Source organism: Oryx dammah, unplaced genomic scaffold (genome assembly GCF_014754425.2).
Source record: "Oryx dammah isolate SB20612 unplaced genomic scaffold, SCBI_Odam_1.1 HiC_scaffold_28, whole genome shotgun sequence".
Taxonomy (NCBI): domain Eukaryota; kingdom Metazoa; phylum Chordata; class Mammalia; order Artiodactyla; family Bovidae; genus Oryx; species Oryx dammah.
Genome location: NW_024070212.1, coordinates 100,530,002 through 100,590,949, shown reverse-complemented (window position 1 = coordinate 100,590,949; position 60,948 = coordinate 100,530,002). Strand labels below are relative to the sequence as shown.

Genomic DNA, 60,948 nt, shown 5'->3' with positions numbered 1-60,948 from the left:
CCGTGCCCTTGAATCTGTGAACTGGAATGGTGTTTCCTCTTCGTGCCTGGGGCCAGGCATGGGAGCCTACTGGGAACCATCCCTCCGGGAAATCCAGCAGGGCCGCTCTCTAGGTCCAGATTTCCCACCACCCACAGCAGGTTCTGGAACTCCCTTGCTTTTTCGATGATCCAACAGATGTTGGCAATTTGATCTCTGGTTCCTCTGCCTTTTCTAAATCCAGCTTGAACATCTGGAAGTTCACGGTTCACGTGCTGTTGAAGCCTGGCTTGGAGACTTTTGAGCATTACTTTACTAGTGTGTGAGATGAGTGCCATTGTGTGATAGTTTATGGTTTTTCCAGTGGTCATGTATGGGTGTGAGAGTTGGACTATAAAGAAAGCTGAGCGCCAAAGAATTAATGCTTTGAACTGTGGTGTTGGAGAAGACTCTTGAGAGTCCCTTGGACTGCAAGGAGATCCAACCAGTCCATACTAAAGGAAATCAGTCCTGGGTGTTCATTGGAAGGACTGATGTTGGAGCTGAAACTCCAATAATTTGGCCACCTGATGCGAAGAGCTGACTCATTGGAAAAGACCCTGATGCTGGGAAAGATTGAAGGCGGGAGGAGAAGGGGACGACAGAGGGTGAGACGGTTGGATGGCATCACCAACTCCATGGACATGAGTTTGAGTAAACTCTGGGAGTTGGCGATGGACAGGGAAGCCTGTTGTGCTGCAGTCCATGGGGTCACAAAAAGTCGGACACGACTGAGCGACTGAGCTGAACTGAACTGAACTGAACTGAACAGCAGGTTCTGAGGGGAAGCCTCCCTTATCAACCCTTCTTGGTGCTGGGCTCAGAAATGTGTGTGTTAGGTCACTTCATCGTGTCCAACTCTTGGTGACCCCATGGACTATAGCAGTCAGGCTCCTCTGTCCATGGCGTTCTCCAGGCAACAGTACTGGGATGGGTTGCCATTTCCTTCTCCAAATTTCTAATCTGGGGTTGGGTGCTCACCTCTGCCCACATTTCTCAGAGGTTCAATCAAGGCCCTGAGAAGCTGAGCTGCTTCCTGGCTCAGAAGTGCAAGCCAGGGTAGCCCCTCCGGTTGGGCCCTGGGGATGTATGAGGGGCAGAGGAGAGACCCACCAGCTCCTCCCCCGGAGGCCAGGACACACTCTGCTACTCAGCATCCTCTCCGGGGTCTCAGGCCAGGGCAGCCGGTGTTTCTGTCTCCCACACAGGGCCTTCCCCGCCTTCGAGGGACTGGGGGCTGAGGAACAATGAATAGGGTGGGCTCCCCTCCTCCCTGGCTCCTCCCCAGTCTCTCCTGTGTCCTCCTCCTCCGCAGACCAACCCTTAGAGGTCAGTGTTTCCCTGCTCTGTCCTCAGGGCCTCCTCTATGCCAGCCCCGCCCTGGTGAACTGATTCACCCCCGAGAGCCTCAGAGATTCTATTGTCAAGGATTCCCAAGGTCACATCTACAGACCAACCGGACTTCACTCCGTGAATGCAGCTGCCCCGGGCATCTACCCACTGGAAATCCCACGTCCAGCATTGAATCCTTGCTCCCTGAAAACCTGCTCTTCCTCAAGTGCCCAGCCAGTCAGTCAGAAACCAGGGCGGCTTCACTGACTCCCTACTCCGCATGTCCAGTGGCCAAAAGTCCCGTCAACCACGTCCCCATCCCCCACCTCACCCCCGTTCTATCACATCCCGGGGATCTCTGTTCCCTGTGCCACACTTTAGTCACATTTGGTCTCTCCCCTTCCGTCCACCCCTGCACAGCATCCCCTCTTCAGCTTCACCCCTGGCATGGGCACCCTCACCCCTACACTGCAGCCATCCTTGACATCTGGCCTTTTCCTCGAGCACCCCACACATTAGTCAGCCCTCACCTTCTTTCTCCCCTGGCTCTTTCCTCAAAGGCTAACCCTGCATGTGGTGGATACATCTGGGCAGCTGCCTGGTTCCCAACTTCCCCCTGCTTGGCTGGGGCTGAACTGGAACAAATGGGTGGGCTTCTCAAATCACAAGAGGACTACAGGAGCCTGCCCCCACTGGCCGGAGCTGATCAGACTCGTAGTAGGTACTTGTCCCAAGCAGGGCCAATCAAATTCTATCAACTGGGTACTTGAAACCCAGAATCAAGAGTCTGGGAGTCCCAGGCATAGAACCTCATGCTGCTGCTGCTGCTGCTGCTGCTAAGTCACTTCAGTTGTATCCGACTCTGTGCGACCCCATAGACGGCAGCCCACCAGGCTCCCCCATCCCTGAGATTCTTTAGGCAAGAACACTGGAGTGGGTTGCCATTTCCTTCTCCAATGCATGAAAGTGAAAAGTGAAAGTGAAGTCGCTCAGTCATGTCCAACTCTTTGAGACCGCATGGACTACAGCCTACCAGGCTCCTCTACCCATGGGGTTTTCCAGGCAAGAGTACTGGAGTGGGGTGCCATGGCCTTCTCCGATAGAACCTCATGCTGCTGCTAAGTCGCTTCAGTCGTGTCCGACTCTGTGCGACCCCATAGACGGCAGCCCACCAGGCTCCTCCATCCCTGGGATTCTCCAAGCAAGAACACTGGAGTGGGGTGCCATCGCCTTCTCCAATAGAACCTCATAAGTGCCCATAAGTGACAGAGCTCTAGAGGTCCCATGCCCGACCTCAGGCAGCTGGGACCACCTGCTTCCTGCCCTTCTGAGTTAGCTATCCCCCTTTAATTCACTCCCCAAACTCCTTTCCATTGCTTGCAACCAAAAGAAGCTTAACTCAAGCCTCTGCTATCTTGAAACTGTCTCCCTTTCCCCAGACTCCCCACTAGCAATCATGACCCTGTCTTTCTCCTCACCATCAAGGTTCCACAGTCAACTCCACTCCGTCATCTCTCATCCACTCACCCCTAGGCTCATGATAATTCAACAAAGTCAATAAATATTTATTGAGCATCTGCTATGTACGAGACTCTGAGTACACAGAACAAGGTGCAGACTATGGCCTCAGAGAATACACAGTCTGGCCCAGTAAGGGTAAGTGCAAACTGTAACAAAGATGAAAATTAAACATGGTAAGAGACCACTAGAGAAACTCACAGGTGTTATGGGAGGTAGCAACTCTCAGGTGTCCAAAGGAGGGGATGTCTGGGCACTGTAATAGCTTTCAGTGACAAGGGACATTTTTATGAACAAGCATCAGTTCAGGAAAATAAAACTGAGAGACTTTATTTTTAATTAAAATGAAAACAGATGTATTAATATCTGTGAAAAACATAATAGAGCTATTTAGATTTCCACTTTATTGATAAGAAAAAAATCTCAGTAAGAAATTTGGCACATTGAATTTCCCCTGCTAAAATGTTATCATCAGGTCACATCTGAAATGCTGGCAGGTAGGCAGGCCACCTGGAGTCTACTGGCCGGTGATTTTCATCACTGTCAGAGAGGACTGGGAGAAGAGAAAGGCATTGAGGCAAAAGAGGAGTGTGAGCAAAGGTCCAGGGAGAAACAGCACAGTAGGAGAGGGAGGAGTAACAGAGAATTAGCTAAGCAGGAAGTAAAGAAGGGACAGTCAAGAAGGGTAACCAAAGGCCAACAGACGCATGATTTCAAAGTCAGACCCTTGGTAAGCTTTATTCTGAGAACAGGAGGGAGCTATTGAGAGTCATTGAGTAAAAGAGGGTCATGATCACTTTTGTGACTAGAGTCGAGTAAGGGAGGATTGCTCCACCCCTGGTCAGCCCTTAAGCCCTAACTACCAAGTCCCTGAGGCTTGTGGTTCCCATGAAATATCTGCTCTCCTTAAGCTGTCAAGCATAGGGATGGGGGGTGGGGTAGTCCAAAGATGAAGACTCAAAGGGAGAAGTGGTCCCTGCTTGCCCCTGTCTCCGGCCCACCAAACCCAGGCTGAATGTAATTGTCCTCAATGAAGCCATCATCATCCTCATCTTCGCCCACCTCGGGGTGAGCTCCCTTCCCTGTTTCAGGCAGTGGGCGGTGCTGGTAGCTGGCACGGTATTTGCGGCAGAGATGGCATTTGGCAGCAAGCGCAATGAGCAGAGAGAGGACCACAGCCCCCAGGACGACCCCTACCAGCACAAGCCATGCCCGGATCCCGCTGCCCAGTCCAGAGGGAGATGTCGTGGGGACCTCGGAGGGCCCCGCGATGGCTGCAGAGAAAGGGACAGTGTTATGGATGGGGCCCAGGATCGGCTCCCAGGGGAGACTGAGAGACATGAGCGCAAGGTCCTCCCCACAATCTAAGGGGAACCCAACCCCCTCCTCAGTCTCCCTCCCACTGTCACTCACTTTGGTTTGCCTCACTCATGGAGGGGCCAGAAGACACTGGTGAGCCTCGGCCTCTGCCAGAAGAGCCCTGGTTCTAAGGAGACCCCCGACGCCAGGCAGCCCTGGGACAGAGTCCTGGAATATACACACGCAGATGGGGGTCAGGGACGGCTCCCTAGGCCCCTAGGGCTTCATGCAGACCCTTCAAGGCTTTGCAATTCAGCACACGGCCCTCAATTCCACCCCCCCATGCTACACACAAACACACACACACACACACACACACACACACACACACGTCCTGCCTTGCACTCTTGTTTCTCAGCCACTCCCTCCTCAGTTTTTCGACTCCCTCATCCCTCAAGGCCAAATCAGACCATACCTGCCTGTGAGGTTGTCCCAAGACCCCCCTCATCACCCCCTTCACTGCCCTGCCCACTCGGCCACCAGTCAGGCACTCGTTCCAGGCCACACTCACAGCCACAGGAGGGCACTGCACAGACTCTGGAGACTGGACAACTGGCCATAACTAGCTATCCATAGGAGCAAAACAAGCTGAGCCATGGACATGGGCTGTTTGTAAGGGAACACCAGGAAGTGGCTGGAAACATAACTCAGTGATGGAATTTACTGAGCACAACTTATGATTCACCCTGTAATGTGAGTATAAACATTATCCCCACTCTACAGGTGAGGACACTGCAGCCCAGAAAGGTGAACTAACTCAGCCAAAACCCCAGGACCTGAACCCAGGTCTCAGATGCCAGGGCCCAGAGCCCAGGCTGCTCCCCTGCTCTAAGCTGAGGGTGGGAGGTGGGGCAGAAGCAGTCTCACCTTCCAGAGGATGGACAACAGCAATTCCTTGAAGCTAATGGGCAAAGCGGAGACCACAATGGAGGATGGTGCTGGTCCCCATCCAGGATAGGAGGCTCCAGATACTGCCAGAACAGCCCTGGCTTCTGCTCTGGAGTCAGGAGCCCTGTGTCCCCACTCAGGCCTCTACCCTCAGCCCTTCAGGCACATTCCTTGTTCTTTCACCTCTGCCCCAGGGGGCGGGGAGCTGTTTTGGGGGAGTAGCCAAATGTGGATCAACTGGATCAGGAAATTACCTGGCTGAGACTCTCTAGGGCTGGGAAAGGTCTAGAGGAGAAAGAGCTTCTGAAGGAAGGGACTATCTGGAGCAAGATCAGCTAGGCTCAGGATACCTGGAGAGAGAGCATCTGGGCCAAAGGAATGTCTGGGGGGCGGGCAGCTAGGGAGGAGCTAGGGGAAGAGCATCTGGGTTAAAAGTACCTGGAGGACGAGGAGCTGGGGCTGGAGGTATCTGAATCAGAAGAGGCCCTGGGAGGAGTGTCCAGGCAGAAAAGAACCTAGGAGAGAAGCACCTGGTTTAGGGAGCACTCAGCCATCGTCTTTAGTATCCATACATTAACGACGCCTTCCCTCCTCAACACCACCGCACTGCCACCAGGCCCCATGATTTCTTCCTCTCAGTAGCCCTAGAATGCTGACACCCCTCCTCTGCCCCAGTTCGAGCCACCTTCATCTTGTTCCTCAACTCGCAATAACCTGAGATCTCTCCTTACCTCTCATCCACATCAGTGATGAGCCTATGGACCAAATCTGACCCCATTACCCTCCACCTTAAAAGTCCTGCTCCCTAGGCCCCTAGGGCTTCGAGTAGATCCTTCAAGCACAGGGCCCTCAATTCCCTCCCCATGCTACACACACACACACACACACACACACACACACACTCACGTCCTGCCTTGCACTCTTGTTTCTCAGCCACTCCCTCCTCAGTTTTTCGAGTCCCTCATCCCTCAAGGCCAAATCAGACCATACCTGCCTGTGAGGTTGTACTGAGACCCGCCTCATTACCCTCTTCACTGCCCTGCCCACTTGGCCACCAGTCAGAATTCGCCGGCAGCTCCCTAGGCAGGGACTAGGCTGGCAAAAGCGCAAATGCGCGCCCTGCCGTAGGCAGAGAGAGCTCAGCAGTCAGAGGTTCAGTGCATGTTTGTGAGATGAGTGGATATAGGGGGTGGAGTGGGGAGGTCATTAGAAAGGAGAAGTAGATCGTTCACTCATCCATTCACCAGCAAAAGTCCACTGCGTGCCTATCTGGGCCCCATACTAAGCCTTGGGTTCTCAAAAAAAAATGTCTTGTTCAGTTGAAATGAGTTGTTCAAGAGGGAGGGAACATATGCACAAATATGGCTAATTCATGTTGATTATGGCAGAAACCAGCACAACACTGTAAAGGAATTAGCCTGCAATTAATAATAAAAAAAAAACTGAAATGAATTAAATTCAACCTGATGTTTCTAAGATTTTACTCCTATTCCTTTCCTTCCTGCCCTGTCCCCAGGGACACACACACACACACACACACACACACACACACACACACACACACACACACACCCTCAGGCTATCACCCCACCCGTTCTGGTCACATTTCTTCCACTGACAAACACACACTCCTGCCCCCAGGAACCTTCAGGGATCTGTGACTTCCCCGCCCAGGCCCCCCAGTGCCTTCCCATTTGCTCCCCACCTGTCGGAACTGTGCCCAGTCCGCAGAGGAGCTTCCGTTTACCAGGCCAGGTGGGTGGGCCCGGGCTGTCGCATGACTCACCTGGGGACGCTGCGGGCAGGCGGGGCCTGAGGCGCGGCTGAGAATGGAGGGCAGCGCCGCCAACAGGGAGGACTAATTCTACATCTTCCCAAGCTTTTGCGGAGAACCTTCAGGCACAGGTCTCACCCCCACCCCCAGTGCTGAGCGGGTCGGGGGTTGGTGCACCTGGGATCCAGAGACGGGACAGTCTTCAGCGGGCGGCGCTCAAGCTGGCGGCCCTGATAAACAAGTGAATTTCCGGTGACAGGTACAAAGTCCAGAGTTGAAGAGGGTGCTGTGCAGGCCTGTGAAAGCGGTGAGCCAGAACCAAAGGGGAGAGGGGTGGGCATGCTCCAGGCAAAGCCAGAGGGACCAAGCACAATCAAAACTGCCTGCAAAAGTAGATGTAAGCGTTTGTGCGTGCGTGTGTGCGTGTGTGCGTGTGTGTGTGTGTGTGTGTGTGTGTGTGTGTGTGTGGAGGCGGATGTGGAAGTCGATGGAGAGTGTGAGTTTAGAGGCCTTTTGGGAATGTGATGTGCCCTGGGGGTTTATCCTGTGTTTGCGAGTTTACCTGGGCAGAGGGTACAAGCCTCTACCTGAATCTCAAGGGTTCTGTGACCCCCCCACAAAGCTAGGCTCCCCAGGCTTAGTGTACCTCCTTGTCCTTTCAGACCCTCAGGGAGTCACCTTCCCCGAGTCCCCAGTCTACCCTAGCAAGCCCCGCCCCACCTTGACAGGCCCCGCCTCCACCAGGAAAGCCCCGCCTCCTCTATGCCCAGAGCTCCGCCTATCAGAGCATTTCCGTCATTATTTGGTAATCCTTTCTTCCTCTGCTCCCTCCCCAACTAGACTAGTTGGGGAGCTCTTGCCAGGTTGGAAACAAGTTTGACAGTCTCTAGGTTCCCAGCACCTGACACCGGGCAGGCTCTCAGTAAATAACTAAGGGAGGAAGGGTTCCATGAGCTAAGTGATGCGGGCATAGCAGTTCACAGGGACCCACAGGGCAGAGAAGGAGCAAGGGCTGCGGCCTGGGTTTGTGAATAGGGCACGATTAGAAATGCGGCTGGAAAGCGGATGGCCAGTTCGTGCAGGACGTTGAAGATCTTGGCATGGAATCTGAACTCCTACTGCCAGTGGCCCATTCCTCGCTCTCCCACCCACACCTCATGCTCTCTGCTGCAGTCGTGCCAAACTATTTTCCATTCCTATAGCTCACCATGTGCTCATCTCCCAGGCTTTGCATGTGCTGTTCCTGGGACCCCTGCTTTCCTCCAACCTTCATCCTCTCCCCCAAAATATCCACCTCGCACCTGGCTGACTGTTCCTCCCAGGCCTCCCATCATGTAGGTCCTAGGTGAGGTCCTCTTGATCTAGATGTACCCTAGCCTAGGTCCCTCCTCCCCACTCTGTGCCCCTAGAGGACACTGACCCTTCTCCCTCATGGCCCTGACCACACAGTATTGTGATTTTCTCTTTACTTGGCAGAGTCCCCTATGAGTCTATAAACTCTGAGGATAGGGTCTGTGTCTGTCTTGTTCCCCTTCAAATCCCTAATATCTAAAATGACAACAATACGTACCCCTGAAATAAACAAATGAGAGGAAAGTGAATATTATCCTGGATGAGGCAGTGAAGATCCAAGAAGGGTTTAGAAGTTTTGGTTGATTTTGAAGCAGGGAAATTTTATAGGATTCAAAAGATATTCATTGAACACCTACCACATGCTGGATACTGCACCAGCATATGGTACATACGGTTTTGATGTTGTTGTTTTTTCATTGAGGTATTCACATAGCATAACTTAGTTCACATAACAACAACAACAAAAATCACTCTATTCATCCATTGCAGCACACAATTCAGCAGCTTTTAGTACACTCAGAATGTTGGGCAACCATCACTCAGTGTAGTTCTAAAACCTTTTCATCGCACCAAGAGAATTCCCCCTGCTTGTTAAATAATCACACTTCGTTTCCCGATCCCTAGCTTCCAGCAACCTCTAATCTTCTCTGTCTCTATGGATCTGCCTATCCTGGATATGTCCTACAAGTGTAATCATATTTGTGCCAGCTTTTTAATGAACTGCTTTATTTAATTCTCCTAACTGTACTATGAAATTGATGTTAATTACCCTCTTAACAGATGAATAAAATGAGGCCATAAGAAGGTAATTTCCATGAAGTCCCACAGAAGAAAACAAGTAAAAGTCTGCCCATCCATCAGTCAGCCATTTATTCAATGAATATTTCCTAAATGGCCAGGACAGAGCCACAGCCAGCCCATAGGCAAGCATTGTAAAATAGCAGAAGGCAACCTGTCAAATGCCCCCACAGCATGGAGAGCAGAGAGCCGGCTGGATATTAGCACCTACCAGCCTCTCAGCCAGAAGCTTTGGTGCAGGAAACAACCTTTACAACCTTCTGAGGCAGCCCTGGCAGCCGTGTGGTCGGCTCTGTGCTAGCTCCTGGGGAGAGTTCCTGCTGCCATACAGCTTTCATTCTGGTAGTGAAGATAGACAATACACAAGTAAAGACATGAATATGATCATTTCAGATAATGGTTAGTGCTATGAAGAAAGTAAAATAGCTTCAAGTGATGGAGCTGTGGAAGGGGCTCCTATTTTATATTAGATGGTCGGAAAAGGGAGGTTGACTGAAGGGGAGGTGTTTGAGCTGAGATCTGTATAAGACAGAGACAGCAGTCATGCCTATATCTGGGGGAAGAACATTCCAGAAAAAGGGAACAGCCAGAACAAAGCAAAAGCAGGACTAGCTTGTTCAAGAAACAGATAGAAGGCGGGCTAATGGAGTCCATTAAGTAAGGGGAGATGGGAGAAGCTTCGATGCTGCGCCAGGTCCTTCCCTCTGTGAGATGGGGAGCCGTTGATGATCAGAGTTGGGGACCCAGAGACTGACCTTCTTCGGCTTCTATGGGAAGAATGGATGAGAGGAGGCCAAGGCAGAGGTAGGTAGGCCAGTTAGAGAGCCGTGGCTATCACCCAGAAGAAGGGAATGTGGCATTAAGGTAGTTAGGTAGAAATGGAGAAAAGTGCTAGATTCTGGATGTATTTTGAGGGTGAAGCCAACACAATTTGCTGATTGGATATGAGAGTTGAAAAAAAGAAAAGGAGCAAGGATAGCTCCAAACTGTTGACCTGAGCAACGGTTGTAGTTGTGGGGAGACTCTGGAGGGGACAGATTTGGGAGGGCAATCTGGACCTCAGTTTTCGAGATGTGACTTGTGAGATGCCCATGATTCATCCAAGTAACATACTAAGTAGGCAGTAAATAAACTAGCCTAAAGGCAGCAGAAGGTAGGGGCTAGAAATATAAATTGGGGAACCAGCAAAAAGCAGACTTTTTAAAAAAAGCTGGTCATGTAGGTAAGATCCCTTAGAGACATGCAGAGAGAAAAGAGGGCTAAGGGCTGAGGGCTGAGCCCTGGAGCCCTCAGGGAGCAGAGGTGAAGGAGCAGAGGTGAAGGAGCAGAGGAGAAGTAGGCAAAGGGACTGGGGAGTGGCCAGCATGATGGGAGAGAGGTGTCCTGGAGGTCAGAGAAGAAAGTGTTTCAAAGGCAAGAAAGAGCTTGACCAGCTACAGCAAATGCTGAGACTAGGTCCACTGAGATGAATGTAAACTGAAAACTGACATTGAATTTGGCCGTGTGGAGGCACTGGTGACCTTGACAAGCACAGTTTCACTGGTAAGTCAGGGACAAATGCCCAGCTGGGTCCATGCCTGGGCATGGGAACAGAGGAGGTAGGGACAACTCCTTCAAGGAATTTTCTATAAAAGGAGCAGAGAAATGGGGCAGACATGGGAGCAGGTGTGGAAGGATTTTTTTCAAGACTTTTTTCACGGCTAGAAGCTTTTAGCCCATGTGCGTATGCTGGTCAGAATAATCCAGGAGAGGGAGGAAAGTGATGATGCAGAAGGAAGAGAGAAGAGACAGGCAGGGGGTGAGGGGACGTCCTTCTAGAATCAAGGGGTGTGGGAGTTGAGTGGCAGGTAAAGGGCTGACCTTGGGCAGGAGCAAAGGAAGGCAGAGTGGCAGGTGAGTGATGGGAGTCAGGGGGTTTTCTTCCCTTGGCTTCTGCTTTTCCAGAGAAATAAGGAGCAGTGTCCTCAGCTGAGAGTTGGGAAGGGGTGCTGAGGTTTGAGGAGAGAAGACGTGAGTTTATCATCCTCGGGCTTTGGAGAGAGAACTACATGTGGCAGGCTTGCCAGGCAGCAGTGAGCAGCATGAATTTATAGTGAGATCAGTAAGGATGGCTGAGTGTTTTGTTTTCTAGCCCCTCCAAGTGCAGGTGGAAAGAAGATGGAGCCTGCAACTTAATCAGGGTTGGGAGATACACCAGGCAAGTCTGATAAAGGGGACTGAGCTGTAGACAAGGCCTGAGATGGGCCCAGGTAAAAAGGGAAGTGTGGACAGAGTTGAGGAGGTGGGAGGGACTCTGAAAAAGCGGCAGAATTGATCGATTTTAGCAGTGATTACTGGCTAGAGTAGTAAGGTGAAAAAATAGAAAGTAGCGGGCAGATGATAGCATATGGAAGTGGAGGTTACCGTTCCTGATACAGACAAGTCCTAGGACATGAACCATGGAGTGGTCCTGAGGTAGGATCTACAGACTGATGGTGGTTTTACTATTGCCTGCATATTAACTCCTGAAAAGTGAAAATGAAGTCACTCAGTCGTGTCCGACTCTTTGCAACCCCATAGACTGTAGCCTACCAGGCTCCTCTGTCCATGGGATTTTCCAGGCAATAGTACTGGAGTGGATTGCCATTCCCTTCTCCAGGGGATCGTCCCAACCCAGGGCTCGAACCCAGGTCTCCCACATTGTAGACAGACGCTTTACCATCTGAGCCACCAGGGAAGTCATTAACTCCTGAATCAGAGGTCAAATGATTATGTGACATTATGAGTAAATGGCAGAGGCATGATTGAACCTAGGTCTTTTGCCTCTAGGTCCAACACGTTTCCAGATACATCCCAACTGCTCCTGTGAGTAACCCTTACGATCAAGGTGTTCAATTTCTCATAGTCACTGGGAGTGACAGTCAGCAACCACTGCTTTTCAAGGATTTACTTATATTTTCCAAAGGTGACTCAAAGTGCTGCTATTAGAAGAACCAGGAACGGATGCTGAGCAGGTGAAAGAACCTGGTGTCCTGGTACCCAGCCCACAACTACTTCCTCCTCCATCTCACCCAGCTCCTCTCTGTGGCAGACCCAGGACTTTTAGCCTGGGGATAGTTGCATCCCCTTTAAGAAACCGATGAAAGCCTAGACTGCTGTCAGCCCGCACACCAACCAGCTCCATCATGGCGACCTGCAGCTCCAGCCTCGTGATTAGTGATGATGAACCAGGTTATGACCTGGATTTATTTTGTATACCCAATCATTATGCAGAGGATCTGGAAAAGGTGTTTATCCCTCATGGACTAATTATGGACAGAACCGAACGGCTTGCTCGAGATGTGATGCAGGTGATGGGAGGCCACCACATCGTGGCTCTCTGTGTGCTGAAGGGGGGCTATAAGTTCTTTGCAGACCTACTGGATTACATCAAAGTACTGAACAGAAATAGTGACAGGTCCATTCCTATGACTGTAGATTTTATCCGAATGAAGAGCTACTGTAATGACCAGTCAACAGGCGACATAAAAGTGATTGGTGGAGATGATCTCTCAACTTTGACTGGAAAGAATGTCTTGATTGTTGAAGATATCATTGACACCGGTAAAACGATGCAAGCCTTGCTTTCCCTGGTCAAGCAGCATAATCCAAAGATGGTCAAGGTTGCCAGCTTGCTTGTGAAAAGGACCCCTCGAAGTGTTGGCTATAGACCGGACTTTGTTGGATTTGAAATTCCAGACAAGTTTGTTGTGGGATATGCCCTTGACTACAATGAACACTTCAGGGATTTGAACCATGTTTGTGTCATTAGTGAAACTGGAAAAGCAAAATACAAAGCCTAAGATGAGAGTTCAAGTTGAATTTGGAAACAGCTAGTGTCCCATTGATATCACCAGTAAAATTATCAAATGTTCTAGTTCTGTGACCAGCTGCTTAGTAGAGTTTATTATTGCATGTATCTTCTAAGAATTTTATCTATTTTGTATTTTAGAAATATTAGTTACTGCATTCCTGAACTCTTTATTTGCACTATGAGCCTGTAAACTATCATTTCCCTTTGGGTAAATTGTTGTTTGACTCATGAATAAAAAGTCTCTTAAACTGTACCACTATTGAATGAAAATATTGAAGTTGTATCTGTAAGAAACATTTAAAGAAAAGAATTTATTAGTTTTTGAATTGGTATTTTAACTTCTACATGTTCGGGAAAGAACAGAAGTGATAGAACATTGTCCATTGTACCACTGTGTGTTTAGAAAAGTAAGAAGCAGTCAGTTTCAGACCAGTGACAGCTCTGAGAGGTATCATTATGTCAGATAAACCATACATCCTGGAATTATTTTAGTAGTACTAACTGCATTTTCCCACTTGTTCAGATTCTTTCCAGTGAATCTTTGTCAACAGTTCCTTTTATTTTTTTTCCAAATTTTAAACTTTTTATTTTGCATTGGAGTATAGCCAATTAATAACCAATAGTTCCTTTTAAATACAAATCAATAAGTTCCAAAAACCTACCACTTTTTGAATTCTTCAATATAAAAATCCTTAAACTAGAAGCTGTCTCTTTAATAAGTAAAAAGATGATGAGGATGATGAAAGCAAGAAAATGCATAGGCACACCCAGTCACAAATATGCTCACAGGCCTGACAGGTAAGAAGTGCTCAATAGAAACAAGTCAAATGACTGAATGGTCAGAATTCGGGGAGCTCACTTGTTCTCTTGGGGTGAAGGGCTGGTATTAATACAGAGTGTGCAGGAACCTCTATTCTGTTATAAACAGGTACCGCCTTTGACTAGGCAGAGGACCTCTTCTTCTTTGTAAGCCTCTGGAGGGTGACTGCCCATTTCCTGCTCCCAGTCACACCCAGCATCCCAGAGCAGGTGGAGGCCCCTCTCTTCACCCTTCCTCCTTCATTCAACCCCCATCTTCCCTGGAGGCTGGTCCCTCCCCATTCCTGCTCAGCCAGGGCTGACTTCCTGGACTTGCCCCAGCATTCAGAGCATCCCTGATATGGTCCCAGCAGGAACTGAGCTCTCTGCCCTGGTCATCAGTGAAGTAAGGTCAAAGGATGTGTCCTCAGTGGTGCATCCCAGCAACACTCCGAGATCACAGCTTCTTGGCTTTCCCCACTTCCTCAAGGCGGACCAGCCTGTCTGGGGCCATGGTGTTCCGCAAAGCCCAGAGCAAGAGCTTACTAAATCTCCTCTATCCCAACCACACCACCATGAAACTCCAGTGTAATTGCCTCAGATGGTTGCCACAGCTAACATCCAGGTTCACAGGACAGCTTCCTCCCAACCCACCAGCTCCACCTTGCCAGGCTGGATTTATAATTAGACATCACAGGTGTCCAGAACACTGAGGCAGGAGTCTGGGGTCCCCTGTGATCAGCTGTCTCTCAAGTAACTGGATTGTGAAGAAGAAAACTCAGCAGACCTGCCAGAGGATGACCTGAGGGATGATACACCCAGGCAAGTGGCCAGAGGGGACAGGACAGCTGGACAGAGTGACCCCACAGGCTGCGCCCCCCAGCCCCACCTCTGTGGGCTCCTTGCAGTAGGAACGGTCATCTCTTCCACATTCTCGCTTTCTCCTGGGGGCTGGAAAGGAGGAGAGTTGGTCCTATCCGAGCCCCCGGGATTGTTGGGGCATTCCCAAGTGCAAATCCTCTGGTGGTCAACAGCACTCATGCCTGGGGAAAGGCAATGCTTCCCACGATGGCATGAAGCCCACTCCTGCCTACTGTTGCACTCACAGCAGAACAAGCGTCCCTTCCTCAGGGTGGGGGCAAGGATGGAGCACCAACATATCTTCAGGGGGAAAGGGTTTAAAAAAGCAGGGGATGTCCCTGTGACATGGTGAATGAATGGGGTGTGTCGTCACTACTCCTTATTCTCAAATAACATTTGAAGTGAGATTGAACAGCCAGGAAGCTATCCAAATGCTTCATCCAGGCTGTGGATCTTGCAGGAAAGTGTGACTGTGGCCGGTGGTGGCAGCTTTCTCCCATGAGATGTGCTTTGTATTCTAAGTAGCCTTGCTGTTGTTTGAGGCCAAGGACAATGAGTCATTTGTGTCCCGAGCCAGTGGTTCTAGGATTTCAGAGTGGAGATGAAGTAAGGACCTGGTGTACCTTAAAGGCAAGATGCCCTGAAAATTCATGCCTGACCAGCTCTGCCTGTCACGCTTGCCTTTTAAAGGGCCCCTACTCAATCGTGACACAGCACAGAGAAGACAAATTATTTTTCTGGAGTAAAACCTCTAATGCTTTCTGAGTACATGAGGGTGTGAGTGCCAAGTCGTTTCAATTGTGTCCGACCCTTTGCGACCCTATGGACTATAGCCTGCCAGGCTCCTCTGTTCATGGGATTCTCCAGGCAAGAATACTGGAGTGGGTTGCCATGCCTCCCTCCAGAGGATCTTCCTGACCGAGGATCGAACCTGCATCTCTTGTGTCTCCTGCGGTGCAGTCAAGTTCTTTACCGCTAGCGCCACCTACGAGGCCCTTCTGAGTGCATAAGGGTTGACTTTTAAGATCATTTTTAAGACTTTGGAGATGATGCATGCAGATGGTAGCCATCTCCCTGTAAATGCTGGCAGAGACTTACTTTTACCCTGCTTGCCATCTGGATGGGACCATTTAGCAGACCTGATCCAGAATTAAGCTCTCTGGTTCTAGATCAAATTGTCTGGGGTCAGAGCTGAGCTCCACCACATGACACTCTTAGGAAGCCTCAGTTTCTTCATCTGTTAAATGGGGGTAATTATAATTAAACCTGATTCAAGAGGTAAGGGGAGAAGGCAATGGCACCCCACTCCAGTACTCTTGCCTGGAAAATCCCATGGACGGAGGATCCTGGTAGGCTGCAGTCCATGGGGTCGCTGAGGGTCGGATACGACTGAGCGACCTCATTTTCACTTTTCACTTTCATGCACGGGAGAAGGAAATGGCAACCCACTCCAGTGTTCTTGCCTGGAGAATCCCAGGGACGGGGGAGCCTGGTGGGCTGCCGTCTATGGGTTGCACAGAGTCGGACATGACTGAAGTGACTTAGCAGCAGCAGCAGCAGCAAGAGGTAAGGAGCTAATGGGGAGGTGTCAGTGTATTTTCCTGGCACTTGTAAATGTTCAATAACCATTTGTCACTCTAATGGAGGTTTGTTGCTGTTCTACATAAGACCTCTGCTTGCAGTACTAGATAAATTTTGTTCTAACCAAGGTCAGATATGCTTTAAGAAGGTCCTGAGCTTTGAACTATTTGAACCCTGTATGGGGTGTTGATTCCAGCTTGGGTTCTCCCAGGGTTCCTCAGGGCCAAATGGCCTTTGTCAAGCAGTTTGTATAAAAGGGACTTTATTCAAGCCTTGTTGGATTAACTGGGGCTTCCTTTAAATAAGGGCTTGTTTTCAGAAGGTTTCTTTTTTCCTACAAGGAAAAGAATACAATGGATTCCAAGTAATCTACAGTCCTCAGCACAGCTTGTCACAAACACCTGGCACGTCTTTTCAGCCCAGAGTGCAAACACACACGCTCCCTCACTTGCTAACTTCAGGAACCTAGCCCCAGCCTGTCCTAAAATCATTTGCTGACAAACTTCCGCTCACTAAAGTTATTTCCTGGAAGAATAGCAAAAACTGGTTTTGAATTAACAGTATGGCTTTAGTTGCTGCCGAAGCTAAGTGAAATTACTATTGTTACCAATTATTTACCTAAAAAAAAACCACTTACAATAATTACTTTCTTTTTTTTCTTTACTTATCAACAAGAAGAATGATTTACTGGTAAGTCATTTTCAAGCAAAGACAGGACTTAGGAATAGGATTAATACGTTATTTCATATTTCTTATTTCAAAAAAAGGAAATTTCATAATGTTGGTTGGGCACCAGTTTACTTGCTGCTTCAAAAAGCAATTGTGATGAATAGAAGAGAGAGTTAAAGCATTTATGGAATAGATAGACACCAGCATTTGGAGTTGCACACAACAAAGAAATATCTGAAATATTTTTCAAAATGTTCTAGAAGCCAAGACACAAGGGCATGCTTTAAGAGAACATAGGAATGTGGGGGGGGGGCGCATATTGGAACTACCCGTTTCCTTTCAAATCAATGAGGAAAACAAAGCAGCATTCAGCCTCGCATACTGACTTGACACAGTTTATATATAATAGTTTGGCTTTAATCCAAGAAGCAAAGATGGAGCGCTCTGTTTATTTTGAAAAATAATTGCAGGGACACTCAGGTTATCCTCCCTTGTCTGACAGGTTTCCTTGGGAGAAGTCTGTCTCTGTTACTCAGAAAAAAGTACCAATTTAGTACCCTTATTTAGATGACCTTGGTATCAATTTTGACAAGGGTTTCTCTGGTAGCTTAGATGGCAAAGAATCAATTTTGAGAGGCAAACTGAAGAGATTCATTTTCTTCCCTCTCTGTTGATCCATCCCTAAATTTCTCAAGCAATTGTGTGTGTGTGTGTGTACATAATTTACATAACAGTTTCACCCAGATGGGTCTCAACTCTGCCACCATTTCTGCAAGAAGACAGTGGAACTTGTCTACATAAAACATTAAATCAAATCCATGGGCATTTTCAAAAGAGCCTGTCAAGTGTTTCCACAAACATTTACCTGCAAGCTGAGATCATGGAAGACCATGGAAAGGGTACAACTCAGTTCACTGTCTGAGCCGCTTGTCAAGGAAGACTGATGCAGCTTGGACAGTCTAGTTTTTCTGTTCCTCTTAGATGTGAGGATCACTTGGATAAAGGTGAACCCAGACCCAGTAGGGTGACCACAGACAATGGGACTTTACTTTCGTAAAACAAAAGAATAATCAAGAAAACGGTGTTTTGGCTGATTTGCAGCTGAGTACTCCCTCCAAAGCGGTACTTAATACCACGACCAGATATTCATGCTCCCGAGTTCTCTCACGGAGGTGTGTATGCTGTCGTGTCTGACTCTTGGTGACCGCAGGGACTGTAGCCCGCCTGGCTCCTCCGTCCATGGAATTCTCCAGTCAGGAGTACCGGGATGGGTTGCCATTTCTTACTCCAGGGGATCTTCCTGACTCAGGGATTGAACCCAAGTCTCGTGTATCCCCTGCGTTGCCAGGTGAATTCTTTACCACTGAGCCACCTGGGATGCCCTCTCTCAGGGCTAGTAGGATGCTCTTTGCCTTTTTTTCTTTTTGGCTGTGCTGGGGCTTTGCCGCAGTGCAGGGGCGGGTGGAAGTCGGGGGGTGTTTCTCTTGTTGCAGTATTGCTCAGGCTCAGTATTGCCACGCGTGGCCTTACCTCCCACTGGCACGTGGGATCTTAGATCCCCAACCAGGGGACAAACCTGCGTCCCCTGCATTGGAAGGCAGATTCTTAACCACTGGGAAATCCTTTGCCTTAAAAAAAAAAAATTGTTTTTATTTTTGGCTGCACTGGCTCTTCCTTGCTTTGTGAGGGCTTTCTCTAGTTGTGGCAAGTGGGGCCCTACGCTTCATTGCAGTGCCCAGGCCTCTCTTGTTGCGGAGTACAGGCTCCAGGCAAATGGGCTCTGTAGTTGCAGCACATGGGCCCTGGAGGGCTGGCTCAGTAGTTCTGGCCCACGGCCTTAGCTGCTCCATGGCTTGTGGAATCTTCCTGGACCAGGGACTGAACCCATGTCCCCTGCACTGGCAGGTGGATTCTTATCCACTGGGCCACCAGGGAAGTCTTCACTTGCCTTTTTTAAACCAAAGAAATAAATATGAGGAGCTGAATTACCGTTATTTCAAACTTATTTTATTTTCTTCTCAAAGAGATAGTATGAGTCAGAGAACAGAAAAAAGATATACAGTGAAAGTTCTCACTCTCAGTGCCCCATTCCTTTCTACCTTATTCTTCTCACCCCAAGTAATAACATACTTGTATGAATTCCTGTTGTATCTTTTTAGTTTCTTTATACAAATACAAGTGTTATCAATATATATTCTTACTTTCTCTTTTCTTAAGCAAAAGCCAACGTACTGTTCTGCATCATGTTTCTTTCACTTATTAATTAGTGTGTCTTAAAGAGCTTTTTAAAATCAATATATAGACTTAGAGATTTTCTCCAATCATTTTTACAGCTGCTCAGTATTCCCTTATGTGGTTACATCAAAATTTAGGTAACCAGTCCTGTGTTGATTGATACTTGGGTTATTTCCAATCTTCTACCATAAGATACAGCGCTGCAATGAAACATTTTATGCTGTGCAGGTATATCTACAGGATAAATTCCCAAGAATGGGAGTCAAAGAATAAATGTATTTGTGAATTTGAAAATATTCCCAAATTGCCTTTCATGGGAGTTAGACTAACATGCATTATATGTGAGCATACCTGTTTCTCCACAATTCCGTCAAGAATGTGTGTTGTAAAATTTGTGGATTTTTTTGCCAAATAATGGGTGAAAATAGTAGTTCAGTTCAGTTCAGTCACTCAGTCATGACCAACTCTTTGTAACCCCATGGACTGTGGCACACCAGGCCTCCCTGTCCGTCACCAACTCCCAGAGTTTACCCAAACTCATGTCCATTGAGTCAGTGATGCCATCCAACCATCTCATCCTCTGTCATCCCCTTCTCCTCCTGCCTTCAATCTTTCCCAGCATCAGGGTCTTTTCCAATGAGTCAGCTCTTCGCATCACGTGGCCAAAGTATTGGAGTTTCAGCTTCAACATCAGTCCTTCCAATGAACACTTGGGACTGATCTCCTTTAGGATGGACTGGTTGGATCTCCTTGCAGTCCAGGGGACTCTCAAGAGTCTTCTCCAACACCACAGTTCAAAAGCATCATGAAGTCCTTATTGCCAAATTCAGACTTAAATTGAAGAAAGTAGGGAAAACCACTAGACCATTCAGGTATGACCTAAATCAAATCCCTATGATTATATAGTGGAAGTGACAAATAGATTCAAAGGATTAGATCTGATAGACTGCCTGATGAATTATGGACATTGTACAGGAAACAGGGATCAAGATCATCCTCAAGAAAAAGAAATGCAAAAAAGCAAAATGGCTGTCTGAGGAGGCCTTACAAATAGCTGAGAAAAGAAGAGAAGCAAAAAGCAAAGGAGAAAAGGAAAGGTATACCCATCTGAATGAAGAGTTCCAAAGAATAGCAAAGAGAGATAAGAAAGCCTTCCTCAGTGATCAGTGCAAAGAAATAGAGGAAAACAATAGAATGGGAAAGACTAGAGATCTCTTCAAGAAAATTAGAGACACCAAAGGAACATTTCATGCAAAAATAAAGAGCTCAATAAAGGACAGAAATGGTAGGGACCTAACAGAAGCAGAAGATATTAAGAAGAGGTGACAGGAATACACAGAAGAACTGTACAAAAAAGATCTTCATGACCCAGATAATTACGATGGTGTGATCACTCACCTAGAGCCAGACATCCTGGAATGTGAAGTCAAGTGGACCTTAGGAAGCATCACCACAAACAAAGCTAGTGGAGGTGATGGCATTCCAGTTGAGCTATTTCAAATCCTGAAAGATGATGCTGTGAAAGTGCTGCACTCAATATGCCAGCAAATTTGGAAAACTCAGCAGTGGCCAGAGGACTGGAAAACGTCAGTTTTCAGTCCAATCCCAAAGAAAGGCTATGCCAAAGAATGCTCAAACTACCATACAATTGTATTCATCTCACACTAACAAAGTAATGCTCAAAATTCTCCAAGCCAGGCTTCAACAATACGTGAACCCTGAACTTCCAGATGTTCAAGCTGGTTTTAGAAAAGGCAGAGGAACCAGAGATCAAATTGCCAACATCCGCTGGATCATGGAAAAAGCAAGAGAGTTCCAGAAAAACATCTATTTCTGCTTTATTGACTATGCCAAAGCCTTTGACTGTGTGGATCACAATAAACTGTGGAAAATTCTGAAAGAGATGGGAATAGCAGACCACCTGACCTGCCTCTTAAGAAACCTGTATGCAGGTCAGGAAGCAATAGTTAGAACTGGATGTAGAACAACAGACTGGTTCCAAATCGGGAAAGGAGTATGTCAAGGGTGTATATCGTCAACCTGCTTATTTAACTTATATGCAGAGTACATCATGAGAATCGCTGAGATGGATGAAGCACAAGCTGGAATCAAGATTGCCAGGATATCAATAACCTCAGATATGCTGATGACACCACTCTCATGGCAGAAAGCGAAGAGGAACTAAAGAGCCTCTTGATGAAAGTGAAAGAGGAGAGTGAAAAAGTTGGCTTAAAGCTCAACATTCAGAAAATGAAGATCATGGCATCCAGTCCCATCACTTCATGGCAAATAGATGGGGGAAACAGTGGCTGACTTTATTTGGGGGGGAGGCTCCAAAATCACTGCAGATGGTGACTGCAGCCATGAAATTAAAAGATGCTTACTCCTTGGAAGAAAAGTTATGACCAACCTAGATAGCATATTCAAAAGAAGAGACATTACTTTGCCAACAAAGGTCTGTCTAGTCAAGGCCATGGTTTTTCCTGTGGTTATGTATGGATGTGAGAGTTGGACTGTGAAAAAGGCTGAGTGCCGAAGAATTGATGCTTTTGAACTGTGGTGTTGGAGAAGACTCTTGAGAGTCCCTTGGACTGCAAGGAGATCCAACCAGTCCATTCTGAAGGAGATCAACCCTGGGATTTCTTTGGAAGGAATGATGCTAAAGCTGAAGCTCCAGTACTTTGGCCACCTCATGTGAAGAGTTGACTCATTGGAAAAGACTCTGATGCTGGGAGGGATTGGGGGCAGGAGGAGAAGGGGACGACAGAGGATGAGATGGCTGGATGGCATCACTGACTCGATGGACGTGAGTCTGAGTGAACTCTGGGAGTTGGTGATGGACAGGGAGGCCTGGGGTGCTGCGATTCATGGAGTCGCAAAGAGCTGAACACAACTGAGTGACTGAACTGAACTGAACTGATAAAGGTTACCCAATCCAAAGTTATAAGAGAATTTACCCATGTTTTCTTTTAGTTATTTTGTGGGCTTGGTTTTTTGTTTAAATCTTAGGCCCATTTGGAGTTTATTTTGATATATGATATTAATTATAAATCCAACTTTATTTTTCTGGACAGTTTATCTGTTATTGCAACATCGTTTATTAAAAAGAAACAAGTTTTCCCACTGATTCGAAATTCTGCTTCTTAAAATTTATCTATTTTGGCTGCACTGCTCAGCATGGGGGAATCTTAGTTCCCTGACCAGGGATCGAACCTGTGCCCCCTCCAGTGGGTACACAGGGTCCTAAACTCTAGGCCAGCAGAGAATTCCCCATAATAGCACTTCTTTCTGAAATGCCACTTTTTATGCATACTAATTTCCTGTTTGTATTTGGGTCATTTCTGGATTTTCTCTTCTTTTGGTCTATTTGTGTGCTGACAACACATTGTTTTAATTACTGAGACTTATGTATACAACAAAGGTTTGTTTAGTCAAAGCTATGATTTTTCCACTAGTCATGTATGGATGTGAGACCACAAAGACCACTGGACTGTGAAGACAGCTGAGCGCCGAAGAACTGATGCTTTTGAACTGTGGTTTTGGAGAAGACTCTTGAGGGTCCTTTGAACTGCAAGGAGATCAAACCAGTCAATCCCAAAGGAAATCAATCCTGAATATTCATTGAAAGGACTGATACTGAAGCTAAAACTCCAATACTTTGGCCACCTGAGGCGAAGAGCCGACTCATTGGAAAAGACCCTGATGCTGGGAAAGATAGAAAGCAGGAGGAGAAGGGGATGACAGAGGGCAAGATGGTTTGATGGCAACACCGACGTGATGGACATGAATTTGAGCAAGCTCCGGGAGTTGGTGAAGGACAGGGAAGCCTGGTGTGCTGTAGTCCATGCAGTCGCAAAGAATCAGACATGACTGAGCAACTGAATGGACCACACAATATATTATATATGAATAGAAAATATTAGAAAATAGTGATGTGAAACAAATCATCCCTAAACTTAGTCATTTAAAACAATTGTTTTATTATATCTCACAGTCTTTAAGTTAAAAATTTGGGTAAGTGTTGACTGGGTGGTTCTGGCTCATTCAGTTATCAGAAAGTAGCCAGAACTGGAAGTGTTGGTGGGGAGGAGCTGGAGCAACTGGGACTTGGTCAGCCATCCTTTTCTCATGTAGCTTCAAGCTTTCTCTTTTATTTAATAAAAAATTAATATATTTATTTTTAATGGGAGGATAATTGCTTTACAATATTGCATTGGTTTCTGCCATACCTCAACATGAATCAGTTATAGGTATACATGTCCCCTCCCTCTTGAACCTGCCTCCCACATCCCACCCCTTCCCACTGCTCTAGGCTGTTACAGAGCCCCAGTTTCAGTTCCCTGAGTCAAACAGCAAATTTCCATTGGTTGTCTGTTTTACACATGGTAGTGTATATGCTCCCATGCTATTCTCTCTATTTATCCCATTGTCTCCTTCCTACCCCCGCCCATGTCCACAAGTTTGTTCTCTATGTCTGTGTCTCCATTGCTGCCCTGCAAATAGGTTTATCAGTGCTGCTGCTGCTGCTGCTGTTGCGTCCCATCAGTCGTGTCCGACTCTGTGTGATCCCATAGACGGCAGCCCAACAGGCTCCTCTGTCCCTGGGATTCTCCAGGCAAGAATACTGGAGTGGGTTGCCATTTCCTTCTCCAATGCATGAAAGTGAAAAGTGAAAGTGAAGTCGCTCAGTCACATCCAACTTTTAGCAACCCCATGAACTATAGCCTACCAGGCTCCTCCGTCCATGGGATTCTCCAGGCAAGAGTACTGGAGTGGGGTGCCATTGCCTTCTCCGTTATCAGTACTATCTTTCGTTAATATATGATATTTGTTTTTCTCTTTCTGACTTACTTCATTCACTTTGTACAACAGGCTCTAGGTTCATCCACCTCATTAGAACTGACTCAATGCATTCGTATTTATAGCTCAGTAATAGTCCATGTATATATGTATCACTGCTTCTTTACCCATTCAACCTAGACAGCATATTAAAAAGCAGAGACGTTACTTTGCCAACAAAGGTCTGTCTAGTCAAGGCTATGGTTTTTCCAGTGGTCATGTATGGATGTGAGAGTTGGACTATAAAGAAAGCTGAGCACAGAAGAATTGATGCTTTTGAACTGTGGTGTTGGAGAAGACTCTTGAGAGTCCCTTGGACTGCAAGGAGATCCAACCAGTCCATCCTAAAGGAGATCAGTCCTGGGTGTTCATTGGAAGGACTGATGTTGAAGCTGAAACTCCAATACTTTGGCCACCTGATGCAAAGAGCTGATTCATTGGAAAAGACCCTGATGCTGGGAAAGAATGAGGGCAGGAGGAGAAGGGGACGACAGAGGATGAGATGGTTGGATGGCATCACTGACTCAATGGACATGGGTTTGGGTGGACTCCAGGAGCTGGTAATGGACAGGGAGGCCTGGCCTGCTGCGGTTCATGGGGTTGCAAAGAGTCAGACACGACTGAGTGACTGAACTGAACTGAACTTACCCATTCATTCAAATTTTCTGTTTTTTGTTTTTTTTTTTTCATTCAAGCTTTCTTTATGTGGTCTCTCTGTGAGAGGTAGTTCAATCTTCCTCACAGGATGGTGGCTTCAGAGAAGAGAAGACAGGCTGTTAACATGGCAACTAGAATTATAGTGAAGTGCTTCCAAGAACAAACTAGAAGCTGCCTCATCTTTCTGACCCAGGCAGCATCATATTCTCTGCAATCCTTTTATTACAAGTGGGTCAATCTCATCCAAATCCAAAGAGAGGTGAAATGACCCCATCTCTCAGTGGGACAAATGTCAAGGTCACACTGTAAGAAAAACAGATGGAGTGGGAGAAAATACTGTGGTCAACTGGGTAAAATACAATCTACCCCATTTTACTTTCTGATAGGACTGGAATACCCTTCATTAATCTTCTATTTCAGAGTTTTTCTGGATATTCTTACCAGGCTGTGCCACCATGCCGCTTGTGGGATCCTAGTTCTCGACCAGGGATCAAACCCTGGCCCTCTGCAATGGAAGTATGGGAATCGTAACCACTGGACCACCAGGGACGTCCCTAAGGAGCGTTTTTAGAAATCTGATACTTGAGGTGACTACACTGATAATCATGTCTTAACGTTTTATCATTTTCATAATATACATTTAGTTCTAACTATAAATAAGTTCTCTGAAAATAGGCTATTAAAAATTAAATAATAGAGGTGAATATTGTGTTTGGTCAGAGACAGGGTGGGTCTCAAATAAAAAGCACGCTCTTGACTCACGTAATAATGGAGAATTGGAGACACCCTTATGAACTGATGCTTCAGTTCAGTCCAGTTGCTCAGTCGTGTCCGACTCTTTGCGACCCCATGGACTGCAGCACGCCAGGCCTCCCTGTCCATCACCAACTCCAAGAGTTTACCCAAATTCATGTCCATCGAGTCGGTGATGCCATCCAACCATCTCATCGTCTGGCGTCCCCTTCTCCTCCTGCCCTCAATTTCCGAGCATCAGGGTCTTTTCCAATGAGTCAGCTCTTCACATCAGGTGGCCAAAGCATTGGAGTTTCAGCTTCAACATCAGTCCTTCCAATGAGCATTTGGGACTGATCTCCTTTAGGATGGACTGGTTGGATCTCCTTGCAGTCCAAGGGGCTCTCAAGAGTCTTCTCCTGATGCTTAGTTTAATATAAATATGAATTGCTACATATAGAAATATTTGTAGATATGTATATGTGCATTTACTGGTATAAACACATATATTTCCTTGCTCTGCCAGCTGAGAGGGCCTCGAAGCAATGATATACCAGTAGCGATAAGCACACCTGGCACTCAGATTTTGTTTTCTAATGTCATTCTCAAATAAAATATTTAAAAAATTAAAAAGACCCAAGGCTCCTCAGAGAGGTGACTCATTCTAGAACTGGAGCAGGAAATATATGAGATGAGCCTGAAGCATCTTATTAGAGCCAGGAAGTAAGGAAGTAGAAAAGAACAAACAAATAACAACCAAAAACATACAAAGCCTTACATTGGCGGGAATATATCAAAGGGACATAGGAGCCAACTGAAGCACTGCCAACAGTCAAAGCTGGAACAACTGAGCAACAAAATAAATAAAGTCGAATTGGATTATAATAACCCAAAATATGAAATAAATACCCATGAGGGCATGTTGTCGTAAACAAATAATCGACTAGATAGAGACGCGCGGAAGAGAAAAGGGACACATCTCCATTTCAGAAGAATTCTAATTAATTTATGTAAATAAAGTCTCCCAGAGGGGAAGAGTCCTCCTTAAGTGTGAGCTATATATAGTGACTTCAAAGAGCAGTGTCTGGAAAGGGAGGGAAAAAGTAGTAACTTTGGGGACTTCCCTGACAGTCCAGAGGTTAACACATCATGCTTCCACTTCAGGGGACACAGGTTCAATCTCTGGTCAAGGAACTAAGATCTCACATGCCACGCAGTGTGGCTATAAAACAGGGGGGAAAATTAGTGACTTTACAGTGGGAAAATGTGACAAATACCACCTCAGGTAGGTGATCAGGTTCAATATCGACAGTGATGGAACATATTGGTGGTATGTATCCTTGTTAAGACCTCTTTGGTCTTCCTCCCTAGCACCTCAGTCTCATAGTAAGAAAACATCAAACAAATTCCAACAGAGGGGCATCCCACAAAATACTTGACCAGTAGACTCCTCAAAATTGTCAAGGTCACCGAAAAGAAGAAAAGTCTGAGATATTATCATACCAAGAAGAGCCTAAGGTGACACAAAACTAAATGTAATATGGCATCATGGATGGGATGCTGGAGCAGAAAAGTAAAAACTGAAGATTTTTAAATAAATGATAGCCTTTAGTTAATACTAATGTACTAAGTAAGGTTCATTAATTATGGCTAATATACCCTATTAATGTAAGATGTTAATAAGAGGGGAAACTGGCTATGAGGCATATGGGAACTCTGAGCACTATCATCTCATTTTCCTATAAATCTAAAACTGTTCTAAGAAATAAAATCACAAAAAATAAAACAAACAAAAAACCCAAAGTGAAAATCAAAAGCAAAAAACACCGCCCCGCTCCAGCTCAGGAGAAAAGATTCACAGGCCCCCATGAGCTGGGACTATAAGCAGTACCAGCTATTGCCCACTCCCTCCCCCTCCCCCACCAATGCCCGGGGACTGAGGAAACCCAGCCAGGCACCTCCAGCCCCATTCCGGACTTTTCTATAGACTCAAAGTGAAAAATCAGGCAGTCTCTAAGATGACAGAAAGGGACGTTTCCCCCAAGACCACCTCCATCCAAAGCACAAACTAAACGGGGCCTTGGCAAGTCAGAGCTCATCCCTAAGAGTAAGTCCCCGCCTAGCCTCAAGCCCTCTACCCGACATGGTCCACTGCTCCTGAGTCCCCCAGTTCTTCCCCTTCCTGAGCCTCCACTCATGGAAGAGAACGACAGGATAGACAGAGACGGGGGAATAGTTCAACATGGAGAAAAGCAGTCCCCGGACCCAAATAAGCAATACAGCAGGTCTTCCACGGTCTGGGCTCCTCGGAACACCCTGGGATCAAGTAGGACACCCATGGGTCAGAGGAGGCCAGCACACCACCCTAATTCTGTGGTTTAGTCGATAAGTCGTGTCCAACTCTTGCGACCCCGTGGACAGAGGAGCCTAGCAGGCTACAGTCCATGGGATTCTCCAGGCAAGAATACCGGAGTGGGTTGCCATTTCCTTCTCCAACCCTAATTCTGTCCCATAATTTTATTCTTCAACTTGTTGATATGGTGTATCACATTGATTGATTTGTGGATGTTGAAAAATCCTTGCTTCCCTGGGATGAATCCCATTTGGTCACAGTGTATGACCTTTTTAATGTATTGTTGGATATGAATTGCTAGTATTTTGTTGAGGATTTTTGCATTTATGTTCATCAGTTGATATTGTATTTTTCTTTTTTTGTGCTATCTTTGTCTGCTTTGGTTATCAGGGTGATGGTTGCCTCATAAAGCGAAGTTGGAAGTTTTCCTTCCTCTGTGATATTTTGGAACAGTTTCAGGATAGGTGTTAACTTCTCTAAATATTTGATAAAATTAGCCTGTGAAGCCATCGGGTCCTGGACTTTTCTTTGTTTGCAACCCCATGGACTATAGCCTGCCAGGTTCCTCTATCCATGGAATTTTTTAGACAAGAATACTGGAGTGGGTTGCCATTCCCTTCTCTAGGGTATCTTCCCAACCCAAGGGTCAAACCTGGTGCCTCTCACATTGCAGGCAGATTCTTTACTGTCTGAGCCACCAGGGAAGCCTCATAAAATGAGTCTGGAAGTGTTCTTTCCTCTGCAATGTTTTGGAAACAGTTTCAGGACAGGTGTTAACTCTTCTCTAAATGTTTGATAAAATTCGCCTGTGAAGCTGTCAGATCCTGAACTTTTGCTTGTTCGGGGGTTTTTAACCATGGTTTCAATTTCAGAGTTTGTGATTGGTCTGTCCTGTCCCATTATTTTAGAGGAGATCTGTCCTTCCCATCACCACCAACAAAGAGTTTAGAACCACTTGTAGGAAAAACAGAATTGATGCATTATAAACAATGTGCAGAAGGTACACAAATCAAGAAGGCCTGTTCTGGAAATGTTCAGTGCAGGGTTTTTACATGCCTGCATCTATGTAAAAATACAGTGTGTTCTGAAAGACAAGGGTGAAAAGGAGCATATCCTTACAGATGACCTTTCCAAACCCCGCTTGGACTTCTTCGTCTCCTGTGGCCATCACTTCCTTTCCACTCCTACAGTGCCACAGACTCCACCACAAACCAGAAATGCTCTATAGGTCTCCCCACCATCAGAGAGTTCCCATGAAACCTTTAAGCTGAGATGGCATAAAGCAAAGAAGCAATTACCTTAGGACACATCTCGTTAACTAACGGTTGCACAAAATAAATCAAGATTAAGCACAGGTGCTCACAGACACAGTTCAAAGCTCTGGGAGCTTGATGCTGAGATGTTGAGTATAGTTTTCTGGAGAAGGAGCTTGGCAGTCTACCTCTCTAGCAGCTCAGGGTACAAGCTGCCTCTGTAACAACTCCCTGCAAAACAAACAATGAATGCTATTTTCACTTTTCACCTTTTTTCATAAAATTGATAATGCTCCTCAGATCTCTTTTGGTCAGCAAAAACAGGTACTAAGGCAAGTATCTCATAAAAGAGAAAAAGTGGGGGATCCCTGTAACTCTCAAATTCAGACATTTATGACTTGAGCCATCTATCCCTTGATCCTCATTGTCTGTTACCCATTAGACTAATGCTACTCAAAATGTGGCCAGTGCCCCAGAGTCTGCCAACTGTTACAGAGACAAGGGATAAAACCTTAGTCTCATTAATCTGCTCCTAGCAAAGGATGAAAGTATGGTCTGAATGTTTGTCCCCCTCCAAAATCCATACATTTAAATCTTAATGCCCAATGTGACGGTTTTAGGAGGTGGAGGCCTTTGGGTGATTAGATCATGACGGTGAAATATGGGCATTCTTCATTTTATGGTGCTTTGCTTTATCATGCTTTGCAGACGATACTTTTTTTTACAGATTGAAGGTTTGTGGCAATTTTGCATCGAGCAAAGCTATCATCAGTGCCATTCTTCCAACAGCATTTGCTCACTTCCTGCCTCTGTGTTGCATTTTGGTAATTCTCATATTTCAAACATTTTTATTATTATTACATTTGTTATGATGGTCTGTGATCAGTGATCTTTGATGTTTCTGTACTTGTTTGGGGGCAGGTGTCCATATAAGAGAGTGAAATTAAACGATAAATGTGTGTTCTGACTGCTCCACCCCATTGGTCAGTCCCCTGTCACTCCCCATCTCCTTGGGTTTCCCTGAGACACAACAATATTGAAATTAGATCAGTTAATAACCCTACAATGCCCTCTAAGTGTTCAAAGGAAAGAAAGAGTTAACTGATACAGACTTAACTGTTGTCTTACTTTAAGAAACTGCCACAGCCACCCCCTCCTGTAGCAACCACCACCATCAAGGCAAGACCCTCCACCAGCAAAAAATTACAACTTGCCGAAGGTTCGGATAACGGTTAGCATTTTTTAGCAATAAAATATTTTTAATATTTACATTTATTTATTTATTTACTTGGCTGCCTCAGGTCTTAATTGCATGCAGGATCTAGTTCCCTGATCAGGGATTGAACCTGGGCCCCCTGCCCTGGGAGTGAAGAATCTTAGTCACTGGACCATCAGGGAAGTCCCATGTATTTTTTAACTAAAGTACATATATTTTTTAGACATGATGGTATTGTACACTTAATAGATATAGTACGGTAAGCCTAACTTTTATATACACTGGGAAACCCAAAAATATGTGACTTGCTTTATTGTGTTCTTTGCTTTATTGGAGACGTTAGAATAGAGCCCACACTATCTCCTAGGGATGCCTGTAATACATGTATAAAAGAGAACTGAGAGAGCTCCTTTGCCTTTTCACTCTGTGAGGACCTGTGACCTGGAAGAGGATCCTCACTGGACCATGCTGGCATCCTGATCTTGGACTTCTAGTCTCTGGAACTGTGAGAAATAAATGTTTACTGTTTAGTAGCTAGCCAGTCTATGGTATTTTGTTATGGCATCCCAAAGGGACCACAACAGACTACTTCTCCAAAAGTAGCAGCCCCAAAGCTCAGATTAGCTATGAAAAAATACATGACCATTTTCAGCAGCATTCAGCTGATACCAACAGTTGACACAATTGTGCAAACACAGAACTCTTTAGCTCCACGGCCCCACAGTGGAACATGAGGCTGCCCCATGGGCTTTGGACAGTCCCACCGTTTCACATCCTTCTTCAGTTCTTATGGGCAAAGGATAACTACTTTCATTACCTTTTCAGGTCCAACTGCAGGCTTCTTACTAGCAACATTCTAACTGAAAATATGACTTGGGAAAGTAAATTGCCATGGATTGTTTACTAAAAATCTCTCCTTCAGAGTTCCACAGGAGGCCTGGTTGCTCTTAACCCCTGGTGACCTGGCAAAACCCCTATATGTGACCATGTGACAAGAGCTGGCATTCCCACTATTTGCAGGAAGGTGGCTTTTGTAGCAGTGAATCATCAGCCTTGTGTGGAGTTGGTCATGCTGCTATTCTTGCTTTTTTAAAAAATAACTTATCTTTAGCTCTATTATTATCAGCTTTGTTCTGGATTGGAAAGTTGACCTCACAATGTGTAGACCTGCATATCTGCATTAACGTTATTCTTGGTCTGTAACTTTCCAGTGACTTTCCAGTGACTGAGACTTTAAAGCATGCATTATGGTTTAAGTATTACTATTGCAAGAGCAGATGTACACACAACCTACTCAAAATTTGTTGGTGCACAGATAGTTCATTAGTGACATTATGTTTGTAAACAGATGGTATTTAAGTTGCTTGCAATGTAATCTCAACACATGTAAAAATACACTTTTATAGGACACTGTTTTATAATACAAATTCTTGTATACAAACTCTGCAAGACGTGCATTGTGTTCATCTACAGATCATTACTACTGAGTTCCGTTTCCCAGTTGAAAGTGGGGTGGCCAGATGGACCTGTAGTCTTTGCCATGTTAGAGTCACAGAGCCTTAAACTTCATTCAGAGCAAACACCTGTGCCAGTAGCTGTCATTTTCCACAACAGATGCTGCCCAAGTGCTCTCTGTATACATACAAAATGACATCAGGCCTTCCCAGAAACAAGGGGAAAGTTCTGCCTGCAACCCTGCCAGACAAACTGCCCCAGCATTTCCCAGCTCCTTTCTTATGCCAGAGTCAAAGGTCTTGGTACCAAGATAAGTGAAGACTAAAGCATTAGCCACCCCCATTCCCACCAGAGTCTTATCCACAAAAAGCTCTTCCCAGCCTCATACCTAGGAATGAGGAATCTGGGGGCCAACATGGTCGGGGTGGGGTGAGGAGGGGTCTTCCCTGATCCATTTTCCAAACTACACCAGGAGTCAATGTCTCTCCTGGGAGTTTTCAGGGATTTTCTGAAGAGTCCCATGCCTAAACCAGCTCAGCTAGACTGCAGAGGCCCAGCTTCCCTCAGACAGTGAATTAGAGCCTAGTGGGTCCAAAAGAGAGTCTAGCTTTCACCTGGCAACAGATTCTGGAAGATGTCCCAGCCCCAAAGGGAAGGTTGATGTCCCAGCCCCAGAGGGAGGGTGTGGACTTCCAAACCAGTCCCCTAACCTAGCACCAGGTCTCACCCCACCCCAACCACTCCATTCGAGGCCAGAGGAGTCAGATTTCACAAGTATGCCCAGCCATTCAGAATGGCTCCAACACGCTTCCCTCTGTTCCCTGCAAGGAGAGACCCCACCCCCAGCCTGGCGGGCAGTCTATGCCCATGGATGATGTTCTCCTCTGGCAACTGCCAGTGGAGAGGTAGCACCACGGGAGGGAGAGATGAGGGGCACAGCAGACCCATGGGACTTCAGAGCCTTTGTCAAGGGCTAGGACTGCCTCCAGGCTGCTGTCAGCCCTCAAGAGTGCAGGCACTTTCTGGGCGGGGCTTCTGCTGCCCCACTGTCCAAGGATAATGACCTCAGGCAGACAGGGTGCTGAAGCCTCTGTCAGTGGCTTAAGCCAAGGATTGCAAATGCAGGAGATTCACCCACTGTGCACTCTGTAGGTTGGCTTAGCATGAGCCCTGAGGAACGGCTAAGCCAGAAGCTCAAGTCCCAGCCTCGCCACGACCTCAGAGAGCCCTCAGGCCCTGCAGGCTCAGGCCTCACTTTTCCTACCTGTAAACTGAGAGAATAACACAAGATTGAATCAAAGGGCTTTTGCCCTGAGTGTGTTGTTTTGTTCCTTTGTGTACATTCTGGATCCTTGTGTTACATACATGAACTGCTCTCTAGGACACCCATGTAACTGTGTCCTCGGGTGCAAACATAAGGAATCGTGTGTTTGTGCTGGGGGAGGAGAGACCCCAGAACAATATCCTCCCCATCCCTTCTCAATAGGAGGAAGCCACCGACTTCCTCCCTTTCCTGTCTCCTGCCTCCTGCCCACTGGCAGGACTGAGGACCACGGGGAGAGGAGGGGAAGGGAAACGGCCCAACAGTCCCCAGGTCTGTCCTTACGACAACCCTCCCCCCACCCTAAGTGACCCCATTCCAGGACCTTCCAGGCCACACCCATCCCCAGACTAGGGGGGCCTAGAGGCCCAGAAGCAGGATAAGTCCTCCCCACCCGTCTCCCCTGCCACCCCTCCCACCCAAGCTAACTCATTTCCTCTTCCTCCCAAACACCAACACACACTGACTGCACAGGCTGAGCAACCAGACCCAGCGACTGACCCTGGGCCCCACTTGTGCTGGCTGGCACAGTCAGCCTCCGGAGTATGGTCTGGCTGGAGCCCCCTTTGCTACTCCCCATCTTCTTCCTGGCTTCTCATGTTGGTAAGTCTCCCCTGAACCTCCTTGCCCAGGGTCTTGACTACCCCCACCCCCGAAAACCCTATCATTATTGCAATCTCTTTCCTCCACACCCTGATTCACTAAAAAGTGGGATCGGGGCCTGGAAAACCCTGGCAGAAGCTAGGGATAGGGGGAGGGAAGCAGCCTCAGACTGTGTTGGATTTGAACATCAGTGGGGAGCAGCAGAGCCTCTGGGCCCCCTGAAGTTTTCAGGCGTGCTCATACGGTCAGTGTGTGGGACTCAACTCAGTTATTCATTCGACAAACATTTATCGAGTACCAACAATATTCCAAGAGCTATAAGAAGCAGAGAACTTCTAGAGCTGTACAACAGATTGAATGATGCTGACCTCCTATGGCTGTAACTGGGTTTCAGTGAGGTAATTTACAAAGAGCACTTGCTAAGAGCTTCTGAATACGTGGTAGCCCATTCCTTCAGTGTGCTGCCCAAAGAGGATTAGAACACAAAGGCCACCTTGAGAGGCTTGCGGTCTAGTGGGAGACCCGGGACACTGGGTGAGCACGGAACAGACACAGAGGAGCACTGAAGAGTCAGCCTACTCTCCTTCAGGGTAGGAGATGGAAAGGGATCAGGACAGACTTCACTCAGAGGAGTGGTCTTCATTCCAGGGCAATCAGAACAATAGACACAAGTCTCAGAGGCGCAGAAGTACAGGGAAGCGAGGGATTCTGGAGGGAACACACAGCAGGAGGGGCAGTGGGAACTGCAAGGGAGCTCTACAGCAAGCTCTGCATCCTGAAGGGGAATAGGGAGCCACGGAAGGTTGTAGGCCAGAGAGTCACAAGGTCTCGAACCGGTCAGTTTGGAGGACAAGCTGAGGGAAGAGTGTGGCTATCAGGATGGTCCATGGAAGCAAGGATGAGAGTTAACAAGGGCAGACTTGAGGGTGGGGACGAAGTCTATAGAGGTTCTGAGGAAACAGAATTATTTTGTGACTGATTGGGGCAGTCAGAACAGTGCTTCAAAGTGTGGACTTTAGAGTCAGAAACCAGGCTCTGCCAGTTACTAATTGTATGCCCTTGGGTAAGTTATTTCTCTGAGCCCTAATTTTCCAGCTATAAACCTGGGGTAATAATACCCACCTCCCAGGAGAGCTGGGATGATAAAACAAGAGAACATAAGTAAAGACGAGGCATATAACTGATCTCCGATGGACTCATTATGATAGCAGCAGTATGAAATGTCTCGAAGTTTGTATCTCAGATGGGTTTTCCAGTCTGCTGAGGCAGGAAGTCCAGAGAAGAGCAAGTTTGGGGAGAGCCGAGAGACCTGCCCAGGGTTACTGACTCAGAAGTGATGGTGAAAGCCTGGAGAGGGGATGAGCTTGCTAGAGGAAGACTGGAGAATAATTTTTATGACCCTCCTCTGTGGATGGAAAGACACCAACTTCTGCAGAGTGTGAGGATCCAAAGGAAAACAGGTGCTTGGCACAGGACAGGCAGCCAGCTTCGTTTACTTGTGGCAGGCTTTCAAAGAATATCCATTGACATGCAAAGTAGCATCTAAACCAACTAACCACTTGGCAGTGAACAGGCAAGGACAGAGTAGGAGGGGCTTGGGAAGGCATGGGGTCCCAGGGCTGAGGAGGCTCAGCTGAGCCTAGACTTCAGCTCTGTGAGGTCCCTCCTGGCTCTGGCTTCACACCCTATGCCCCAGCCACTTTGAACTTGGACAGCCCCCTGTCCACACCATGGTATTTTTCATTCCTCACGTTTACTCAGGTTCTGGGACTTCCCAGGTGGCACTAGTGATAAAGAACCCACCTGCCAATGCTGGAGACATAAGATACGCCTCGGGTTAGATCCATGGGTCGGGAGAAGGAACTGGCAACCCACTCCAGTGTTTTTGCTGGAGAATCCCCAAGGACAGAGGAGCCTGGTGGGCTACAGTCCATGAGGTCGCAAAGAGTCAGACACAACTGAAGCAACTTAGCATGCACCAAGGCATGTCCTCTGCCTAGAAGGTCCTCCCCACCAATGACCTCTCCCTGTCCTCATCCTCAATCCCCACCCTGTATCCTGCTCAGCTTTAAGACCCTCCAGCTGTATCTTCCAGGAGGCACCTCTTCAGCCCCTCTCTCCCACAGTTTCGTGCATTTGATAGGTATGTCCAGAGGAAGCTCTGTAGAAGGCAAAGGCCAAGGCCCACCTGGTGTCCATGCATGTTTCAGCCCCAAGTGGGCCATAGGGCCTGCCCCCCCTGCTTCTGGCCTTTTGCTGGGAACAGAGCTCTCTTCCCTTCTCCCCATAACCACCTGGCTGCAGAATGCAGCCTCTCCCGCCTTCAATCCCAGCACAGCAAACCGGTCCAGATTCCGGAGCGACCTGGGGACCAGAGCAACGGGAGGGGTCCCTCCAAGACACTTCTGATCTTTAGCGCTCTCCTAGCCGGCAATCTGGTGTTGGGGGGGCAGAGTGGAGGTGGGAGGGAGAGCGGCTCCCCTTTGCGGAGCAGCTGTAGAGACAGGTCAGGAAAGGGCACTGCCAGGAATAGAGTGAGGAAACGGTGATGGGGCGCAGAGATCATTCTTTCTTTCCGAAGGCTGGGCTGTAAAGGGAAGCCATCTGGCTGGAGAAAGGAGGGGATGGGGAGGCTAGGGAAGGGGCTTTGTTTTTGTTTTTGTTCTGTTAGGATGAAGAGACTCGAGGGAAAGGGGCCAGTGCACCGGGAAGGGGATAGAGACAGGAAGGGAGGCGGATGGACGTGCCTGATGAAGTGCAGCGCCTCGCGGGGAGGGGAGGAGAGGGGAGAGGCTTCGAGGAGAGGGGCGAGAGGTGGAGGGCGGGGCAGGGGGAGGGCCGGGACCCTGCCAGATCGGAGCCCGGTGTCCCGGCCCAGGGGCGGCGGTGGACCTGACGCTGCTGGCCGACCTGCGTCTGACCGAGCCCCAGCGCTTCTTCCTGACCTGCGTGTCCGGGGAGGCGGGGGCGGGCAGGGGCTCGGACGCCTGGGGGCCCCCGCTGCTGCTGGAGAAGGACGACCGCATCGTGCGCACGCCGCGGCCCTGGCAGCCCCCGCACATCGCCCGCAACGGCTCGAGCCGAGTGACGGTGCGCGGCTTCTCGCAGCCCTCCGACCTGGTGGGCGTCTTCTCCTGCGTGGGCGGCGCGGGGGCGCGGCGCACGCGCGTCCTCTATGTGCACAACAGCCCCGGGGGTGAGTCCGGCCGCCAGTGATGGGGGGGTGGGGGAGGGGAGGAGGGGCTGCCCTTGACCCCTGACCCTGCCCTCCATCCGCCTCGCAGCCCACCTGCTCCCGGACAAGGTCACACACACAGTGAACAAGGGCGACACGGCGGTACTTTCCGCGCGGGTGCGCAAGGAGAAACAGACAGATGTGATCTGGAAGAGCAACGGTAAGGGGGGAGGTGTCTGAACTGGGTGGGCTGGTAAACCCTTAGTTCTGCCAGCCCGGTACCTCCATGGCCCTGGAAGCTCCTAGTGTTGGCCCCTGACGCAGCCGTTACTCCATACACCTGTTACCCGCTCTGGCCAGCCTCCCGGGGGGCATCCTTTCTCCTGCACCAGATCCATGGGAAGCTCCTGCATCCAACTCATCTCTGGCTGTGAGATGTCCTCCTACTGTGCTTGGAGGACCAGCGGCCTCATGGTCAGCTGCCTCCTTCCCTGTCACCCCCCAGTTAGCTGTGTTAACCCCTCCCAGTTGGGCTCTCCCAGAAGTTAGCAAGTACTATCACAGCATGTCTGACAGGGAGCAGAAACTCCCCCTGCTGAAGAAGAGAAGGGGTAACAAAGCCCCAGCACAGGCAAGGGACATTTGGCCTCTTCCAGAGATCTGTCCAGATGGGAGCAGGGACCAGGGCAGGCCTGACCCCACCTGGCCCTGTCAGCTCCTCTGGCCACCGCGGAGGAGAAAGCCAGTTTTCTGTGTGGTCCCAAAGATTCCTGCCTCAGCTCTCATACCCGCAGCCCTTTGGCTGCCTCTTGAGTCCCTGGACTCTTGAGCCAAAGGTTTTGCCTCCTGAGCTCAAGGGCCCCTGAACTAATAAGAGACATGGAGTCAGGTAGACCTGTGTTCTCTAGAATCTCTCTTCCATCCTGAGCAAAGAGGAAGGGGGGAGGGGTGCAGGGACGAGAACCCTAATATTAGGGTCCACAGATCCTGGAGGGAGAGGCTGCTGGGAATTAACTGCACAAAGAAGAGGGGAGAAGCATTCCAGGAGGAGGATTGATAAGAGCAAAGGCAGGAAGCTGTGAGATACCATATTGTTTCTGGAAGAGATAAAGCAGTTCAGGAATGCTAGAAGTCAAGATGTGGAGAGGTGTGGGGCTAAAGGGCTGCACGGCAGCCAAACTGGTGAAAATGATGTGTTGAGGAGTCCGATGCTGTCCCTTGGGCAATGAAGAAATGTTGAAGAGCTTAAGCAGGGCAGCTATGGTGGAGCCTATTGGAGGAAAATCTCACTGGTCACCCTGAGTGGAGGATGGACAGGAAGCAGGGAGACTGGAGGCAGAGAGACAGCTTGGAAGGCTGTGGGAGGCTGGGAGCAGGGTAGTGGCAGTGAGCGTGGAGAAAAGCGGGCAGCTTTAGGAGACAAGGAGGATGTGGACTGAAGAGAGTTAGTGATTTACTGAGTGGTTGGTGGAGCATGGAAAAGGCGCTGCCTCCCACATTCCTGGCTCAGGTCCAGACACTCGGTGCCTTCCCCCGGTCTGTTCACTCTGCCTGACCCATACTAATGGGACTCGGGATAAGGTGGGCAGAGGGAGGGGACCCCAGCTCTTGTGTGATGCTGAGGCCCCTATCCCGTTTATGCCCCCAGGATCCTATTTCTACACCCTGGACTGGCACGAGGCCCAGGACGGGCAGTTTTCGCTGCAGCTCCCAAACGTGCAGCCATCATCGAGCGGCATCTACAGTGCCACATACCTGGAAGCCAGCCCACTGGGCAGCGCCTTCTTTCGACTCATCGTGCGGGGTCAGGAGCAGAGGGCAGAGGTGGTGGGTGATATGGGAGGTTGGGACCCCTGTGCATACTTCCTGTGGATTCCCCTGAGCCCCCAGGGGTGCCCCAGTCCTCAGAAGCAGTGGTTCAGTGGGTGAGGGTCAGCTGCTGAAAGTACATTCCTGCAGGCTGTGAGGCGGGGCGCTGGGGACAAGACTGTACCAAGGAATGCCCAGGCTGCCTGCATGGAGGTGTCTGCCATGACCAGGATGGCGAGTGTGTGTGCCCCCCTGGATTCACTGGGACCCGCTGTGAGCAGGGTAAGGAGGAGGGGGCACCAGGACCTGGGCAGGAGAGGATGCCTGGCTGGGAGAAGACTCTCAAACCACGAGGATGGACTTGGAGGGTGAGCATGTTCCAGGAGGTCTTGAACGCTGAGACCCAACAGAGGCTTCTATACCCACATGCCCTCTTTCTAGCCTGCAGAGAAGGCCGTTTTGGGCAGAGCTGCCAGGAGCAGTGCCCAGGCACATCAGGCTGCCGGGGCCTCACCTTCTGCCTCCCAGACCCCTACGGCTGTTCTTGTGGATCTGGATGGAGAGGAAGCCAGTGCCAGGAAGGTACAGACTAACCCACCCTCTGGAGCCTCTGAGCAGACAGCCAGCTGCAAGCCTGGCCCCAACTCTTCCTTCTGGCCCTGCCTCACACACCAAGCCCTCCACCGTCCCCTGCTCTCTTGACCAGTGCCCTCTCCACCCAGCCTGGCATTCCCCAGGCCCCAGCTGTGCCCTTGTTGCGCCCCGACCTGTGCCCCTCTGACTACACCCACTCTGTGCCCAGCCTGCGCCCCAGGTCGTTTTGGAGCTGACTGCCACCTCCAGTGCCAGTGTCAGAATGGGGGTACTTGTGACCGCTTCAGCGGCTGCGTCTGCCCCTCCGGGTGGCACGGGAGGCACTGTGAGAAGTCAGGTACGAGCACGGGGGTGGCTCTGAGGAACAGGTCAGCTTCACCAGATGCATCCCCTTGGCTCAAAGCTCCTCCTCCCCTTGGGGATAGGCAGCAGCCCAGGGTGGGTGGGAGCCCCGAGGGGGCCCTGACCAACCCAAGAGAGTCAGGGAGGGCCTCTGGAAAGAGGCGTGACCTCAGGTGGGGTATGGAGGACGGGAGAAAGATGGCTAGGTGGAGAGCAGGGCAAAGGCTGGGGGACTCAAGCTTTAATATCGGGACAGTGGCATGAGGAGAGGCTCTGGACGTGATCAGAAGAGGTCAGCTCTCGGGGTGTTTGAATGACAGGCTGCAGGGTTCGCACTGAATATGATAGCCCCGCAGGGAGGGCTGACGAGGTCGGAGCGCTGTCAGATGTGGGTTGAGAGAGGACCGCAGCTGCTGGCGAGGGAGCGGGAGAGCCCAGAGGATCTGTCACAGGGCCCAGAAATGAGAGAGGCCTGAACCAGGGTTCTGGCAGTGAGGCTGGCGAGGGGTCTGGTGTTGGTGTGGGAGGGTCTGAGGAGGCGGAGGGCACAAGAGGCAGATTCGGGGGCCAGTAGAGGTGGGCGTGAGAGCCTGGAGGTGTTGCCCAGACTTCGCTGGCTTGCAAGCCTGCGTGACTGGGATGCTGGTGGTGCCTCCTCTAAGATGAAAGACTCAGGGGGCAGGGGTGGGGGGCTCTGTGGCAGTCGTGTGTCTGCCCTTACAGGGCCTCTGGGATGAGTGTCCCCTCTCTCCCCAGACCGGATCCCCCAGATCTTGGACATGGTCTCCGAACTGGAGTTCAACTTAGACACAATGCCCCGGATCAACTGTGCCGCAGCGGGGAACCCCTTCCCAGTCCGGGGCAGCATGGAGCTCCGCAAGCCGGATGGCACGGTGCTCCTGGTGAGCCCCATGACCCCAGGGCCTCTGGGGGTCCAGGGCCTCTGCCCACCCCCAGGTTCCTTCACCCCTTGGGGTTTTCTGCAGGCTCTGCCCACTGGCCTGACCTCAACTCAAATTGGGTCAGGCTGATTGTTGAGGGACCACCTCCCAGTCTCTGTCCCCTCGTCAGCCTGGACAAACACACAAACCTCTGCCACATGGCACACTTTCTCTGAGGGCTGCCCCTTTCCCCTGCCTCTCTCAGTCCACCAAGGCCATTGTGGAGCCAGATAGAACCACAGCCGAGTTTGAGGTGCCCCGCTTGGCTCTTGGGGACAGTGGACTCTGGGAATGCCGCGTGTCCACATCTGGTGGCCAGGATAGTCGACGCTTCAGGATCAATGTCAAAGGTCAGTGATGTCCTGGGTCCATAGAGGATAGATGGCAGATAGAGTGGGTGCTAGCCGAGGCTGCTCAGATAGGAGCAGGAAGGGCAAGAGCATGTAAGGTCACAGCCCAGCACCAGGCAGAGAAGAGGGCTTGTGGTCAGCCTGAGGCCTGGACCGGGCACTCTCCAGGCTGGAGCATAGCTCAGTCCCACCTGGAAAGGGAACCCATGCCCCAGAAATGGGGCACTCTCCAGCCTTGCCCCGGGCAATGCTTCCTTTCTATCTCCCCCACCCCGCAGATACACAGTGCCTTTCTCTCCGCTTCTGCGAGGCTGTGTTCCCTCCAACCCCAAGTCACACCACCGGGCACCCAGTGCTACAACAGGGGAGTGCCTGGGGCTGTGGACCTGTTTCATTTCCCAGAAGTGCTTCCTGGTGAATAAGGAGGCAGCTGCCAGTGCCCAAGACTGCTGAGAGCCAAGCACCCCCACCCCAGTCTAGGTGTCCCCCACCTTCTGCAGCACCTTAAGCATCAGACGTTCACACCCCTTCCCGCCCCCCGGTCCTCTCTCCCTGTGCTCCTGACCCTGCCACCGCCTCCCCCGACACGAGCCCAGACCTCTGTCCCTCTCCCTCTTCTCACTGTCCGACTCTGCTCCCATCCTCCCTCTACTCCTCTGTCGCCCCCTCCACCACCCCAGGGACCCACCTCCAGCCTTCCTCTTCTCACTCTGCCCAGGCCACTTGGCTTTGAATCTTCACTACCTATTCTAGCTCCGTCATCCAAGCGAGTTACCTTGCCCCTCATAGCTTGTTTCTCTCTCTGTAAAATGAGGATATCAGCACTCCCTTGGTAGGATTGCCGTGAAGATTAAATTAGATGATGCGTTTAAGCATTTGGCACAGTGCCTGATGCAGGGTATGTGGTCAATGTATGTTGACATTTATTGCTATTAGTAGTTATAATGTCACCTAGTCCTAAGATTTCAACCCTTCCCTGGCAACTCTCAAATAACGATCTGCAGCCTGGACCCCTCTCCTGGGCTCCAGACCTCTGTGTAATGGGGGTCTGGTTCTGAAGTCAGTGGGTGCACGCCTCAGGGGCCCTACTCCAGGTCACCTAATCCTCTGCATGAGCCGCAGGCCCAGGGCTCCATAGGATCCAAACTGGACCATCCTCTCCCTCCAGGCCAGCACTTCTTCCTTACATGTGTGTTCCTGCCCGACAACATTGTTCCTTCCCACCCCTTCTACCACACCCCTGCATCCTCCTTGACCCTCCTCCCTCCCCCCATCCCTCCATTTATCCATGCATGCACTCATCCATACATATATCCATTTTACTTAGAAAATCCGTCTGGTAAATGTTTGGACGAGGCAAGGGAACCAGTTGAGACGTTAATGCAGTAATCTGGACAGAAGAGCTAAGGCAGGAAAGACAGTGACCGTGGGGTGAGGAAGCTAAGCAGGAGCACAGAAGCTGTTTGGGATCAGATGGGCTGATTTTAGATGGCCTGGTCAGACAGACTTTGTTTAAACCCTGGCTGCATGTCCTTAAGCAAGTCGTTCCATGTCTCTGAGCCTCAGTTTCTTCATTCTTAAGGTAGGGATGCTGAGCCCTGCCTAAAGGCAGTTGTCGGAATTAGAGGCCATGCACGTGAAGCATCTGGGTCGAGCAGGTGCTTCATCACCTGCTACTTTTTTTTAATTAGGAGAGTGATGAATGATGGGGAGGGGCAGAGAGCTGGGTGACACTGCCTTGGACTCTAGCCTTCTTTGTCCTCCCCGACATTGCATGGCAGAGTGCCCTCCCCCAAACCCCTGCCTGGCCGCGTCGCTTCCTCACTTAACATCTTCTGGGACACCCTCATCTCCTTGTTTCCGAGTCCCTACGCCCCGAGTTGTCCTCCCCAGGCCCTGGCTACTTTGATCATCTGTTGCACCTGGTCTCTCCCCAGCCCAGGGGGGTCCCCAGGTCCAAACTGAGACCCAGAGTTACCTTTGATGCCCAGAGCGCAGAGTCTGCCTCTGTCTCCGAGGGCTGGGTGGGCTGTGTGGGCCACGCCTTACCCTGAGTCTCCTGGCAGTGCCGCCAGTGCCCCTGACCGCCCCGAGGCTTCTGGCCAAGCAGAGCCGCCAGCTTGTGGTCTCCCCGCTGGTCTCCTTCTCTGGGGATGGACCCGTCGCCTCCGTTCGCCTGCACTACAGGCCCCAGGACAGCACCATGGCCTGGTCGACCATCGTGGGTGAGGGGGCAAGAGCTAGGGGCAGGATGGGGTGCCAGACAGTAATGAGGGGGTCGGAGGGATGGAAGGGAGCGGGGAGTGTGTGGAGAAGAGAGAGGCTGAAGGGAGAGCAGAGGCTTCTGGACAGAGTTGGGACTGAATGCTGTGCGCCCTGCCCCCAGTGGACCCCAGTGAGAACGTGACGTTAATGAACCTGAGGCCAAAGACAGGATACAGTGTCCGTGTGCAGCTGAGCCGGCCGGGGGAAGGGGGCGAGGGGGCCTGGGGGCCTCCCACCCTCATGACCACAGACTGTCCTGGTGAGAGGCCCAGAGTCACCCCTTTCTGCTCCCCAGGGGTCACTGTCCCATGCACTCCGGCGTTGTCTTGGCCTGTCGGCCCCGGGGTCCCTGCCTTTCCCACTGGAGGTTGTCCCTGGGGGTTCACCATTCCCGTCCAGCCCCCAGGACCTACTAGACAGTTCTGACCTCTACCTCTGGCCCCAGAGCCCTTGTTGAAGCCGTGGCTGGAGGGCTGGCATGTGGAGGGCCCCGACCGGCTGCGAGTGAGCTGGTCCTTACCCCCGGTGCCGGGGCCGCTGGTGGGCGATGGTTTCCTGCTGCGCCTGTGGGACGGGGCCCGGGGACAGGAGCGGCGGGAGAACGTCTCGTCCCCCCAGGCCCGCACCGCCCTCCTGACCGGACTCACGCCTGGCACCCACTACCAGCTGGACGTGCGGCTCTACCACTGCACCCTCCTGGGCCCGGCCTCGCCCGCCGCGCGCGTGCTTCTGCCCCCCAGCGGTATGCTCGGGAGGGGGTGTCAGGCTCGTGATGAGGGAGGGCAGGGCACGCAGGGAACACACAGGGCCGGAAAGGACGGGGGAGGTTACAGGAGCTTGGATGGACAGGCAGAAAACACAGGACGTGGAAACGGACGCAGGGAGGATCTGGATGTCAGGCAGACAGGAGGACAGGACACAGGAGGACATAGGATGCCAGGAGGGTGTGGGCCTCCAGGAGTGACTGGGACAGAGGCGAGCCCAAGGAGGTCACGGGAGGGGGTGGGGCGTGAGGAGGACGTGGGGCCTGGGGGCATGGGGACACTACAAGGGAGACTTGGGAGGTCAGGGGAGGCAGAAGCCCGTTGGTGAAGGAGGCCACAGGGAGAGGAATACACAGCCCAGGAGGACACAGGGAAGTCGGCAGCGGATCTCCCATGCTGGGGTCGGTAGAGCTGGGGACACAGCTAGAACGGCTCTGTCTGACCCCTCAGTCACACAGCCTGGTCCCATCTGAGCCGCACCTTCCCACCCCAATCTCCCCAGGGCCCCCAGCCCCCCGACACCTCCATGCCCAGGCCCTGTCAGATTCTGAGATCCAGTTGATGTGGCAGCGCCCCGAGGCTCCAGCCGGGCCTATATCCAAGTACATCGTGGAGGTGCAGGTGGCGGGGGGCTCCGGAGACCCGCTGTGGATGGACGTGGACAGGCCCGAGGAGACGAGCACCATCGTCCGCGGCCTTAACGCCAGCACGCGCTACCTCTTCCGCGTGCGGGCCAGTGTCCAGGGCCCCGGCGACTGGAGCAACGTGGTCGAACAGTCCACCTTGGGCAACGGTGAGATGGGGGGCTGCCCGGGCCACGGGGTTGGTCTCAGGTGCTCTCCCTGGCACGTGGTCTCCTGCCTTGGATCTAGGGCCTCCTGGGCCCCTCCCAACGAGTGATATGGCACCAGGCAGTGGGGGCCCTGACCCTTCCCTTCTTTCATTTTTTCCATTTTTCTTTGATGTGGCTCTTCTTTTTTCTTTATATTTTGGCTGCACTGGGTTGTCTTTGCTGTGTGCAGGCTTCCTCTAGTTGTGGTGAGGGGGACGACTCTCTAGTTGCCGTGCTCAGGCTCCTTATGCAACGGCTGCTCTCTTGTTGCGGAGCACAGGCTTTAGTAGTTGTGGTCCGAGGGCTCTGATGTGCAGGCTCAGTAGTTGTAGCACACAGGCTTAGTTGCCCCGAGGTGTGTGGAATCTTCCAGAACCAGGGATCGAACCCCTGTCCCCTGCATTGGCAGGCGGATTCTTAACCACTGGATCACCAGGGGAGTCCAACCCTTCCCTTTTATGACCCATTGTCCGAGTGCTGGGAAAATCATGACATTCCAGCAACTCGCTGGACCTAGGCCTGACATCCCCGCTCCCTCCCTGGTACTGGGATCTCTGACCTCCACCTCTGTGTGACCCCGTGGTGGCCTCCAGGTTCCCTGACCCAGGCATCTCTGTGATCTGCCCCTCTTCTGGTGTCCAGGGCTGCAGATTGAGGGCCCAGTCCAAGAGATCCATGCAGCTGAAGAGGGCCTGGATCAACAGCTGGTCCTGGCTGTGGTGGGCTCTGTGTCTGCCACCTGCCTCACCATCCTGGCTGCCCTCCTCACCTTGGCATGCATCCGCAAAAGCTGCCTGCATCGCAGACGCACCTTCACCTACCAGTCAGGATCGGTCAGTCACCTGTACCCGCCGCTGGGCACATGTGTGCAGACCCTACGTATATATGTGTCTACCTGTATACACACAAGTATTTGTACACTGTGAGTGTGTATGTGTGCACGCATGGATGTTTGGGTGTAAGACTATACTCAACAGCATACAAGGGTGCAATCTGTAATTTTCTCCATTTCTATAGCATTGAACTCAGCTCCTGAGCCCAGGTATATTAGTCGTGAAATATTTAGTATTCCCAGTTCAGAATCATTCAGTTATGTCCATGTTGCACCAGGGTCAATTTGGGGTTCTCCTCCTTCCCATGAGGGGTGATGGATGCTTGGGAAGCCTGATGAGAACATGGAGAATGCCTGGGCTTCATGAGGGCCTCTCTCTGGCCAGGCCCTCCTGCATGCATCTGTGACTCATGTCCTCAGCCCTTCTGTGACCTCCTTTGGGCCAGAAGGGCACTTGCACTTTGAGTTCCTCATCCCAATCTCCATCTTTGCAAATCCCAGGGCCTCCTTGGACTTAAGAACTCCAAGGGCCTTCCCTGACCCTGCATAGAGCAGCATATTCTGCAACCCTCAGACCCATTGCTGCAGCTCCTCCTACAACTGTTTCTACCGCTCTCGAGTTGAGCTGAGCCTGCAGCCTCACCTGTCACTCCTTGCGAGAAGCACAGGCGTCCCTACTCTTCTTGTCTTCCCTGTAAACCTGAGCACCAGGCCCCCACTGAGGGGGTAAGGACTGGGGGAGGGTGCTAACTCCCCTTCAGGAACCCCAGCATCACCCCATCTGTCAACCCTCTGCCTCTCTCTCCTCTGGGATCTTCCCCACTGTTGTCACTTATGATCCAAACTCTGCCCTGGGTCCTCCGTGCCTGGACTCGGTATTTACAGAGAAGTTTTGGCATTTCAAAAAAAAAAAAACAACCCTCTTTTCTCTCAAGGGCTGATCCTTGTGATAGAAAGCCTAGTGTCCAAGGCTGTTGTCTCTACCATGCCTCTAAAATACTCCCTTCAGAGATTCAATCGGCTTCTTTGTTCCAGGCTTCGTTGGCCTCCCTCTGAGGTCAGTGTGTGCAAAAAGCGGCCTGGCTGTGGTGGGGGAGGGTCAGGGGTATGAATGTGAAGGGAAGGAGCAGGGAAGTAGCCTTAAACGGATGTAGCATCCTAACATATATCAAGACATACCCCTGCCCCAGGCACCTATGTGTGGGTATCTGTGTGCATGAATGCGTGTGCTGGGCATGAGTGTGCCCATCTGTGAATGCCCCCATCTGTATGCACCTGTATCCTTGACCTGTGTGTTCCTCCACTTGTTCTCCTGTACAAGCACATGTCCACGTGCACCTCTCATGGATGCCCTGCCTACTGGCCTCCTCTAGAACACGTGTGTGTGCATGCAAGTGTGTGCTCTCAGTTGTCTATGTTTCATGTGAATCCATGTGACCTGTGTCCTCAGACCTCTCCCATCAAGCTGGGCTGCAGCTCATATAGGGACCCACACCCCAACAGGTCTATCTTAACCATTCTTTCTATTCTCATATTGGCACTGCCCATGGTCCCGTTCAGCTATTTCCTTTCCCTGGTCTCAGCCCTGCCCAGGTGGCCCAGGTCCTACTTGGCTAGGGCAAATGGATGGTCTTCTCTGTTATGTTCTTTCTGTCTTCAGGTCCTGAGTGGTTTGAGAGCTATGGGAGCTGCCAAGTGGGTGGACAGGGGTCATCTCTGCTTCTCTGCTATGGAGAAGAAAACCACTCCACTGGCTGCCTGCTGCTCTAGGCTTAGCATGGAGTAGGTACTCACTAAACATACCCCGATCCACTGCCCAAGGCCAGAATCCACTCCAGAGCATCCCTGGTGACAACACAGCCTGGCTGGGGGATTGGCAGAATAAGGGGAAGCTCATTGCTCCCATCACAGCTCACTCCAGTGCCTCTTGGTTTTAGTGTTAGGAGTATCAACCTTCCGTTGACTCATGCCGTGGCTTCGAGCAGTTTTACCTACTCCGTGTTCCTTCAGAGCCCACACACTAGATCTCCAGCCTGCAGTCTCTGCATTTCTCTCTGGACATCTGTCTACCCACTGGCCTGCCTGTGGCTCCATCCCATAAGATTCTGTCTCAGTATGCGTCCTTTGTCTGTCCATGCCTGGCTGGCCACCAGGGTGCCCTCTGTCTGGGTCTCTGTTTGTTTGTCTGATCACTGTTTTGTCTGCCTGTCTCTGCATCTTGCTGCCCCTGTCTTTTGTGTGGACTGTCTGCCTACTTGTCCCATCCTGTGAAGGGCGAGGAGACCATCCTGCAGTTCAGCTCAGGCACCTTGACACTGACCCGGCGGCCAAAACCTCAGCCCGAGCCCCTAAATTACCCGGTGCTGGAGTGGGAGGACATCACCTTTGAGGATCTCATTGGAGAGGGTAACTTTGGCCAGGTCATCCGGGCCATGATCAAGAAGGATGGACTCAAGATGAACGCCGCCATCAAGATGCTGAAAGGTCCGCTGAGAGCAACCCCTGCCCCAACCCTGACCCTCTCCTTTCTCCCTCAACCCTAGGCCCCACCTAGCTTCCACCAGCAACTGGCCCCAGCCCTCAACAGCCCATACCCTTTCTCCAGGATTATTTCCGGCAAAAGTGATATTGGATTCTTTACACAGAGTATGCCTCTGAAAACGATCATCGTGACTTTGCGGGAGAACTGGAAGTTCTGTGCAAATTGGGGCATCATCCGAACATCATCAACCTCTTGGGGGCCTGTGAGAACCGAGGTGAGCCCCAAACTCATCACCTATCCCATCTTCCAAACCCACATCATCAGCCAATACCTCTAGTAGCTTATAGGAAGCTTCAGAACACCAAAACATCACTATTGGTTCTCCTTCATGCATCAGGCTCTCTCTCTAGTACCATAAGGTGCCTGCTGCCATCCCAGGTGCCTGAGTATAAATCACCACCCTGTATTCCCCACCTCCCAGGTTACTTGTATATCGCCATTGAATATGCCCCCTATGGGAATCTGCTGGATTTTCTGCGCAAAAGCCGGGTCCTGGAAACTGACCCAGCTTTTGCCCGGGAACATGGAACAGCCTCCACCCTCAGCTCCCGGCAGCTGCTGCGTTTTGCCAGTGATGCTGCCAATGGCATGCAGTACCTGAGTGAGAAGCAGGTATGTGTGTGTGTGTCTTTGGGGAAGGTGTGCTAGAGGGATGAGGGGAGACCATCAAGTGAACTTCAGGAGATCAAATCAGCAGGCTCTAATTGGATATGGGATTGAGGATAGAGAGGATGTGACCCCAAGCTGCTGGCCTGGGTGAGTGGGTGAGACCACCCGCAAAGCAGGTCTGTGTTTGGGGGTGTGGCTTAGCATTTTGCAACTGTCAGCCTAGAACCAAGAAGGGAGGCCTGGACTAGGGACAACAGTCTGGAAGCTGTCACTTCAGAGATAGGGGTGCTGGTGGCTGGGGAGTGGATGAGACTCACCAGGAGAAGGGTGGAGCAGACGGGAAGCCTGAACCCAAGTCCAAGAACACCCCGCTTGAATGAAAGGGGGGAGGGGACAGTTGGAGGAGGGGATGTGAGACTGAAGGGAGGCATTTTGAAGTTAATGTATTGAGTATCTTTGTGACCCCGTGGACTGTAGCCCACCAGGCTCCTCCGTCCATGGGATTCTCCAGGCAAGAGTGCTGGAGTGGGTTGCCATTTCCTTCTCCAGGGGATCTTCCCAACCCAGGGATCGAACCCAGGTCTCCCGCATCGTATGCAGATGCTTTAACCTCTGAGCCACCAGGGAAGCCCGGAAGTAGAGGGCAGGGGTCCCAGGCAGAGGGAGGGGTGATAGAGCAAGGTCTCTGAGGAAGGTGGAGGGCCCAATGGGGAGGATCTGGAACTCAAGGGAGAGATCACTTTGGGCAAGAGAAGGGCCTTTCCACTCTCTTCAGTGGAGCAGGGGTCGGGGAGAGGTCAGGGAGAGACGGGGTCAGGGAGCATTCAAAGAGGAGAAGGTGCAGTGTGGTCACTGGGGAAAAGTCAACCGTTGTCCCAGGAGAAGGATACAGCCTGAACTTGGCCATGCCCCAGATCACAAGTAGGAAGGGGTGACAGCCCCCACTGTGGTTTTTCCCAGGCACGAGTCTCTGATCCAGGTTGAGGCCTGGGGTAGGTGGGCAGAAGAGTAAAGGGCTACTAAAGGCACAGAGGGGCCCAGGAAGCCAGCCGTGAGGCGGACCCCCTCCCTGGCCCTGGAGTCCCAGGCTCCATCATCCTCCGTCGTCCCTGACTTCTAACTGTGCCTGCAGTTCATCCACAGGGACTTGGCTGCCCGAAACGTGCTGGTCGGAGAAAACCTGGCCTCCAAGATTGCAGACTTTGGCCTTTCTCGGGGGGAGGAGGTTTATGTAAAGAAGACTATGGTAAGTCTCCTTCAGTCCTCCCCCTCGGGGCCCATGCCTCGCCCTGCCTCCCAGAACCTGCTGAACAGCCCTTTCTCCTTACCCAACCCCTCAAACCCACTCCCTCCCAGGGGCGTCTCCCGGTGCGCTGGATGGCCATTGAGTCTCTGAACTACAGCGTCTACACCACCAAGAGTGATGTGTGAGTGTGGGAGTGCAGACAGGCAGGAGGGTTTGGTCCCCTAAGGATGCGTGTAGGTGTGACCTGGACACATCTCAGAGATGTCGCAGGTTGAACAAGGCATGACTTGGCTGCCCCTAGGGTGTATTCCAGGTATGACACAGATGTGACACGGATGTGTCTTAAGCATGCCTTGTCCATGCCCAGCATCTTAATGGGAAGGTGGGGTTGGGCGGGGCAGGGGAAAGGAAGCTTCATCTTGGAAGGTGTTTCAGCAGTAGCATTGGAGTAGGAGAGGTTTAGGGCTGTGTTTGACTAAGAGACTGGAGGATGCCTTGGAGAGGTATGGGGCTGCGGGCAGATAACGCCTGGGCAAATGGAGAGACCACTCAAAAGAATGCTCTGACCTTCCTCTCTGAAGGGCAGGTCATCCCCACCGGAGAACCTAACCAGAGCATGACCCGTAAGAAGCCGCTTCTGCGCTCCCTCCTCTAGACAGCCACCCTGGCCCCTCTCTCCAACCTGGCCTGCCCAGCACTCCAGCCCTGGTCCTGGCCTTTCCCCAAGCTCTTTGGCCTGGCCTGCCCAGCTCATTGTCTACCACACCAGCACCCCTCTAACCACCACTCCCCTACTTCCTACTTCTGCCCCCTGGTCCCCTGAAATGTCTCCCCCAACTAGAACTCCCACCCTGGCCTCAGCCACCTCTCATCTTCCCAGCTGCTGTTATAATATGAGGCAGCTAAGAGCAAGGGCTTTGGAGCCAGACTGCCAGAGTTTGAATCCCAGCTCTGCCACTTGCTAACTGTGTGACCTTGGTGAGCTAGCTAACCTCTCCGTGCCTCAGTGTCCCTGTCTGTAAAATGGGGATAATAATAGTGCCTATATCATAGGGTTGGTGTGAGGGGTAGATGAATTAACATACATATTAAATGATGAGTGCCTGGCCCATAGCAAGTGCACAGTAAAAATGTTAGCTGTGATTATGTTGAGCCTGGGAGGCTGTGAAGGAATTTCAATAGCAGAGACCACACCTGGCCAAGGCTGGGGTAGGTAGACATTAAGCTGCTGGGCCCTAGGGCCTAGAAGATAACTCAGTGCATCCTCCTCATTTCAGTTGGTCTTTTGGGGTCCTCCTCTGGGAGATCGTGAGCCTTGGTGAGTCCCTGAGCCCTGTTCCCCAGAAGGCCCCCACCTTTCCCTGACCCCCATCCCCCTCCTCCTGGACCCTGGGCTAAGAGGGCATCACCCTCCCACAGGGGGCACCCCATACTGCGGCATGACGTGTGCCGAGCTATATGAGAAGCTGCCACAGGGCTACCGCATGGAGCAGCCTCGAAACTGTGACGATGAAGTGTGAGTCCCTCAGCCTCGAGCCCCGGGCCCCCTGTCAGTCACGCCAGCAGGCCCTGACCCTCATCTCATCGATTGCCCACCCACAGGTACGAGCTGATGCGGCAGTGCTGGCGGGACCGTCCATACGAGCGACCCCCCTTTGCCCAGATCGCGCTACAGCTGGGCCGAATGCTGGAAGCCAGGAAGGTGAGGAGAGCACCAGGGTGTGGGGAGAGCTGGGCTCACTGAGCTCACAGGAGTGCCCTCACAGTGCCCACAGGAGCGAGAAGGCAGCAGTCTCCACGGCCCTGTCCCCACCAACAGCTGCACCACAGCCAAACCAGGCCCTGGGGTGTAGCACCCTGTCTAGCTTTCACTGAGTTGGACACTCGGCCTTTCTAGAGCCTTCCAAGGCCACTGATTAGCTTCAGTAGCAAGTCCCTGTCCCAGATCCCATGTCCAGGACTCCCTGCTTTCCTCTGCTGGGGTCATCAGTCCTTTCTTATCATGGACACCTCTTCTCACCTGGCACAGAGCCAGGGTGGAATGCATGAATGGTCAGCTCACCAAATGGATGGATGGATGAGCAACACAGTAACTGAATGAATGGATGTATAGAACCAGTGGATGAATGATATAATAATCATACAAATAAATTAATTAAGGGAATTCCTTAATTGCTTGGTGGTCCAGTGGTTAGGACGCCACGATTCCACTACAGGAGGCACAGGTTTGATCCCTTGTCTGGGGACTAAGAATCCTGTAAGCTACATGACAAAAAACCATGTGATTAAATAACTGAATCTAATGTAATAATATTATAAGTAAATGATAATAATATAAGTAAATGAATTATCAAATAAATCTAAGTGAAGAAGTACGTGAAAATGAGTAATGTGAAAACAGTTCTTAAATATGAATTAATGACTGAATAGTTTTAGGAATTATTAAACTATCTTAAGAATGAAGGAATAATCAAATAACCATGAAAGCGAAAGTTGCTCAGTCGTGTCTGACTCTTTGCAATCCCAAGGACTATACATTCCATGGAATTCTCCAGGCTAGAATACTGGAGTGAGTAGCCATTTCCTTCACCAGGGGGTCTTCCCAACCCAGGCATCGGACCAAGTCTCCCACATTGCAGGCGGATTCTTTACCAGCTGAGCCACCAGGGAAGCCCAAGAATACTGGAGTGGGTGGCCTATCCCTTCTCCAGGGGATCTTCCTGACCCAGGAATTGAACTGGGGTCTCCTGCATTGCAGGCAGATTCTTTACCAACTGAGCTAAGTAGTTATCGGAATTATTCAACTATCTTAAGAATGAAGGAATAGTCAAGCAACCATAAAAATGGGTAAATCAGCAGAAATAGCTTTCTGAATACAAGAATAAGGAAATGAATGGATGAATACATTAGCCATCAATTCAGTAGATAAGGGCATGAAAAAACACCTATCTAACATTGTGTCAGGGGTCTCTCATGTTAGCTTCCCAGCTGTGGTCTGATATTCTTGCTGCTCTGGGCTGGTGAGGACCACCCTTGGCCATGGGGTCATCTTGAGTCTCCAGTACGGATCAGTGTCTCTTCCAGTACCCCAACCATATGGAAGTCAAGGACCTCCAGGGTAGGCATACCCCAGTCCCTGGCCCCCCACTAAAGCTTGCTCTGCTCCCCAGGCCTATGTGAACATGTCGCTGTTTGAGAACTTCACATACGCAGGCATTGACGCTACAGCTGAGGAGGCCTGAGCGACTGTCCGACCAGATCCTGGCTCTGCTGGCCAGAGCACACTCGGCTCTCCAACCTGTGACTACTGATCCTTGTCACCTGAGCTGCCTCAAGGAATTGGTTTTTAACTTAAGGAAGAAAAATGGAGATCCAGGGATGGGGTGGGCTCAGGGGGGCTGGGTCCTCATCCCTTGCAGTTGCTCCCAGTGCCTCCTGCATCACTGATGGCTACCCTCCCATCCTTCCTTCTGGCTCAGCTGCTCCAGAGCTGTTGGCGCTCTTCTGCTCCCTCCACTCAAACCCCCGCTTCAACCCCTCCATTCAAGCTAGCACTCACACCACTAACGTGCAGTTTTCAGCTGCGCCCTACTCCCAGCCTCGTAATCAGGAAAAATAAATGCTCTGAGAAGCTCCATCCAATGTCTACGTTTTACTGCTGGTCAACCCCAGGGAAAAGTTAAACCAAAGAGGGAGAAACTGGACTTTCCAAGAAAAGAAATGCTCTCCCTTGTGACACTGTCATTATTTCAAGCCCTCAATGATGGGAGATGTCCTGAAAGACCCATTTTACACATACACTGCCCCCACATCAGGCTTCCCTGATAGCTTAGTTGGTAAAGAATCTGCCTGCAATGCAGGAGACCCTGGTTCAATCCCTGGATTGGGAAGATCCTCTGGAGAGGGGCAAGGCTACCCACTCCAGTGCTCTGAATCCCATGGACTGTATAGTCCATGGGGTCGCAAAGAGTCAGACTGAGTGACTTTCGCTTCATAATCACTCCCTCACATCTCTATCATAATGAGAAGCCCAGTTTTCCCCTAGTCTCTTCCCTGTTCTCCAGCCTCTACTACCAATATGTCTCCCTAAACAGCTGCCAGTCTAGGATTCTTTGCTCTGTCCAAACAGTCCCTCCCAGCATTGGCTCTAGCCCAGCTTCAGTTCAGACAGCACCAGACAAGAGTCTGGCCTGTCTGGAGTGCCCATTTTCCTTTTGTCTCTAGGCAACCTTCCCTGGCTTGGTACTGCCCAGCTTGTGGGCCCCAAAGGAAGAAGGCAGAAGTCATTTTCAGCTTCAGTCAGTCCCAGCAGGATGCTTGTGCCTTCTTCAGAGTCTCTCGGTGTTTGGGGAGGCTCTCCCTGTCCTGAAAGCTAGGCCCGCATCACTAACCCTGCTGTGTGGGCTTCAGGCTTGCCCATCCTTTTGCTGTCCCTGCTGACCTCAGGTTTCTCTCCCACTGCTCCTTAAAAAACAAGATGTCTTGCTTCTCACATTTTTTCAGAGAATCAGATAAAATCAAAGAAGCCATAACATAACATGACATTATGGTTCAGTTCAGTTCAGTCACTCAGTCCTGTCCAACTCTTTGCAACCCCATGAATCGCAGCATGCCAGGCCTCCCTGTCCATCACCATCTCCCGGAGTTCACTCAAACTCATATCCATCGAGTCAGTGATGCCATCCAGCCATCTCATCCTCTGTCATCCCCTTTTCCTCCTGCCCCCAATCCCTCCCATCATCAGGGTCTTTTCCAAAGAGTCAACTCTTCACATGAGGTGGCCAAAGTACTGGAGTTTCAGCTTTAGCATCATTCCTTCCAATGAACACCCAGGGCTGATCTCCTTTATAATGGACTGGTTGGATCTCTTTGCAGTCCAAGGGACTCTCAGGAGTCTTCTCCAACACCACAGTTCAAAAGCATCAATTCTTCGGCGCTCAGCTTTCTTCACAGTCCAACTCTCACATCCATACATGACCACTGGAAAAACCATAGTCTTGGCCAGACGGACCTTTGTTGGCAAAGTAATATCTCTGCTTTTGAATATACTATCTAGGTTGGTCATAACTTTTCTTCCAAGGAGTAAGCGTCTTTTAATTTCATGGCTGCAATCACCATCTGCAGTGATATGGTTAACAGCATGGTTTGTGGAATCACATAGACCATGTCCAAGCCCTGGCTTTATTGCTTACTATCTGTGTGACCTTAGTCAACTCACTAAACCTCTCTGAGCTTCAGCTCTCTCCTCTGAAAAATGGAGTTAGTAATAGGTACCTCCCTGTTGTTAGCACTGAATATGATCACAGGACTGAACCTTGGAAGTAGTATTCAGTAAGTGTCAGCTGATAACACTTTATACAAATACAGGAGGTTAGGGGAGGGGTGTACTCCAAAAAGACTTCAGTGCTAAGAGAGTGCTAAGAGACTTTAAGAAGAAGAAATTAACGGGAGTAAATGGGAGGCTATGCATGTTAGGGGAGATGGCATTTGCTCAGATGAAATTCCATTTCTGATCTATTGCAGGGCTATTTCCAGGTCCAGGATGGAAGGATTAAAACGGGACCAACATATAAACAAAGGTGCCCTTGTGGGATAACAGATCTGTAAACAAACTAAAATACAGTGGTGTATGCTATAGGAGCAGGACGGGGATCTGGGGGATACGTAGAAAGAAGATGCAGTCAGGAAAGCTTTTCCAGGAAAAGTGACATTTTAATATGGGCCGTGAAGAAGAAGCAGGAACTTGATAGAAGAAAACCTCTGGCAGAGGAAACAACACCTGTAATATTTGGTATGTTCAAGAGCTGCAAAGAGTTCCCTGTGGCTGGAACAAAGTGAGAACATAGCTCTGTGAGGGTAATGACCCCAGAGAGGTGACACGGGCCAGCCTGTGCTGAAGCTTATAGGCACTATTAAGGATATGGGTCTTTATCCTTAGGGCAAAGGTCAGCCATAAAAGAACTGGATGTAGGGGTGTGTCATGATCAGTTTTGCATTTTTGAAAAGATCACTAGCAAATATGTAGAGAATGGATTATAGAGGAACAAGGTGAAGACATGCCTATAAATTAGAAACCTTCAATAAAATAGACAATTATCTAGAGCTTTGCTTGTGGCCCAATGGTTCAGATTCCAGATTTCTACTGTAGGGGACACGGGTTCAATCCCTGGTCCGGGAAGATCCCACTTGTTGTGGGGCAACTAAGCCTGAGAGCCACGCCTACTGAAACCTGCTCACCTAGAGCCTGTGCTTCACAGCAAGAGAAGCCGCCGCAGTGAGAAGTCCACACCGCAACTAGAGGGTAGCCCCCACTCACCACAACTAAAGACAGCCCATGTGCACAGCATCAAGAACCATAACCATAACCATAAACAATTAAATCATTTTTTTTAATGGACAAACTCCTAGAAAGACAGGAACTACCAAAATTGACTCAAGAAAAAATAGGCATTTTGAATAGACTTAGGACAAGTAAAGAGATTAAATTAGTAATAAGAAAGCAACCTACAAAGAAAAGCTCATGCCCAGATGACTTCGCTGGTAAATTCTACCAAATGCTTTAAAAATAAATACAAACTATTCACAAACTCTTCAAAAATAGAAGAAAGAGTAGCTCCCATTTCATTCTGTAAGACCAGTATTACCCTGATACCCAAAGCAGACAAAAATATCACAAGAAAACAGTGAGCCAATATAGCTTATGAATATGGACACAAAAATTCTCAAGAAAATAGTAGCAAAGAGAATCCAACAACATATAAAAAGGATTATACAACATAACCAAGTGGGCTTTATCCCAGGTCTACAAGGTTGGTTTAGCATCCAAAAATTAGTATAACATGAATGCATGACCATCTTAATAGGCACAGAAAGAGCATTTGACAAAATCCAACACACTTTCATGTTTAAAAAAAGAAACTAAAACTAAGAGTAAACGGAAACCTCATCAACCTTATACAGGGTATTTACAAAAATCCACGTCATACTTAATGAATGCTTTCCCCCTAAGAAAAGGAAGAAACAAGACAAAGATATCTGTTTTCCTACTTCTATTCAACACTGTACTGGAGGTTCTAGCCAGAGCAGATGTGCAAGAAAAATAAACAGCATCCAAATTATAAAGGATGAAGTAAACCTGTCCCTATCTGAGAATAACATGATCATGTATCCAGGAAATCCTAAGGAATCCAATAAAAAAAACTATTAAAACTAATAAATGAGTTCAGTGAGGTTGCAGAACACGAGATTTATATACAAAAAGCAGTTTTCTTTTATACACTTGCAATGAACAAACTGAAAATGAAAATAAGAAAACAATTCTACCTATAATAGCACTAAAAAGAATAAAATATTTAGGAATAAATTTGGCATGCAAAACATACCCTGAAAACTATAAAACATCACTGAAAGAAATTAAGCCACATCTAAATAAATGGAAAAGCATCTCATGTTCATGAATTAGAAGACTTAGTATTGTTAAGATAATAATACTGCCCAAATTGATCTACAGATTCAATGCAATCCCTATCAGAATATAACTGGCTTCTTAGTAGAAATTGACAAGCTGATTCTAAAATTCATATGAGAACTGCAAGGGACACAGATTAGCAAAAACAGTGCTGAAAAAGAACAAATTTGGAGGAATGATTCTGCCTAATTTCTAAAACTTACTACAAAGCAATAAAAATTAATGGTACTGATGTAAAGATAGACAGATCAACAAAATAGAATTGAGAGTCCAGAAAGTAACTCAGGTGTATATGATCAACTAGTTTTTGTTTTTGTTTTTGTTTTTTCTCAGCTAGTTTTTAACAAAGGTGCTGAAACCATTCAATGGGGAAAGAAAAATCTTCAACAAATGCCACTGGGACAACTGAATAGCCACATGCAAAAGAATGAATTGGACCTATACCCAAACACCATAAACAAACTTAAACTGGATCAAATACCTAAATGGAAGAGCTGAAACTATAAAATCCTTAAAAGAAAACATAGGGGTAAATCGGAGAAGGCAATGGCACCCCACTCCAGTACTCTTGCCTGGAAAATCCTATGGATGGAGGAGCCTGGTAGGCTGCAGTCCATGGGGTCGCTAACAGTTGGACATGACTGAGCGACTTCACTTTCACTTTTTACTTTCATGCATTGGAGAAGGAAATGGCAACCCACTCCAGTGTTCTTGCCTGGAGAATCCCAGGGATGGGGGAGCCTGGTGGGCTGCCGTCTATGGGGTCGCACAGAGTCGGACACGACTGAAGCGACTTAGTAGTAGTAGTAGTAGTAGTAGGGGTAAATGTTCATAACCTCAAAAAGTACAAGTAACAAAGTTAAAAATAAATAGATTAGACTTTATCAAAGTTGAAAACCTTGGTGTATCAAAGGACGTTATCAAGAAGACAACACACACAATGGTAAAAAATACTTGCAAAGCACAAAACTGATAAAGACTTTGTATCTAAAATACATTGGCTTGGTCAAAAAGTTCACTCAGATTTTTTCCATAAGATCTTATAGAAAAATCCAAATGAACTTTTTGGCCAACCCAATATAAGGAAGTGTGGAATGCTCAGTCGCTCAGTCATGTCTGACTGTTTGTGACCCCATGGACTGTAGCCCGCCAGGCTCCTCTCTCCATAGAATTTTCCAGGCAAGAATACTGGAGTGGGTTGCTGTTTCCTACTCCAGGGTATCTTCCTGACTCGCGGAGTGAACCCATGTCTTTTGCGTCTTGTGCATTGGCAGGCAGTTTCTTTACCACTGCCACCTGAGAAGCCCCATAAAGAAGTATTACAACTCAACAATAAAGACAAATATTTCAATTTCGTAAGTGAGCAAAGGCTCTGAATGGACATTTGCACATGAAAATACATTCAACATTATTAGTCATCAGGAAAATTCAAATGAAAACTATAAGGAGAGTTGGTTGGGGCGGGGGGAGAGAACGATTAGGAGTTTGGCATTAGCAGATGTAAACTATTATAAACATACAGGATAGATAAACAACAAAATCTTCTGTATAGCACAAGGAACTATATTCAATATCCTGTGAAAACCATAATGGAAAAATTTGAAAACAGATATGTGTAACTGAGTCACTTTACGGCAGAAATTAACACAACATCATAGATCAACCACACGACAATAAACCCTTTTTAAAAAGCTATAAGGAGATACCACTTCATCTCTACTATGATGGCTATAATCAAAAGTCAAAGAATAACAAGTTGGCAAGAAGAAATCAGAACCCTCGTACATTGCTGGTGGAAATGTAAAATGGTGCAGCCTCTTTGGAAAATAGTAGTTCCTCAAATAATTAAGCATAAAATTCCCATAGCACCTCACACTTCCATTTCTAGGTATATACCCAAAAGAAATGAAACATAGGCCTACATGAAACTGTACATGAATGTTTGTAGAAGCATTATTCATATAGCCCCAAAGTAGAAACAACCCAAATGTCTATCAGCTGATGAATGGGTAAACAAAACATGGCATATCCATACAGTTGAATATTATTCAGCCATTAAAAGGGAATGAAGTACTGATGTACTCTATAACATGCATGAACCTTGAAAAGAGCACACTAAGAGAAACCAGTCACAAAAAGACTAATATTGTATTTGTTTGTATTCCGTTTATTTGAAGAATCCAGAACAGACAAGTCTTTAGAGACAGTCAGTAAATTGCAAGTTGCTTAGGACTGGGAGAAAGATGGAAGGATATAAAGGCAAGAGCTAAAAGATACAGAATTTCTTTTTGAGGAGATAAAAATGATCCAAAATTGACTATAATTTCATATAAACACTAAAGTATGCTAAAAGCCATTGAATTACACACTTAATTAGGCAAATTTTATGGTATGTGAATTATATCCCAATAAAGCTATTAAAGAAAAGAGAGAGAGTGAAGATGTGATGGTGTGGTGATGAGCTGGAAGAAATACTTGGGTGAAAGACTGGGCAGGGGGTAAATAAGGGTGAGGAAGGAAAGGGAAGGAGTCTAGGATGGTTGCCACACTTCTGTTTAGATGACTGGGTTACTGGAAGTGCCAGTCACTAAAAGAACAAAAAACAGCTTTAAACTCAACATCAAAAAATAACTAAGATCATGGCATCCAGTCCTTCACTTTATGGCAAATAGAAGAGGGGAAAGTAAAAGCAGCAACAGATTTTATTTTCTTGGGCTCCAAAATCACTGTGGATGATGACTGCAGCCATGAAATTAAGACACTTGCTGCTTAGAAAGAAAGCTAGAACAAACCTAGACAGCGTATTAAAAAGCAGAGGTACACCCAATCAAAAAGTGGGGGAAAGACCTAAACAGACTTTTTTCCAAAGTAGGCATACAGATGGCTAACAAACACATGAAAAGATGCTCAACATCACTAACTATTAGAGAAATGCAAATCAAAACTACAATGAGATATCCCCTCACACCCAATCAGAATGGCCATCTCCTAAAAGTCTACAATGAATGCTGGAGAAGGTGTGGAGAAAAGGGAACTCTCTTGCACTGTTGGTGGCAATGTAAACTGATATAGCTACTATGGAAGACAGTATGGAGATTCCTTACAAAACCAGGAATAAAACCACCATATGACCCAGCAATCCCCCTACTAGGCATATACCCTGCTACTGCTGCTGCTAAGTCACTTCAGTCGTGTCCGACAGTGTGACCCCATAGACGGCAGCCCACCAGGCTCCCCCGTCCCTGGGATTCTCCAGGCGAGAACACTGGAGTGGGTTGCCATTTCCTTCTCCCGTGCATGAAAGTGAAAAGTGAAAAGGAAGTCGCTCAGTTGTATCCGACTCTTAGCAACCCCATGGACTGCAGCCTACCAGGCTCCTCCATCCATAGGATTTTCCAGGCAAGAGTACTGGAGTGGGGTGCCATTGAAAAAGACACATGTACCCCAGTGTACACTGCAGCACTATTTACAATAGCTAGAACATGGAAGCAACCCAAATGTCCATCAACAGATGAATGGATAAAGAAGCTGTGGTGTATATATATATGATGGAATTATTACTCAGCCATAAAAAGAAACACATTTGAGTCAGTTCTAATGACGTGGATCTTATTATATGATTAAAGTAAGTCAGAAAGAGAAAAACAAATATTGTATACTAACACATATATATGGAATCTAGAAAGATGGTACTGATGAAATTATTTGCAGGGCAGCAATGGAATCAAGATCAC

The 60,948-nt window shown here is 49.1% G+C and overlaps 3 protein-coding genes across 12 annotated transcripts; 2 read left to right on the top strand and 1 right to left on the bottom strand.

Annotated features, from left to right (window-relative positions):
- Positions 1–3,168: 3,168 nt before the first annotated feature.
- Positions 3,169–6,986, bottom strand: CUNH1orf210 (chromosome unknown C1orf210 homolog). 7 transcript variants are annotated; one of them, XM_040231452.1, is made up of 5 exons: positions 6,821–6,884; positions 5,554–5,630; positions 5,095–5,480; positions 4,282–4,395; positions 3,169–4,142 (listed from the first exon to the last, which is right to left on the bottom strand). In XM_040231452.1, exons 4-5 carry the CDS (start codon positions 4,298–4,300, stop codon positions 3,826–3,828), a joined length of 336 nt encoding a protein of 111 aa, XP_040087386.1. In that variant the 5' UTR covers positions 4,301–4,395; positions 5,095–5,480; positions 5,554–5,630; positions 6,821–6,884; the 3' UTR covers positions 3,169–3,825. The 7 variants fall into 7 exon arrangements, with proteins under 7 accessions (XP_040087386.1, XP_040087381.1, XP_040087383.1 ...); XM_040231447.1 differs by lacking the exon at positions 5,095–5,480; XM_040231449.1 differs by lacking the exons at positions 5,095–5,480; positions 6,821–6,884 and adding an exon at positions 6,106–6,814.
- On the top strand, positions 6,920–13,125 carry LOC120856289 (hypoxanthine-guanine phosphoribosyltransferase-like). 4 transcript variants are annotated; one of them, XM_040231443.1, is made up of 2 exons: positions 6,920–7,148; positions 11,985–13,125. In XM_040231443.1, the coding sequence occupies exon 2, from the start codon at positions 12,205–12,207 to the stop codon at positions 12,859–12,861; it is 657 nt and encodes a 218-aa protein (XP_040087377.1). In that variant the 5' UTR covers positions 6,920–7,148; positions 11,985–12,204; the 3' UTR covers positions 12,862–13,125. The 4 variants fall into 4 exon arrangements, with proteins under 4 accessions (XP_040087377.1, XP_040087379.1, XP_040087378.1 ...); XM_040231445.1 differs by having other exon boundaries at positions 6,924–7,020; XM_040231444.1 differs by having other exon boundaries at positions 6,942–7,196.
- A 19,975-nt stretch (positions 13,126–33,100) lies between these two features.
- On the top strand, positions 33,101–53,383 carry TIE1 (tyrosine kinase with immunoglobulin like and EGF like domains 1). Its single transcript, XM_040231442.1, has 24 exons — positions 33,101–33,115; positions 33,317–33,445; positions 36,324–36,641; positions 36,730–36,840; positions 38,269–38,424; positions 38,580–38,711; positions 38,871–39,011; positions 39,232–39,360; positions 40,122–40,267; positions 40,512–40,656; positions 42,723–42,881; positions 43,043–43,180; positions 43,367–43,663; positions 44,188–44,478; positions 45,160–45,350; positions 47,623–47,833; positions 47,995–48,105; positions 48,313–48,503; positions 49,633–49,746; positions 49,857–49,927; positions 51,024–51,064; positions 51,166–51,262; positions 51,349–51,448; positions 52,917–53,383. Exons 2-24 carry the CDS (start codon positions 33,388–33,390, stop codon positions 52,986–52,988), a joined length of 3,420 nt encoding a protein of 1,139 aa, XP_040087376.1. The 5' UTR covers positions 33,101–33,115; positions 33,317–33,387; the 3' UTR covers positions 52,989–53,383.
- The last annotated feature ends 7,565 nt before the right edge of the window (positions 53,384–60,948 follow it).

What these genes read in the sequence shown, in the direction of transcription:
- LOC120856289 (XM_040231443.1), top strand. Translation starts at nt 12,205, where the DNA reads ATGGCGACCTGCAGCTCCAGCCTCGTGATTAGTGATGATGAACCAGGT.
- TIE1 (XM_040231442.1), top strand. Translation starts at nt 33,388, where the DNA reads ATGGTCTGGCTGGAGCCCCCTTTGCTACTCCCCATCTTCTTCCTGGCT. An exon ending in CTTTCGACTCATCGTGCGGG is followed by an intron (nt 38,425 to 38,579) that starts GTCAGGAGCAGA and finishes ACATTCCTGCAG; the next exon opens with GCTGTGAGGCGGGGCGCTGG. An exon ending in GAATGCTGGAAGCCAGGAAG is followed by an intron (nt 51,449 to 52,916) that starts GTGAGGAGAGCA and finishes TCTGCTCCCCAG; the next exon opens with GCCTATGTGAACATGTCGCT.